This window comes from Oncorhynchus keta, chromosome 20 (genome assembly GCF_023373465.1).
Source record: "Oncorhynchus keta strain PuntledgeMale-10-30-2019 chromosome 20, Oket_V2, whole genome shotgun sequence".
Taxonomy (NCBI): domain Eukaryota; kingdom Metazoa; phylum Chordata; class Actinopteri; order Salmoniformes; family Salmonidae; genus Oncorhynchus; species Oncorhynchus keta.
Window position 1 is genome coordinate 11,473,923 of NC_068440.1, and position 71,853 is coordinate 11,545,775.

Below are 71,853 nucleotides of genomic sequence, written 5' to 3' on the forward strand. Positions count from 1 at the left end.
ACTCTCTTTACCGCCTCCACATAGGAAGATCCGCTGCACAGCCTCTGATCCTTGACCCCTCGACCTCCTTCACCCTAACAGGCCCCTCAAGGAAGTCCGGAGTATGATCCCACCACAGTTGCAACATTTTTTGATTTTTCAATAATATACTTCTCTCGTCTGCAAGCATTTGACATGTGATCATATCCTTTACAATTCCCATATTCAGGTCAAGTCTCCTCAAACAACAATAATATCGATAGGCTTTTCTCTTCCCTTCCATTTACCATACGGGTCAGGTGATGTACACTGACCCCTCCTGGGATTTTCTGACTACGGTACTCGTCATCTATACTGCTGAGGAGTATTTTTGTCCGTAATAATGCCCTTTTGTGGGGGGAAATTCATTATGATTTGGCTGGGCCTGGCTCCCCAATGCCCTCCCAGGCCCACCCATGGCTGCACCCCTGCCCAGTCCTGTGCAATCCATAGATTAGGGCCTAATTTTTTTTATTTCAATTGACTGATTTCCTTCTATGAACTGTAACTCAGTAGAATCTTTGCATTTTATATTTTTGTTCATTACATGTACCACGAAAACAGCTATGGCTCCTTTGGCATGCGCCCTGCTCGGAAGATCAATAAATGTTACTTCTGACATGGACAATTTTGGCAGATCGAGTGCACACTTTGTCTGTTCTTCATCGACACAATTAACCATAACAAGGCCGCTTCTAGTCACCTTGATTGAATCCCCCTTTCCCACCGCTTCTTCACAGTCCTCGATACAAATAAAAATATACAAATGGATTTCCCAAATGAATTTCCTTGTCCACAAAACACAGGCCAGTAAGAAATTCATAATTGAACAGGTCTTCTACGATAACTTTGGCTCGTTTTGTTCCATTCTTTGATTTCTCTAATTGTCCACTCGTTGTCACACACTTCACTTGCCGCACTTTCAGATTCAAGGACAGTCGCCATTTTCTCCCCAGTTACCAATACTCAACCCGCCATGATATAAGAGAACAGATTTGAGCGTTCCTCAGGTGCAGGGTTTTCAGAAAGTATTCATACCCCTTGACTTTTTCCACATCTTGTTGTGTTACAGCCTGCATCTCAAATACTTTGAGATGTTGTGTCACTGATCTACACACAATACCCCATAATGTCAAAGTGGAATTATGTTTTTAGCAGTAAGTGTTGTAGTACTCGAGTCCTCTCTCTCTCGACCACATATTGAGTTTCTCGTTCTTGTCTTGGTGTCGGATACATTTTTAATTGGTCTCGGGACAGTGAGGACTCGTCATTTCTTCCCGAGACCAGCCAAAACCATCAGAGTAAAAAAAAACTCATTATCAGCTTTCATTCAGTCAAATATAAGGCCAAATATATACACTCCTTTCTTGAAATCTTAATATCTTATCGTCTATTGAAACCTTTTCTTTCTACTTTACTCATAACATTACTGTCCTTTACTTTCATTGGAAAATATCCTCGAACTTTGTTGAAATTTCCTTGACTCTCTGGTAGGGAAGATTGGGGGAAATTGTTGGAGTTGTGCGCTTACTATTAGTAAAGGGGAGACCTGTTGGCATTACAAGTCAATGTGATTGCTTATTTTCCACCATAATTAGCAAATAAATTCATTAAAAATCCTACAATGTGATTTTCTGGATTTTTTTTCTCATTTTGTCTGTCATAGTTAAAGTGTGCCTATGATGAAAATTACAGGCCTCTCTCATCTTTTTAAGTGGGAGAACTTGCACAATTGGTGGCTGACTAAATACTTTTTTGCCCCACTGTATATTAGTGTTTCATTTTTCATATATATATATATATATATATATATATATTACAAATGTTAGTATTGTTCTTACACTTCTAGTATTTTGTGTAGATCATTGACAAAAAAAGACAATTAAATACAATTTAATCCCACTTTTTTTTGTAACACAAAAGAATGTGGAGTAAATCAAAGGGTGTGAATACTTTCTGACAGCACTGTAGCATCAGCAATCCAGGGTATACATCATTAGTGGGAATCAAACCCACGCTGACACAATAGGTCTATATGGGCACGCTGAAGGATGCGGCCATAACTGCTAGACCACCCTACGATTGAATTCAATTTTGACAGTTCATTCAAAACCTTCGGACACTCCGTGCTTGTATGTCGTAGCCTAGTAGAGTACAATATCTATCTTGTGTTATTTAAGCAATAAGGCCCAAGGGGGTGTGGTATATTGGGATAATCTATTGCAAACCCCAGAGGTGCCTTATTGCTATTATAAACTGTTTACCAACATAATTAGAGCAGTAAAAAGATGTGTTTTGTCATACCCGTGGTATACGGTCTGATATACCACAGCTGTCAGCCAATCAACATTCAGGGCTCAAACCACCCAGTTTATAATTAGCTATGTAAAATGATGGTTGTTGACGTGTATAGCTACATGGCAGATCCATTTTTGTACATTTGAATGTTGCAGTAATAGGATCTAGGCCTAATGTTTGAAAGAGCGAGAGAGAATATTATTTTGATAGCAGACCTGATCCCAATGACTCTACTGCCCCAGCCTGGAGAGAACGACAACTGCGTTTGAATTTCCTGATGCAAAAACAGACAAAAGAGTGATCAAGTTCAGATCTGACATCTGTAGGGGTTAAAAATAAGAGTACATCAACATCCATATATTTTTTTCAAGTTGGTTGCTATACTGTGAAAAACAGTTGTACTTAACTAGTGCAACAAAAAAAAGATGATCGTCTTCTGGGTCCATCCCTAGCCCTATCATTGTGGCCAATTCCACTGCTTTGTTCTCATTCGCCAATTCTTGGTAGCGTCTTGGCAGTTCTTGGCAGTGAAGGGCGATATGATTGGATGAGAAGGTTTGGAGGGGCTGGACCTCTGACCTTCTCATCCAATGTGTTTTGAGAAAGAGGTGAGAAAAGGGGACGCGAGGAATCAAGTGAATCAATTGAGATTCTCCCCTAGACTCCCCGTTATCAGGGGGGGGGGACCAACTCTGGTTGTAGTAGTCGCGCTCAGCAGCCGCACCCGAGCTCGAAACTGGAGTGGAAGAAGCAAGCGCAAATGCCATCCCGAGCGCATCATTGAGAAGCGACAGGATCAAAACAATAATTTCGGACTGAGAAAAATACCACGGTCAAACATCGTCTCTGACCTTAAGAAAAAGCGTAGGGACAAGAACATTCATGGAAATAAAATAGAAACCTGCGAGTTTTAATTGTTTTCTTTTAATATTTGTTTTCTTCTGACAACAACACAGCCATTTCAACCCCAAAATGACAGAGATAACCAATTTAAGACCAGCATATGGTAAGACATATTTTTCCTCATAATAATTAACGGAAAACAGCTGTATGTAGGCTACTTATTGGATGCCAGCCAACTGTTTTAGGCTAGCCGAAGAAAAATGAGTGTTTCTCAGGTCCTCCTCAGATTCTAAATGGTGTCATGTTGGCCAAGAAAGGCTGAAAGACGCCAGGTGCTAAATGTGTTGTTTATTCTCTACACATTTACTTTAATTATCTCCAGCAAAGCCTCGTTTTTTTTGTATATTGTAAATTGTATATTTGTAAATTAAATGGCACACGTCTATTTAATATTTCATAAAACACGGGTTATCTCCTAGAATGGATGTTATTCTGATGATTAGAAAGCTTTGAGCCAACAACTGGAATACATTTAATATATATACATAGAAAGTTGTTGAGAACACAGGCCAGTGAAGGCCTTGACTCTGCGTCAACAAATTCTAATAATTTTAAAACGGAGAATGGGCCTAATGTTTAATTTGTTTAATTTGTTGGGATTAGAAATAGGCATGTATATGAAAATGTGTGGTCATGCGTGCATTAGTTCCCGGCAGTCACCAATACTGCTTCGTCAGATTTTGGCTTGAAGGGGGAATATTGGCAGGGAAATGGACTGAATAAAAATGTGCCTTTTGACATTATGTAAAAACAAATAAAGTTGATTTCGAGTACATATTTATTGTGCGGTACGTATTTATTGTTATGGGTGAGACCTGTTTGGCCTGCTCCTACTGCGCTCATGCTTTCTCCAGCATTCTCTAATGGCGTTGACTGCGCATGTGGGTTAGAGAGGATGATGACGTTATGTCTATTCTTGAGGCTTGGCATCAACCATACCCGACTGCTCGCTCTTCTATTGTTTCAATGAACATCTACCCGAATTCCTGAACTGGACCCGTTGTCCATAGCCTAACAGAACATTTGGGCGGGGTGGGTGGTCTCACATCTCCCCAAAAACCTCACTCGCTGGGCAATCAATTCGAGTGCTCATTGTAATCTAGTTATGTAACCGTGGGACTGTCGGAAGCATTGATGGATGTTTTGCCAATAGTGCATCACTGTCAGAGTTAAAACACCGGCTATGGGGCTTAACCTTGTGCAGAATATGTTGTTATTTAGAGAATGACTGGAGAATGAGTGGACAAAAATGGAAAAAACACTGGCTACACCCAGTCACACACATATATTTAGCCTACTGAATAAATATATGGTTTACACCTACAATTACTCAGCAATCAATTACGCAATATACAGCAACCAGTGTAGACAACTAATGGGACATATCACATTGACAAAAGCAGTAAGAAACAGTCTAATTCTCCTCTCCTCTGACCTGCACAAAGTACCCGAAAAATAAATTAGCTCCTGAGAAGATTATTATGTTCTTTGTCTGCAGTGGATGGGTGAGGCCCTAATGTGTGTTTGTTTGTGTCAGGAGTGTTAGAGCAGCTCCTCGGTGAGAGGGCGTGGGGAGTCTAATTACACCAACAAAAGCACTCTATGTTCTATCATCTCTTCATTACCAATTTATATGCATTGTTAAATTCATATTACCATAATTCCTCTCCTTAAACAGATAGCTATCGCCCAGAGCAACGTGCATGGTTTTGCTTTGATTCAGGATTTTCCTTCAGAGTTGAGGCCAGTGCCAAAGCTGGAGGGAACAGCTGCAGTTTACCCCACCTGAGGGCTCACACTGCTGAGCTGAGCCGAGCCGAAACAAGCTGTACTGAGCTGGCCTGGTTGTTGCTGTAACTGTTCTGGAAAGGACAATGTGAAAATGAAATACAATGTGAATGTGATGACCCCTTCTGCTTTACTTCCGTATCCAGTCCCATACTGTTTTGAATGGGCTTCAAGATCATATCATCAAATTCATGAAAACATGGCCATATATATTATATATAACATACAAAAGTTGAAAAACAATGCTGTGGGGGTGTTCACTTTCATCAGCGTATACCCGAGCGAGCACAGTATGGTTTGGTTCGCCGTGATATAGTTTGAAAACGATATTGGAGTGTGAAACTGTGTTCCATTGGACCCCGCTCTATTCTTAAGCATCACTACACACCATCACTTATTATCCAAGGCATGCATGTGGACAGAGGGGATAGTTGGGATGACGGTGGGTGTGTGGGTTGGCAGTCTTTGATGCAAAAGAGGGCAGATATTTTAAGATCCCCAGCCTGCAATGCCATCTTGGATCCAAAACCATGGCGTAGGAGTTACCTGAAGGACTGGCAGGGAGAAAGACTTATTGAGTCAGGGAGTAGCCGAATATGAGCTATTTGAGGGATAGTCTGCACCTACGACAGAGAGCTATGGTGAGAAATAAGTTAGAAATGATTGAATAACATGTATGTGTAAATTGATTTTGCAATGCTCACACGCGCAGTGTGTCCGGTGTGGTTTGCGTGTAAGAGTTGTATTTGATGAGAACAGCATAGGTGCTAGCACAGAACCTTGTGGAACACCATACTTAATATTGGAATAATCAAAGTGAGTGTCCTTTTAGGATTTAAACCAGACGAGATTGTCTACGACTGACCAACTCGGTTTCTTAGTGTATTTAGTCTCTTCACAGTTCCTAGTGTCCGTTTTTGTAGTTTGAATCTTCTGTACATATTCTTCTTAGCCGATCAATTGACCTTTGACCTTTGTTGCTTTTAGCCTATCGATATTGACCTTTGTTGCTTATAGACACTTCTGGATGTTGTTCCGGATTTCTTTGAGAACAAGTTCTAATTTACAACTGCGACCTGGCCAAGATAAAGCAAAGCAGTTCGACACATACAACAACACAGAGTTACACATGGAATAAACAAACATACAGTCAATAATACAGTAGAAAAAAGTCTATATACAGTGTGTGCAAATGAGGTAAGATAAGGGAGGTAAAAGCAATAAATAGGCCATGGTGGCGAAGTAATTACAATATACAAATTAAACACTGGAGTGACAGATGTGCAGATGATGAATGTGCAAGTAGAGATACTGGGGTGCAAAGGAGCAAGATAAATAAATAAATAACAGTATGGGGATGAGGTGTGCAAAGCTGTCATCAAGGCAAAGGGTGGCTATTTGAAGAATCTCAAATATAAAATATATTTTGATTTGTTTAACATTTTTTGGTTACTACATGATTCCATATGTGTTATTTCATAGTTTTGATGTCTTCACTATTATTCTACAATGTAGAAAATAGTATAAAATAAAGAAAAACCCTTGAATGAGTAGGTGTTCTAAAACTTTTGACCCGTAGTGTATGTACTTGATGAGGACATTACACAGTCATAACATAAGCAATGTAAAACACCTTTTATATGTCTTATGAAGATGGTATAAGTCACTTAAAAGGTTTTCCTTGTTTAGTACCCTTATGTTATTGACTTTATCTCTTCAGGGCTACATCTCTTACTGAGGCAGTCTAGCCTGGATGAAGGGGTGAGCCGACACACAGTCCTACCTCTCCCCTCCCTCCAGCTCTCTCCATTCCTTCTCTCTGCAGTGTGTCCGGCATAGCCGCAGTGGCAGTGCCGAACAGAGCTTGTGATTTAATGCCATAGTGACTGGTGTGAGAGTGACAAGCCTCTTTCTGTCCCAGTGTTGAAATACAGCACACTCCACCTCGGGACAAGGTGTCTGTCTGTGTCACTCATATTCACAGAGATTTCAGGATGAAGAAACACACACAGAGAAAGCTAACATTGTGTGAAAGGGGGTTTAGCTAGTCTATTAGCTCAGTCCTGTGAGAAGCTGAGCAGCAGTGGTTTACCCCAGCGTGTTGATGGCGGTAGGGGAGATGGACATTTACAGAAGTGTTTTGTCTGTGTGCCATCTGTTGTACACGTAAGAGGGAAACGGGTGTGTTTACGAGAACATTTCTATGAGTTTTGGGGTTATTTGAAGAATACTTAAGACACACAACTCTTTGGAGTGGAGTTACTTAGGAAGGTATTATTTCCTCGTACCTTGACATCACCTTCCTGAAGTTAGGGGTCAATCCTGGTTGGTTTGGCACCGAAAGGGTAGGAAGCATGAGTTTTTACTCACCAATGTAACAGCACAGTGTGGTCAAAGACTTAGTAACTTAGTTGCAGTCATGATCTGGTTACCTATAAGTTCAAACATAGTTATGTTTTGGGGTTATTACATATTTATTATTTCCAGATAACTTCTGGAATTATCCACAATGCACTATTTCTCGCAATGCACTATTTCTCATATGGAGGATCTACTCTGCAACTGAGTTTGTATGCTAGCTCTGTAGGTAGCTCGAGCTGGCAAACGTCGACCACACATCATGCTTCTCACAGACTTTGTGGCTGTGTTATCTAGTGAGAACCTGTTAGCACGGAAGGCTCTAGTGCTTGCCATGGGCTTAAAATGAAAGAATATCATACCTACTTGCTTTAATTGTGTAGTACCCCATCTGTTCTCCTTTTTGTTTTGTCAACTTTTGCCATGTTCTCTATGAAATAGGCTACATGAGTTTTGTAACTTTTTCCACCTTGGCTTAATGCTAGCACGCTAGTTGACAGACATCTAGAATCTATCTATTTTGGATTTCTGCCCGGTGAAGCACTTGCCTCCCCCTCGCTTTGGTAGCTAACTCAGCCTGCACTCTTTTTTAAACGTTTTACCATCGGATGGGCCCCAACCTTCAATCTGTAAGTCTCTGCTCTCTCTTTTCTTTTAATCTGCAGTTATTTTTTAGTTGTGTTGTATTCATTTTTTCCCCTAGCTGGTCTCCAGAAGTTGGATTCTAGCTTACTGACTATAACTGTGGTGGTTGGCTAGGCTGGCTAAGCTAATAGCTAGTTGTCTAAATAGCTAACGCTGGCTGGCTAGCTTGCTGGCTAAAATAACTGCATATACAGTAGCTAATATTATGGCGTTATGTATTTCCTAAACGTTGGTTTACTTTAATGTAGCTGTAAGATAGCTGTTGATAGCAACTGGCTGACTCATTCAGTGCTAACGTAAACAGGGTAGTATGGCTAACGTGAGCAGACTAGTTGGCTAGCAATTTTGCAAGTTGGCTGAAAATGTTGTTGAAACCAGTAGTCATGGCAATTTTGATTAATTTGAAGTTATAGATTTGACGTTATTTCTGTTGGAGTTTACATTATAGGGATCAGGATGGCTTACCTGTTCCTCTATATTACATCACACCATGGAAAACCTTTTCCCGGCAGGACTTCGCCATACTTCGGAATTCTAATCGGTTTTATGTAATAACGCCAACAATAGAAAAGGGAGGTCACTTTGCATTGGGACTTTTGATGCATATACTAATGCAAAATCCCAATGTTACATGTGGTTACGTTGTTGCTACCTGCCCATTCATTTAGTGGTTAGAATGAGTGAATTCAGAGTATGGAGTGCTGGTTATATTTACTACTCTTCTGGTAGTCTAAGCCCAGACGTCACACTTTATCCTTAATAACACACTCCTCATTTCCTCCTTTCCTCCTCTCTTCGGTAACTTTACAACGCTCCTCTCTCCATCATAACCTCGTCCTCCTCTTCCTGCCCTACCGTCACACTCCTCTGTGTTCCTGTATTCCTCCACGGTCCCACACTTCCCCATTCTCCTCTTCGTGTATGAATCAGACAATTAGAATCATTGCTCGTGATTAACAATTTACTGCAGTCTATTAATCATGGATGCCCCCTGCTTGTGCACAGACACGTGTGCATAGACACGAGCACACACACATTCTCTCTCTCTCTCTCACACACACACACACACACACACACACACACACACACACACACACACACACACACACACACACACACACACACACACACACACACACACACACTCACACACTTGTTCTTTCAAGCATTCTGCTCCTTTTGATACTGTTGGTTTTATTAGTAAGTCCTGGATTTCGACCTTTTCTTCAGTATTGCGATTGAGGTTTGAATGGTTTATTTCATTCAGACCTTGACCTTATGGGTAATGTCAGTCTCTCGCTGGGGAAACGCCTCTAGGCAACAAGAGCTGCTCAGCTGGGCTTTAAAGACCCTCCAAAAAAGTGACATCATCTGATTCTCAAGCCCCACTGAGGTCGCAATGATCAATGGAGTAGAGGGGGTCGAGTCTTTGTCTAGAGGGGGATAATGGGTGTGGGTAGCTAGACACTATGGAGATACAGTGAGTGGATGAGAGAGGAAGAGAGAGATGACAAAATAGAGTCAGAAAAGGGAGAACATTTCCTTGGTGGATCAGGAGAAAGTGAAGGGAAAGCAGAATTGGATGCCAGTAACTGTTTTGAATGCCAATACAAAAAATATTCTAAATGGTTTAGCCGCCTGCTGTTCTGAATTCCCATGGCCCGCAGGGAAGACACTCTTCAGAAATGTCCCAACCAGTCTGTTTGTCTGGCACGCTTGCTCTCGACTTCTCAGTCTGGGACCTAGCTATGCATCCTTTGTCTCACTGTTTGTCTCTCTGTTAGCAGCTAATGTCACCACTCATTCGTGCCCCATTTCCTCACTCTCTCTCTTCCTTTCACCATTTCCTCTCCTCTTTCTCTCCTGACGATCCAGCTCTCTCTCGTCTTCCTGCTACCTTTTGATTTATTTTCTCTTTGACCTCTTTTTTTCTCCTCCCCAATATCGTGGTATCCGGTTGGTAGTTACAGTCTTGTCTCATCGCTGCAACTCCCGTACCGACTCAGGAGAGGCGAAGGTCAAGAGTCGTGCGTCCTCCGAAACACAACCCAACCAAGGGTTGCTTCTTGACACAATGCCCACTTAAGCCGGAAGCCAGCCGCACCAATGTGTCGGAGGAAACAGCTGCGACAGAGTCTGGACTCGAACCCAGGATCTCTAGTGGCACAACTAGCACTGTGATGCAGTGTCTTAGACCACTGCACCACTCGGGAGGCCCCTACCTTTGATTTCTAACACACTTTCTGTCCTCAAGTAACCATGTTTGCAACTATCCTTTTCTGGCCATTTTGGTTTTTCCAAAAGCTCTTTAAAAGCCTCCTGTCTGTCACAAAACTGGACAAGTGCCTGCTGACCCAATTTTGGCCTCCTGCACTGTTGCTAAGCCCCTCCAACCGACTTCACTGCTGGATATGAATATTGACTGCTAACACACAGCTAAATCCCTGCACATGCAGCTTACTGGTGGCCCAGGGTGTGGCTGGCTGCAGGCTCAAGCATCTGGAGTCATCCAGTCAAGAACTAGCCTGGTCAAACCAGGCTTAATGTTGCACTCACTATTGCTTCCAATCGTGAAGGCTGTGTTCAGTCTGGTTTTACCAGGCTACTAGTTCCCGCCAAGGTGCATGAAGGTTAATGAAGGCAGCTATTGCCGAAACCTGCTTTTTTTATATAGAAAGCAAGAGGACTTATAATTGTACTTCCATTTTACTCCAAAAGAAAATCTGGTGCAGATTTGTTGTAGTCGATAGCTGGGGCCTCTGTCATCTTTGTTTTATAACAGAGGTAGGTAACCTTAAGCAAATGTGACTATGCATAGTTATCCCTGACCACTGAGGTTGGTTTGGGCTTCAGTCACAGATTTTAACTGGAGAAGGTGGCTTATCAGAATGCAGATGTGAATCTGATTATGTTTAAGTCAAATATTATATCTGTTTGGGCTTCTTGTGGTCAATTTGCAGTCTACAAGTTATTTGTAATTATGTTCCGGCCCCCCGAACATCCACTCCAGAAATAAAATCGGCCAACGGCTGAATCTAGTTCATGATCCCTGGTTTACACTAAAAACGACAAGTAACTTCCATGAAATTTCCCATGACAACGGCATGCATAATTCAGGGTATTTATTTATTTAGTTTTTTTTTATGCATCTGCATCAGTGGCTTTTTGTGAATGCTGTCTGTGGGTGTGTTTTTAGGAATGTTTGTAAATGCATGAACACTCAGTATGCTAAGTGTTTATAGTGTAGTTCCTATACTTATTATCCATGATGCTGTGGAGTTTTACATAGAACTCACAGGAGACAAGGAGAAACTCTCCAAAGCTCTTGAGGCCTCATTATAGCTGTGATCAGTGCAGCTGTACAGCAGTGTCTGTCAACCACACACATGCACGCACGCACACGCACAGACACAGATACGCATACACCCACTTCTGCCGCCATGTCTGCCAAAAACATCTCTCAGCCTCTCTCTTTACACAGAAACTTTCTCAGAATAGGCACCCCCCCCCCTCTGGTGGTTGCTGGCGTCTGGTTAAGGGCTGCTTGTGTGGAGATGGTGGAACACACATCCTGTTCTCATCCGCTCTGGGGTTCCTGGGCAAACTCTGAATTCCAATCAGCTCCATCTGACCAGCTCGATGTGAGAGGGGCCCCGCGGTTGCCAAGGCGACCCATGACACGGGCCACCTAGAGAGAGAGAGAGAGAGAGAGAGAGAGAGAGAGAGAGAGAGAGAGAGAGAGAGAGAGAGAGAGAGAGAGAGAGAGAGAGAGAGAGAGAGAGAGAGAGAGAGAGAGAGAGAGAGAGAGAGAGAGAGAGAGAGAGAGAGAGAGAGAGAGAGAGAGAGAGAGAGAGAGAGAGAGAGAGAGAGAGAGAGAACAAGATATGGATAGAAGTGAGGGAAATGGAGATTAGTGTTATGCAAGAGAGAGACGAGAGTGGAGCAAATACTAAATAAAAACCAAGTTTCCATGGTAGTACATATACAACACAAAAGTAACAATACAGACATACAGTGGCAAGAAAAAGTATGTGAACCCTTTGGAATTACCTGGATTTCTGCATAAATTTGACAACAATAGACAAACTCAGTGTGCTTAAACTAATAGCACTCAAATTATTGTATTTCTCTTGTCTATATTGAGTACACCATTTAAACATTCACAGTGTAGGTTGGGGAAAGTATATGAACTCCTACTGTAGGCTAATGACTTCTGCAAAAGCTAATTGGAGTCAGGAGTCAACTAACCTGGAGTCCAATCAATGAGACGAGATTGGAGATTTTGGTTAGAGCTGCCCTGCCCCATATAAAACACTCACAAAATGTGAGTTTGCTATTCACAAGAAGCATTGCCTGATGTGAACCATGCCTTGAACATCAGAAGACCTAAGATGAAGAATTGTTGCCTTGCATAAAGCTGGAAAGGGTTACAAAAGTATCTCTAAAAGTCAGTCCAGTAAGACAAATTGTCTATAAATTGAGACATTTCAGCACTTTTGCTACGGGGTTGTTAACCTACTGTCCATAGGCCGTAATTGTAAATAAGAATTTGTTCTTAAAACGGACTTGCCTAGTTAAATAAACGTAAAATAAATTAAACTCTCCCTAAGAGTGGCTTTCCTGCAAAGATGACTGCAAGAGCACAGCGCAGAATGCTCAATGAGGTTAAGAAGAATCCTACTGTCGGCTAAAGACATACAGAAATCTCTGGAACATGCCAACATCTCTGTTGACGAGTCTACGATACATAACTCTAAACAAGAATGGTGTTCATGGGAGGACACCACGGAAGAAGCCACTGCTGTCCAAAAAAAAAACATTGCTGCACGTCTAAAGTTTGAAAAAGTACACCTGGATGTTCCACAGCGCTACTGGCAAAATATTCTGTGGACAGATGAAACTGAAGTTTGGTTGTTTGGATGGAACACACAATACTTTATGTGGAGAAAAAAAGGCACAGCACACCAACATCTCATCCCAACTGTAAACTATGGTGGAGGAAGCATCATGGTTTGGGGCTGCTTTGCTGCCTCAGGGCCTGGACAGCTTGCTTTCATCAACGGAAAAATGAATTCCCAAGTTTATCAAGACATTTTCCAGGAGAATGTAAGGCTATCTGTCCACCAATTGAAGCTCAACAGAAGTTAGGTGATGCAACAGGATAACAACCTAAAAGATAGAACAACAGAATTGCTTGAACAGAAGAAAATGGAGTGGCCCAGTCAGTCCTGACCTCAACCCGATTGAGATGCTGTGGCATCCCAAGAATATTGTGGAACTGAAACAGTTTTGTAAAGAGGAGTAGTCCAAAATTCCTCCTGACCGTTGGGCAGGTCTGATCCACAACTACAGAAAACATTTGGTTGACATTATTGCTGCCAAAAGAGGGTCAACCTGTTATTAAATCCAAGGGTTCACATCAGTTGAAGTCGGAAGTTTACATACACCTTAGCCAAATACATTTAAACTCTGTTTTTCACAAATCCTGACATTTAATCCGAGTAACAATTTCATGTCTTAGGTCAGTTTATCAACAATTTATTTTAAGAATGTGAAATGTCAGAATAATGGTGGAGAGTGATTTATTTCAGCTTTTATTTCTTTCTTCACATTCCCAGTGGGTCAGAAGTTTACATACACTCAATTAGTATTTGGTAGCATTGCCTTTAAATTGTAGCCTTCCACAAGCTTCCCACAATAAGTTGGGTGAATTTTGGCCCATTCCCCCTGATAGAGCTGGTGTAACTGAGTCAGGTTTGTAGGACTCCTTGCTCGCACACGCTTTTTCAGTTCTGGCCACAATTTTTTTTGTAGGATTGCGGTCAGGACTTTGATGGCCACTCCAATACCTTGACTTTGTTGTCCTTAAGCCGTTTTGCCACAACTTTGGAATTATGCTTGGAGTCATTGTCCATTTGGATGAGCCATTTGCAACCAAGCTTTAACTTCTTGACTGGTGTCTTGAGATGTTGCTTCAATATATCCACATAATTTTCCTCCCTCATGACGCCATCTATTTTGTGAAGTGCACCAGTCCCTCCTGCAGCAAAGCACCCCCACCACAGGATGCTGCCACCCCTGTGCTTCACGGTTGGGATTGTGTTCTTTGGCTTGCAAGCCTCCCCATTTTTCCTCCGAACATAACGATGGTCATTATGGCCAAACAGTTCTATTTTTGTTTCATCAGACCAGAGGACATTACTCCAAAAAGTACGATCTTTGTCCCCATGTGCAGTTGCAAACCGTAGTCTGGCTTTTTTTTATGGCGGTTTTGGAGCAGTGGCGTCTTCCTTGCTGAGCGGCCTTTCAGGTTATGTCGATATAGGACTTGTTTTACTGTGGATATAGGTACTTTTGTACCTGTTTCCTCCAGCATCTTCACAAGGTCCTTTGCTGTTTTTCTGGGATTGATTTGCACTTTTCGCACCAAAGTACGTTCATCTCGAGGAGACAGAAGGTGTCTCCTTCCTGAGTGGTATGACAGCTGCGTGCTCCCATGGTGTTTAATACTTGCATATTATTGTTTGTACAGATGAACGTGGCCCCTTCAGGCGTTTGGAAATTGCTCCCAAGGATGAACCAGACTTGTGGAGGTCGACAATTTTTCTGAGGTCTTGGCTGATTTTTTTTCTTTCTTTTACCATGATGTCAAGCAAATAGGCACTGAGTTTGAAGGTAGGCCTTCAAATACAGCCACAGGTACACCTCCAATTAACTCAAATTATGTCAATTAGCCTATCAGAAGCTTCTAAAGCCATGACATCATTTCCTGGACCTTTCCAAGCTGTTTAAAGGCACAGTCAACTTAGTGTATGTAAACTTTTGACACACTGGAATTGTGATACAGTGAATTATAAGTGAAATAATCTGTCTGTTAACAATTGTTGGAAAAATTACTTGTGTCATGCACACAGATGTCCTAACCGCCAAAACTATAGTTTGTTAACAAGAAATTTGTGGAGTGGTTGAAAAACGAGTTTTAATGACTCCAACCTAAGTGTATGTGAACTTCCGACTTCAACTGTACTTTTTTCACCTTGCACTGTGAATGTTTACACCGTGTGTTCAATAAAGACATGAAAAATTCTAATTGTTTGTGTGTTATTAGTTTAAGCAGACTGTATTTGTCTATTGTTGTGACTTAGATGAAGATCAGATCAAATGTTATGACCAATTTATGCAGAAATCCAGGTAATTCTAAAGGCTTCACATACTTAAAAAAAAATTCCCACTGTAGTGTAAACATCGGCAACAAGACAGAAAACCCACTACTTACTCAAAGATAGGCAATGTGCCTCTGTCAATCGGCCCCTTAGAAAATGTGACCATGAAACTGTTACAGTAGCGAGTGCAAACGTTTTCAGACTTTTTTTGTTTTTGTTTTGTACTGGTGCCCCATGGGAATCGTTCCCACAACCTTGGCATTGCAAGCACTATGCTCTACCAACTGAACCACACGGGACCAATAAGGTATTGCTCTCACTCAGGTTAGTCTTTGGACTCCTTACAACACTGACTACAGTGTGTGTGCATGTTTGTGACTACAGGGTTGGTGAAGAGGCGGTCTCTCTCAGGTTACTCAGAGATTGAGTCAGTACTGAAGAGATTGTAAGTAAGAACGTAAGCAAGACTTGCCTGAGCCAGAACGACACTAATTATTGCCCCATTCTAATAGATGACTTACAAAGAGGTTTTGAAAGAAATGCCGCCATAGATGTTGTGACCAATACAGTCGTGTTTTGGAACGTCAAAATGGCTGTCAAAACAACAGGGTTCAGAGGGTCTTGAGTTGATGAAGTACCTACAGTACATTCGGGAAAATTTTGACATTTGATCCTTGACTTTTTCCACATTTTGTTACGTTACTGCCTTATTCTTAAATGGATTCAATAAAAACATTGGTGAGAAAATCTACACACAATAGTCCATAATGAAAAAGAGAAAACAGGTTTTTAGATTATTTTTAAAAGTTCAAAACAGTAATATCTTATTTACATATGTATTCAGACCCTTTGCTATGAGACTCTGAATTTAGCTCAGATGCATCCTGTTTCCATTGATCATCCTTGAAATATTTCTACAACCTGATTGGAGTCCACCTGTGGTAAATTCAATTGATTGGACATGATTTGGAAAGGCACACACCTGTCTATATAAGGTCCCACAGTTAACAGTGCATATCAGAACAAAATCCAAGCCATGAGGTCGAAGGAATTGTCTGTAGAGCTCCGAGACAGGATTGTGTCGAGGCACAGATCTGGGGAAGGGTGCCAAACAACTTTCTGCGGCATTGAAGGTTCCCAAGAACACAGTGGCCTCCTTAAATGGAAGAAGTTTGGAACCACCAAGACTCTCCCTAGAGCTGGCTGCCCGACCAAACTGAACAATCAGGGGGGAGAAGGGCCTTGGTCAAGGAGGTCCCTCTAATAGAGCTCCAGAGTTCCTCTGTGGAGATGGGAGAACCTTCCAGAAGGACAACAATCTCTGCAGCACTCTGCTAGTCAGGCCTTTATGGTAGAGTGGCAAGATGGAAGCCACTCCTCTGTAAAAGTAGCATGGCAGCCTGCTTGGAGTTTGCCAAAAGGCACCGAAAGAACACTCGAACCACGAGAAACAAGATTCTCTGGTCTGATGAAATGAAGACTGAACTCTTTGGCCTGAATGCCAAGCATCACATCTGGAGGAAACCTGGCACCATCCCTACGGTGAAGCATGGTGGCAGCATCATGCTGTGGGGATGTTTTTCATTGGCATGGACTGGGAGACTAGTCTGGATCAAGGGAAAGATGAACTAGGCAAAGTACAGAGAGATCTTTGATGAAAACCTGCTCCAGAGTGCTCAGGACCTCAGAATGGGGTGATGGTTCCCCTTCCAACAGGACAACAACCCTAAGCACACAGCCAAGATAACGCAGGAGTGGCTTCGGTACAAATCTCTGAATGTCCTTGAGTGGCCCAGCCAGAGCCCGGACTTGAACCTCTTGAGAGACCTGAAAACAGCTGTCCAGCAATGCTCTCCATCCAACATGACAGAGCTTGAGAGGATCTACAGAGAAGAACGGGAGAAACTCCCCAAGTAAATCTAATTTTATTTGTCACATACACATGGTTAGCAGATGTTAATGCGAGTGTAGCGAAGTGCTTGTGCTTCTAGTTCCGACAGTGCAGTAATATCTAACAAGTAATCTAAAAATCCCCAACAACTACCTAATACACACATCTAAAGGGGTGAATGAGAATATGTACATGTAAGTACATGGATGAGCGATGGCCGAGCGGCATAGGCAAGGTACAATAGATACATAAAATACAGTGTCCTTTGACAGCTTTTTGGTCTTGGCTATAGTGGAGTTTGGAGTGTGACTGTTTGAGGTTGTGGACAGGTGTCTTTTTTACTGATAAGTTCAAACAGGTGCCATTAATACAGGTAACGAGTGGAGGGCAGAGGAGCCTCTTAAAGAACAAGTTACAGGTCTGTGAGAGCCAGAAATCTTGCTTGTTTGTAGGTGACCAAATACTTATTTTCCACCATAATTTGCAAAAAAAATCATTAAAATTCCTACAATGTGATTTTCTGGATTTTTTTTTCTCATTTTGTCTGTCATAGTTGAAGTGTACCTATGATGAAAATTACAGGCCTCTGTCATCTTTTTAAGTGGGAGAACTTGCACAATTGGTGGCTGACTAAATACTTTTTTGACCCACTGTACATGTGATATGAGTAATGTAAGATATGTAAACATTAATAAAGTGGCATTATTTAGTGCCGTTGTATAAAGTGACTAGTGACCCATTTAGGGGCCAGTTATTGGGTCTCAATGTAGGCAGCAGCCTCTCTAAGTTAGTGATGGCTGTTTATCAGTCTGATGGTCTTGAGATAGATGTTTTTCAGTCACCTCGTTCCCAGGCGTTGATGCACCTGTACCTGTAAATACCTGTCTGCCAAACTTGTAGCGTCACAGCTAATCGCTGCCAAAGGTGCTTCAACAAAGTACTGAGTAAAGGGTCTGAATGCTTATGTAAATGTCACATTTCAGTTTTTTTATTTTTATAAATTAGCAAAAAATTCTAAAAACCTGTTTGTGCTTTGTCATTATGGGGTATTGTGTGTCGATTGATGAGGGGAAACAATGATTTAATCCATTTTCGTATCAGGCTGTAACGTAACAAAATGTTGAAAAGGTGAAGAGGTCTGAACACTTTTCGAATGCGCTGTACTTCTACGACAATGAGTGTTTTCAAGTTTGTCACCTAGTCTACAAACACCAATATTGAACAGTAAAGAGTGCTCTGTACTGTACATCCTAGAGATCAGCATACTACTTTTCTCTCCATGCAATGATTTTATTTTTATTAGGCTACACAAACAAGCGAAACAGCTGATATAATTTTATACAACAATGTCATTTTCCCAACAGAGGCAATGTAAAATGACTGGTAGCAGCAAGCCAAGTGCAGAATTACTTTTTTTATATCAAATTATACTGAACATGGCCACAGTAATGGAAGACTTTATTCAGATTTGTTCCTATTATAATACCTTGTAGTGCTTAATAGTTGACACAGTGAAGCGTTCCCTGACTGCTTTCAGTGTCTATATCAACATCAATCCAACTATATTTCTGTTACACATTTCTAGTGACTCACAATACACAATGCTATGCACTGTTCATTTAATAATTTGACCCTTTAAATTCACTGATTGTGTTGATAACTAGCAAAACATAATGCACCGCTTATGTTACTCTACTACGGTTAACATAGAAATGCCATAGAATAGTTTTCCTTTATTCAGAATACCAAATATTCCATCACACGTGTTTGTTGATATTATTTATCCATCTCTTAAAAATGATATTTTCAGAAAAAGTCTCCCTCTCCCTGTGTCCTTAGCCTCACCTTTCTCCTCACATCCATAGCCACACCTCAGAACTAGGCAGCACTTTATTTCGCACCACTATTTAAGGTATGGCAACTGCTCGGCCTCTGACCTCAAGGCGCTACAGAGGGTAATGCGTTACGGCCCAGTACATCACTGGGACCAAGCTTCCTACCATCCAGAACCTCTACACCAGGCGGTGTCAGAGGAAGGTCCTAAAACTGGCCAAAGACTCCAGCCACCCTAGTCATTGACTGTTCTCTCTGCTACAGCACGGCAAGTGGTACGGAGCTCCAAGTCTAGGTCCAAAAGGCTTCTTGCTAAGAATAACAGCTTCTACCCCCAAGCCATAAGACTTCTGGACAGATAATCAAATGGCTACCCAGACTATTTGCATAGTCACTACCTCTACCTACATTTTATTTATTTATTTATTTTTATTTTACCTTTATTTTACTAGTCCAACGCTCTAACCACTAGGCTACCCTTCCGCCCCGTACATATTACGTCAATTACCTTGACTAACCAGTACCCCCACACATTCACTTGGTACCGGTACCCCCTGTATATAGCCTCGTTATTGTTATTTTATTGTTGCTCTTTTATTTGTTTATTTGTTTTATTTAGTAAATATTTTCTTAAGTCTTATTTTTCTTAAAATTGCATTGTTGGTTAAGGGCTTGTAGGTAAGCATTACTGTTGTATTCAGCGCATGTGCAAAATAAAATTTGATTTGATTTTGAATACCAGTTAAACGTGTACTGTCAAATAAGGTGCCAGCCGAAGCTTGGATCCAGGCTGGTGCCACAGCTGTCAGTCACTTTTTAAACCGGGTCACATGCTTAGTCCAAATGTAGGTCAGTGGTGTTGTGTGTTTTCCTAAACGCTCCGGGTAGGACATGGTGTAGAACATACTGTAATCCTTCTGCAACGGCTTATAATACCTTCAACTTCCTCGTCTGACTGACTGTATGGGGCAAGGCCCCACGAAACGTGAACAGGGGGGAAAAAATTGAAATACTCTGATCAAGTCCATCCATTTTACAAGGTTTAACCAGTTTTCCTGCTTTTCGGGACACATATTTTTGACAGCCTTTCATCATCTCACTTTAGGCAGGGAATTATGCTCTTTGATGGAATACAACCTTCTGTTTCATTATGTGTTTTCATACCGCACGTGTTCTTCCTTTGTTTGTTGTTGTTTTTTAGAAGGCCTAATCTACCTGTTTAGTAAGGCTTTCAACCCATCAGTATTGAAGGAATGAAGTGAATAACGGTGGAAAGGAAATCATAAAATGAATAAGATTTCCCTGCTCTCTCCCTGTCCCTCATTCCCCTCCTCGCCCCTCTCAGAGGTGTCCCCGGTGCTGGCGGGCTTCCTGGGCGCCGGGGTCCTGGTGGTCTCAGTCACGGTGGCCGTCTTCCTCTGGACCTGCTGCCAGCGTCGCTACCGCCAGATGACGGGCAGCTACAAGCTCCAATCGGGGCCCTGCGACCCGGCCGTGGACCCGCCCTACAAGTTCATCCACATGCTCAAGGGAATCAGCATCTACCCGGAGACACTCAGTAACAAGAAGATCGTCCGCGTGGGTCGACGCCCTGGCTCCTCGCGAAATGGCGGTGGATCCGGCGTCGAGTGGGGTCGTAATGGCGAGCGAGGAAGAGGTGGAGGCGGAGGAGGGGGAGGAAGGGTGATGCTGGTGGACGCTGACCCAGAAATGGGCCTGCTCAATGGCTCCACCCACCTGCAGATGAGCCACCTGCTGCCTCCTGCTGGACAGCCCAGGCTAGAGCGGGCGCTGCCCATCCGAGCCGACTACTGCTGCCTGGAGAGCAGCTCCGGAGGTAACAGCAGTAGCAGTAGCTGTGATGCCAGCAAGACAGCCTCGCCCTTTACTCCGTGCCAGGGGGAGGGCACCACCACGCCGCACGCTGCCCTAGGCACCCTCAGCCTGTCCGTGGACTACAACTTCCCCAAGAAGGCGCTGGTGGTGACCATTGTTGGCGCCCAGGGTCTGCCGGCCGTGGACGAGCAGGCGGGTAGCTCGGACCCCTACGTGAAGATGACCATACTGCCAGAAAAGAAGCATCGGGTCAAGGTGAGTCTGGTTCCTCTGGAGGTTTCTTCCTACCTACAGGGTTAATCCTTGATTTGCTTTGTTGTGTTTAGGGTTTAGGTATTTGGGGTTGCGGTCCCAATTAGCTTAATACTTTCATTATTTAATTATTTGAATTTTCATTATTACAGGATTAGATAAAAATAAGAACATAAAAAAAAAAACATTTTTTAGTATGCAAACATGATTGGTGCCCTGGGCAAGAAAAGTTTGAAGACCCCTGCATTATCCCTCTCATTTTGTATTGTAAAAGAGTTGTGTCACTGTAGCTGTTTAACTGTTACTGTAAGTGTAACTGTTTAAGTGTTACTGTAAGTGTAACTGTTTAACTGTTACTGTAAGTGTAACTGTTTAACTGTTACTGTAAGTGTAAATGTTTAACTGTTACTGTAAGTGTAACTGTTTAACTGTTACTGTAAGTGTAACTGTTTAACTGTTACTGTAAGTGTAACTGTTTAACTGTTACTGTAAGTGTAACTGTTTAACTGTTACTGTAAGTGTAACTGTTTAACTGTTACTGTAAGTGTAAATGTTTAACTGTTACTGTAAGTGTAAATGTTTAACTGTTACTGTAAGTGTAACTGTTTAAGGGTTACTGTAAGTGTAACTGTTTCACTGTTACTGTAAGTGTAACTGTTTAACTGTTACTGTAAGTGTAAATGTTTAACTGTTACTGTAAGTGTAACTGTTTAACTGTTACTGTAAGTGTAAATGTTTAACTGTTACTGTAAGTGTAAATGTTTAACTGTTACTGTAAGTGTAACTGTTTAACTGTTACTGTAAGTGTAACTGTTTAACTGTTACTGTAAGTGTAAATGTTTAACTGTTACTGTAAGTGTAACTGTTTAACTGTTACTGTAAGTGTAAATGTTTAACTGTTACTGTAAGTGTAACTGTTTAACTGTTACTGTAAGTGTAACTGTTTAATTGTTACTGTAAGTGTAAGTGTTACTGTAAGTGTAACTGTTTAAGTGTTACTGTAAGTGTAAGTGTTACTGTAAGTGTAACTGTTTAACTGTTACTGTACGTGTAACTGTTTATGTGCTATTGTCACAATAGCAACCAGACTGAAATATGACCAATTGCTCTGCAGACCCGCGTCCTGAGGAAGACCTTGGAGCCAGTGTTTGACGAGACTTTTACGTTCTACGGCGTGGCCTACAGCACACTGCCCGACCTCACACTGCACTTCCTGGTGCTCAGCTTTGACCGCTTCGCCCGTGATGATGTCATCGGGGAGGCGGCAGTGCCTCTGGCCGGGCTGGACCCCAGCACAGGACGAGTTCACATCACCCAACAGATCAGCAAGAGACACATCCAGGTGAGGAAAGGGAAAGGGAAGGATGGAGGGAGGAGACAAGGAATTACTTGTATTTATTACCTTTTTATTTAAACATGTTATTAAGAACATTCTCTTCTACAATAATGACAAAAGACACGTCCTGGTTAGAGAAAGGGAATTAGGAATGGAGAGAAGGAGGAGGAGGGAGAGAGAGGAGAAACCGGATGAAAGTGAGAAAGGCATTTTCTTTTATTGAGAGGAATACAGGTGAGGAATCGAGGGATGGAGGATAGATAATAAAAAAGACTCTAGAATGAGGGCCGGGATGAAAAGAAGGGAGACGAAAAGGGGAAAGAGGATGAAAGGGAGGGAGGGAATGGGGTGTGGTAAAAGAGGGCAATTCATAGAGAGATGAGTAGACAGAATTTGAGGATAGAGGGAGGAGTTGGAGTGTTAAGGAGGGAGCGAAGGATAGAGAGAGAGGATGGAGAAGTGGAACAGTTGATGGGCTTTTATGGCCAGCAACACTAGAGATGAAGAGGGGGAGGGATAATGAGAGAGAGGGGGAAGAAAGAGAGAAAGGTTGGCAAAAAGGCGATACATTTGCAAAATAAGGGAGGGAGAGAGAGAGGGGTGAGAGTGGAGGGAGAGAGAATAGGGAGAGAGAATAGGGAGAGAGAGGAGGGAGAGAGAAAGGGTAGGAGAGAGAGAGAGGGTAGGGAGAGAGAGAGAGAGAGAGAGAGAGAGAGAGAGAGAGAGAGAGAGAGAGAGAGAGAGAGAGAGAGAGAGAGAATAGGGAGAGAGAAAGGGTAGGGAGAGAGAGAGAGAGAGAGAGGTGAGGGAGGGAGAGAGAGAGGGGATGGGGAGAGAGAGGGGATGGGGAGAAAGAGGGGATGGAGAGAGAGGGGTGGTATAGACAGAGCAGAAAGATGGAGACGAGAGGGAGGGCAATGGAGAGAAGAGAGGGTAATGGAGAGAGAAAGAGAAATTGAGGGGTTAGGCTACTACCATCGACAAGAAAGAGCCCCACACATAGCACAGAGAGGGAGAGACCAAGAGAGAGAGACCTCCACACAGCACAATCTGCACTGAGAAAAAGATTACAGAGAAACCTAAATGCATACCACACACACACACACACACATACACACACACACAGAGAGAGAGAGGCTCATTCAGCACACACAACCTGTTTCTTTTCCACTCTTCGAAGACAGCAGCAGACACACACACACACATGCACAGTCATGCCCACACGACACATGTGTAAACACATTACATGCATAAGTATCATTCCCAGTGCCAATGTAAGCCTGTCAAGCGAGGCAGTACAGATATGTATACACACATGCATAATATATTCCTCCATATACACATACACCCACGCCAACATTCTCAATTCTCTCTTTCCCTTTCTCTCCCTGTCTCTCATCTTCCTCTCTGTTATCTGTCTCTTTCTACCCCCTCTCTCCCTTTCTTCCTCTCCTTCCATCTCTCTCTCTCTCCTCATCTCTTTACTCCTTCGTTCAGAAGAGGGCCTTAAATTGAATTCCCTCCCATGTCACTGCAGCCTGAAGCGGTTTAGAGACGGGAGGGAATCGATCTTCCAGTGGGGAGAGAGAAGGAACAAGACATAAATAGAGGGAGAGAAAGATTAGTTTGAGTAAATGAAAAAGAGAGACTTGGGTATCTGCTGATGAAGAGGGGAAGGAGTGCGATGCCACTGAACAAATGAAGAGGGGAAAAAAAGACAAGAGTACATGAGAAAGAGAGAGATGGATGATACAGTAGTAGGGGACGAATTAGAGAGAGAAGGGCATCTTTGGACGGAGAGAAAGCGAGATGGCGCTGCGATAAAAAGGAGTGTGGCTGGACCATAAGTCCAGAGGAGACGTCCATGAAACTTTTATTATTGAAGTGGGGAGCAGTAAAGACGTCACACTCATTACGACAGCGGTAGCTCACACACTTAGCAGTTAAAAAAAAAAAGCCATTATCCGTTTAGAACATAAAAAGGTATATTTTGAGTATTGTGATTCTCCACCATTCTACAGGAGCACTAAAACGCATCAAAACTCCCGTTCAGCCCAAGGCGTCCAAAATGCCACATTGGTTTATATGGCAGCACTAGCTCCCGGCGCTGTTAAGACTTCTCTCTCAGCCCGTCTTGACTAATGAGGCCATAGGAGACTTAAAGAAATAAACCAAGCGCAAACTGAGTTTATGGTATGTCCATTCATATAATAAAAAGAAATGCTTGAAAGTATGACAAATGTACCATTTGCGTTGTACTTTAGAGAAATATTTTTTGAAAGATTAAATTGTCAGGGAACTCAGCAACACTAATAATGGTGGGTCATTTTCTGCATTTCACTCTGCAGTGAGTCTATGGCATGTTCGTTTATATACTCAAAAGGTGCTTTTAAGTGTGAAATGTACCATTTACTACATGAGTACTTCAGGTTATAGTCAAAAGGAGTACAGTGTTAGAGAAGTGTAGAGTATTGTTGTGTACCGACTGCAGTGGTTTCAGACTATTTTTATAGACTAGTCTTTCTCAGAGCAGAGTTCCCCTAGTGGGGATTCTAAATGAGATGTGGCGTTAAGTCCTGCTCGTTAATGAAAAAGCTACAGATGCACTGGACTAGAGAAAATTAGGAGGCTATCTATTTACGTCATACTTTGCATGCAGATCCCAGTGCAGATGGTAGCGGATTTGCACACGCACGCATGGCAAGACACACACGCGCATACGTCCCGGCCCGGGTAATTCTCCAGTTCTCCTTTTTTAAGTTCAAGCTCAGCCTTGGGCCGCCTCCCACAGTGCGTTGCCAGAGTGACACCTAGGTGTAGTATACGAATTCACGAGAAAGAGAGTGAGGCCAAGAGTAAAACGGAGAGCGGGATGAACAGAAAGACAGGGGAAGCCGCAGGTCTACATACTGTATATTACTTTTACGGAAATTATCTATGGTGTATAAATTGTGTGGAAGTGGGTAGTGGGTTATGGACGTATAATGTCTGCCCTATTTGTGTGCAAGGCAGGTTTTGTGTGTATGAGTGTACTGTATGCGTACTTTGTGTGTGCATGTGTGTGTTCTAACTACGCGTTCCCTCTGCAGTGTGTGTGTATCTACATTCTAACCCTGCGTTCTCCCTGCAGTGTGTGTGTATCTACATTCTAACCCTGCGTTCTCTCTGCAGTGTGTGTGTATCTACATTCTAACCCTGCGTTCTCTCTGCAGTGTGTGTGTGTCTACATTCTAACCCTGCGTTCTCTCTGCAGTGTGTGTGTATCTACATTCTAACCCTGCATTCTCTCTGCAGTGTGTGTGTATCTACATTCTAACCCTGCGTTCTCTCTGCAGTGTGTGTGTATCTACATTCTAACCCTGCATTCTCTCTGCAGTGTGTGTGTATCTACATTCTAACCCTGCGTTCTCCCTGCAGTGTGTGTGTATCTACATTCTAACCCTGCGTTCTCTCTGCAGTGTGTGTGTATCTACATTCTAACCCTGCGTTCTCTCTGCAGTGTGTGTGTATCTACATTCTAACCCTGCGTTCTCCCTGCAGTGTGTGTGTATCTACATTCTAACCCTGCGTTCTCCCTGCAGTGTGTGTGTATCTACATTCTAACCCTGCGTTCCCTCGACACTGTGTGCGTATCTACATTCTAACCCTGCGTTCTCTCTGCAGTGTGTGTGTATCTGCGTTCTCTCTACAGTGTGTGTGTATCTACATTCTAACCCTGCGTTCTCTGCAGTGTGTGTGTATCTGCGTTCTCTCTGCAGTGTGTGTGTATCTACATTCTAACCCTGCGTTCTCTCTGCAGTGTGTGAGCCGTGGGGAGCTGCTGGTGTCTTTGTCCTACCAGCCTGTCACTCACAGGCTCAATGTGGTGGTGCTGAAGGCCAAACACCTGCCCAGGATGGACATCACTGGCCTGTCAGGCAGTAAGTACTACACACACACACACACACACACACACACACACACACACACACACACACACACACACACACACACACACACACACACACACACACACACACACACACACACACACCTCACCCCCTTTCCCCTCTATCCATCCCTCACAGACCCCTATGTGAAGGTGAACGTGTTCTACAGCCACAAGCGCATCGCCAAGAAGAAGACACACGTGAAGAAGTGCACACTCAACCCCGTTTTCAACGAGTCATTCATCTACGACGTGCCCGCCGAGCTGCTGGCCGACGTCTCCGTGGAGTTCCTGGTGGTCGACTTCGACCGTACCACCAAGAACGAGGTGGTGGGCCGCCTGGTGCTGGGTGGCCAGAGCCTCATGCCCACTGGGGTCACCCACTGGAGAGAGGTCTGCGACAACCCCCGCCGGCAGATTGCCAAGTGGCACACCCTGGGCGAGTATTAGGACAGCTCAGAAAAATCTCCCCAAAATTTTGAAAATCGTGCAATTTCTCGGAGTGGGTATTCTGTCGAAAAACCACCACTACCACTACTATTTCAATCCTATTCTCTTAGAAAAATAAATAAAAGAATGAAATAGAACCCTTCCTGTCTGAAATAAAGAGACCCAACCAGACCACCATAACCCCACCCAGCATGGACTTGTAAGGTAGGACCACTCTCTTCTATGAAAAATTACCACAACCATTGAGGCGACCACTGTGGCTGAAAAAAAATCTGACCAGACTTTTAGGAATCACTGACGACAAAAGACTTGATTGAGTATTTCAAAATCTAGATCTGAATATAGGAAGACATATTCAAATGTATACACAAATATATAGCCTACACATTCGAGACTGTCAGCGATATCCATGTGGTCCTACCGGTTGGGTGGGGGTGTAAAGGGGATGTGGTTAATCCAATCAGAGTTCACATCAGAGAGCATCACAACCTCCCACCCCTGTCACCCATATGTATAAACATTCAATTACTTGTTAAATATAATTACAAGTTAAATATAAAACACACCTGGGAAGGAATGTGGCCACAGAATACAGTATGCAAGACTTTCTCTTAACCTAGTGTACCACTTCCTCTTTAAACCAGGAAGTATCTCATGGTACTGCACAAAACTGGGAGGGTTTATGTTAATTAGAGGGCGTGGTTAATTTATATTGAGAAGGGGCTGTTTTTCTAAAGTAGGGGCGTTTTTTTATTTTCAAACAGCAGTGGTAATATTAGACGTGTGGTCAATTTATGGGGCAGGATAGAGTACTATATTACAATGTTCACGGGATAATACTGATATCGCTAAGTGTTTTAAGTTATGGGCAGGGAAGGCTAGAGGGATGTATTGATCTTATCTACCACCACGTTTATGTTTCTTCATTTCAATGTGGACCATATATGTTTCATCAGTAAGCTCACATGTAGCAACAATACCCATGAAATTCAATAGTCAAACTGCATGAGTCAGAGCTTTTTCATGCACAGTGTAAAATGAGTTCAAATGAATTCAAGCCACCTTTCCTATCCTATATTAGCGAGGCAGAGACAAAATGGGGAATGTCATTTTGTGGGGCAGATTCATACCAACGCTGGCATAACAATCGGACATTATTCACCTGCCGTTCATGTACATGTTGGAAAACCTGCGTTCAGTATATAACAATGTGTCTATGATAAGTCAATCAATCAATCTAATGTATTTATAAGGCCCTTCTTACATCCGCTGATGTCACAAAGTGCTGTACAGAAACCCAGCCTAAAACCCCAAACAGCAAGCAATGCAGGTGTAGAAGCACGATAAGTGCATTGTGGATGGAAAATCACTCTGCTACACTGAACCCTCCCTCAGTAGCACACAACCTCAGTGGATTGGGTCTACCCCGTTAGAGTAAATTGATGATTTCTGGTTTTACATTGTGACTCCTGTTGCTCTCCCTATCATTTCATTGGTGCATTTATTTTTTTAGACCTGACGTGATTGGTCGAGGCGAGGCTGTAGCCATGTGGCGCGGGAAGCTATAATTGGACGGATCTCAATGTACCCGAAAGCCCGTTACAGTACACCCGTTGTCATGGCGACCACCGAAGGCCATTAAATGATCTGTAACTTTATGTCTGTTTATGTCAATTTTACCAGAGAGAGCTTTGTCGTTCATATGCTGTTCCACAGGGGCCATTTGGCCCTGTATACACATGCATGTCAGTGCTTTACTCCTGTCAATTTATTAGAATACACCATTTAGTAGAATTTATAGTCACGTCATTGGTAACGGCTCAGTCGATCCTTGTTTGAGCTCACCGTCTTTTTGAAATACATTTTGTGTGGGGTGAGTTCGTGTAAGAATGCAAATGTTCATCTCCTGCAATGTCTCATCCACTGAATTCAACAAAGGCTTCAAAGTGTCAGCTCGGGTTCTGGTGCCCTCCCTTCTCCCCGAGCTCTTGCTCTCTGTTTATCACCGCTGTTGCTCCACAGCACGGTCCCCATTGTGTCAGAGGTTTTTTTTGGAACTATGATAGTCAATAGCGATCAAGCTGTCACTCACTGCACACTGTCTCTTTGCTGTGTCTATACACTGCATCTCACTGTAGGTGTACACTGCTAACCACTTAGCTTGAATGTTGCATATTCCTACCCTCACACACAGGTAAACATTGTACACATTCAGCTTCACCGGCCTCTGAGGTGCTCAAACTGAGTCCTTGTAAACTAGCTGCAATGCTAGCTTGGGTTTGAGCTAACTTGAGCTAGCAAATAAATGACCATAAATGTCTGTTATTACATGTTATTTGCGTGGTGTTGTCACTCAACAAGCTTCTTTGGTTAATGCTTGGCATATCACAGTTTTATGTAGATACCATTGATAGCGGTTTTGGCACTCGTAAGTGTTGTGTCCTTTCCTATGAAAGTCATCACATTCCACATGGAATTGAGAGTAGGCAGTAAGCACATCTGGGCTGCGCACTGAACATTTTGTATATCTGATTGCACTTTGAAAAGCCCAAAGCAACCTTTTTTGTTTTTATCACTGGTTGATTTGATCAAACTTTTTTTTTTTTTGCTCTCTTTTGATACTTTTGAAAACAAATATCTATTTGTAGTTATTGTAATATAAGAGGCTAATATCCTGGGCAGTTCAAGTCCTTTGTCCTATAGTTTTCCCTCACAGCCATGAGATATTGGAAATTTGTTCAATTACATTATCACAGTATCTTCAGTTTCCATCGAAACTATACATCAAGGCAACTTGTTGAAACAAAATGTAATTGTCATTAATTAAGAAGCACTGTCTCGGTAACCCATTTCAGACTTTTGGTTTCATAATGTTTGAATGATTAGCACAGCACTTAAAAAAAAAAAAATCACAACAGCCGCACAGGTTTCGATAACCTAGAGACATTTTTCAAACTGTAGTCTTTCCAATTCAGAGAAAGGTCCTCTGACTATCCTTTTGTCTTTGTCTCTGTAGGAGGCTTCCAGTCTGGGGCATGATTTAATTATATGGATATAAGTGCACTTTGGAGTGAGGTAAAATTGCATTAGCCCTAACACCATGACCCCACCGAGGCTTGTCTTGGGGAAAGATGTGCTGGGCAGTAGACTGGAAATGTGTTGTTGTATTTACCATATGGGGCCCTGAAGGTAGGCTACAAATGCCCAAGTTTGTAGTGTGAGCACAGGCTCAAAGCATCTCTGTCAGAGTCTCACCACGGAAAGGCCAATGGGTTGTAGTCCACCGTTTGGCCAACTTTTTCCAGGAGATTCTAACATGGTGGCTGAGGAATAGTGTGACGTCATCTTTATTCATTGCTCTGTCCTCGCTGGAGAGTTAGACGGTACATCTAGAAAGGAGTGGTGTTCAGGCTCCTAACTGTAGCTGCGCTAATAAGGGTTGCGTTCAATATTTTAAAAAGTGTTAAAGTGGAACATTTTTGGAGGGTGAAAGGAGAATGATGACAGCATCTTAGCATTGTTCTGTGGGAAAAGGATGGCTGTCAATGTGTCTGTTGATAAGGACACAAGTGTTTCGTTTTTTTTGTCTCACGTGTCTGTGCATGACAGATAATTACTGCGAGAGGCGAGATGTCTTTGGCTAGCAACATTATGAGTTCTCTTCATGACAGGAAGGTTTAGTGGAGATCAAATCAAGGTGTATCATAATTGCTAGCTAACATATTTTAGAAAACAAACCGTGTACATTCTCCCGTTTCTGTATCTTTGACAGATTTTCTAGTTTCCTATTTCTATGTTCTCACTGTTTCTTTCTGACTTTACTTTGAGATTCTGGGGTTGTGTATGTTACAGGTGCCTGTGATCGATATTCAACAGTTTCTTCTTCCTATGAGCATTTCCTTTTGTAAATAGCACAGAAAGCACTCTGCAAAGATCAGCAACGATGTCCCATATCACGGAATAATCCAAACCAAAATTAGATGCTCTGGCTTTGTAACCCTCTGTTTTGCTGTCCTCCCCTAAACCCATAGCTTAATCAAAGCATTTTTTTTGTAGATATCAAAATGTAAATACAGTATAACCTTGTGTAAATGACAGTTTGTTCCCAGACACTATCAGGCAGATGCACTGCCGCCTGTCGTTAGCGTATGTGATTGTTCCCCCAGGAATGGCAAAGGGCTCTCCCCTCGCTGTGAATGTGTTCAATTGTTGGGGTGCCCTCCCTTTTCCTATCCCTTGGCCCTGACTGAATCCCTCTCTCTAGTCCACTCTCCTTTTCCTTCCATGACAACCCATCCCACTATTTTGCTGTTGTGTGTTGTACAGACAAATCTGAGGTGTGAATAAAAAGAGACAAAGAAATCAATGGGTTGTGAGTATCCCATTGGCTGTCTTTGATTCACCGCCTCAGTCATAATTGAAGGTCAGAGTTGTATGTTGTGTGTGTGTGGGGGAAATGCAAAACAAGACCAGTACTCTGAAATGTGTTTAAACTGCATAATGCTATGTAGTCTATGCTAAATATATTACACTAATGCTGACTTGTTGAATTTGTTAACACAATGAACGTGCAAATAAATAAACTGATACACTATTTGAGTCTTTTTTTGCTTGTCCTTTTTGCTAAGTCACACTTGGGCAGACACACGACTAGCTCACTGATTTCTCTCTGGAGCCAGAACTGCTTCAATGCAACTTGACATAGACTCTGAAACTCTATTAACTCCGGAAACACCTGTGTGGAATCACCTGGTTTCAATATACTTTGTACCCCTCATTTACTCAAGTGTTTCCATTATTTTGGCAGTTACCTGTACGTGTCTCGTATACATCACCACCTATGCATGGCAGGTAGCCTAGATGTTAGAGGGAAAGTTGTTGGCACAAGACCCAGGCCGGAACATTACAAACATAGGAACTGAACTGGCACCTGAAGGGCTGCTGGTGTACCCAAGAGCAAGACAGTTAACTCCAAATTGTCCCCATCCAGGGATTCTGCACCGTGACTGACAATGTGCCTCTTAACAACAATTTTTATTCTATTATAATAAACTTAAAATTTGTGTCTTAGTAGGCCTATTATTTGGTTATATAAGTGAGGACTTGGTGGACTGGATATTCTTTAGGTTAGGTTTTACTTGTTCCAGTGTGCTGGTAAGGGCAAAGATGACAGACAGGTAGGATTCCAGTTAAGGTGATTTAATAACGCTGAAGACGCACAGGCATGGAACAGCACCGTACAGTGCATTCAGGATGTATTCAAACTCCTTGACTTTTCACACATTTGGTTACGTTACAGCCTTATTCTAAAATGGATTCAAGCGTTTCCCTCAATCTAAACACTATATCCCATAATGACAAAGCAAAAACAGTTTTCTACATTTTTGCAAATGCATTAAAAAAACAAAAACATCACATTTACGTAAGTATTCATACCCTTTACTCAGTACTTTGTTGAAGCACCTTTGGCAGCAATTACAGCCTTGAGCCTCTTTGGGTATGATACTACAAGCTTGGCAGACCTGTATTTGGGGAGTTTCTCCCATTCTTCTCTGCAGATCCTCTCAAGCGCTGTCAGGTTAGATGGGGAGCATCGCTGCACAGCTATTTTCAGGTCTGTCCAGAGATGTTCGATCTGGTTTAAATTTGGGCTCTGGCTGGGCCATTCAAGGACATTCAGAGACTTGTCATGAAGCCACTCCTGCATTGTCTTGGCTGTGTGCTTAGGGTTGTTGTCCTGTTGGAATGTGAACCCAGTCTGAGGTCCTGAGTGCTCTGGAACAAGTTCTCTGTACTTTGCTACATTTTTCTTTCCCTCGATCCTGACTAGTCTCCCAATCCCCGCCGCTGAAAAACATCCCCACAGCATGATGCTACCTACCACCACGATGTTTCACCCTTGGGGATGGTGCCAGGTTTCCTCCAGACGTGACGCTTGGCATTCAGGCCAAAAGGCCAAAGAGTTCAGTCTAGGTTTCATCAGACCAGAGAATCTTGTTTCTCATGGTCTGAGAGTCCTTTCGGTGCCTTTTGGCAAACTCCAAGCAAGCTATCATGTGCCTTTTACTGAGGAGTGGCTTCCGTCTGGCCACTCTACCATAAAGGCCTGATTGGTGGAGTGCTGCAGAGATGGTTGTCCTTCTGGAAGGTTCTCCCATCTCCACAGAGGAACTCTGGAGCTCTGTCAGAGTGACCATCGGGTTCTTGGTTACCTCCCTGTCCAAGGCTCTTCTTTTGCTCAGTTTGGCTGGACGGCCTGCTCTAGGAAGAGTGTTGGTGGTTCCAAACTTCTTCCATTTACGAATGATGGAGGCCACTGTGTTCTTGGGGACCTTCAATGTTGCAGAAATGTTTTGGTACCTTTCCCTAGATCTGTGCCTCTACATAATCCTGTCTTGGAGCTCTACGGACAATTCTTTCAGCCTCATGGCTTGGTTTTTGCCCTGACATGCAATGTCAACTGTGGGACCTTATATAGACAGGTGTGTACCTTTCCAAATCAATTTACCACAGGTTGACTCCAATCAAATTGTAGAAACATCTCAAGGATGATCAATGGAAACAGGGGACGTACCTGAGCTCAATTTCGTCGAGTCTCATAGCAAAGGGTATGGATACTTATGTAAATAAGGTATTTCTGGGTTTTTTTCAGTTTTTTTTCTCTAAAAACCTCATTACGTCATTACGTAAAACACACAATAACGTTACTCAAATTGACTGGCCAGGTACAGACTCCCACTTTTTTCTGTACATTTTTGATTGAGGCATGTTGATTGATGTTGTAAGTTCTGTTCAAGATCAACCATTCGTGACCAACTATATTCATTGCGTTTGGCTCGTCGAACCCGTACTACTGCTGCTGCTGCAGTCAGCCAACAATGATTTGCTGGCCTGCTGCTGACGTCACTCACAATGCACTTTTGCAGCCAGGCTCGTGTGTTGTGACAGTGTGACAGGGAAAATCATTTTTGTGTAATTTAGAGGGAAAATGTGTGCATTTTAGCGTTTGAGTCACGTTTTAAAAGTTGCTAAAATTTCCAAATATATTTTTTAAAGTAGCTAAATTTGTTGCTAGGTGCTGTTTGAAAAATAAGTTACCAGGGTAGTCTGAAAAGTTGCTAAATCTAGCAACAAAATTGATTTGTTGTCATCATTGCTCGATATCACCCAGCATGCTCTGCTCAACTTCCAAGGTGGGCGGAGCTACAGCTAACGTTACTGATATGATTAACTACAAATATTTCACAGCCTATTTGACTTTTCAAGGTCACTTCCAACTCTACTGAAAAGTCACAGCCACTGACCCGACGGGAGGTGGGATCCTGTGACGTAGTTTTCAGATTGCTGGCGTTGTTTACAGTTAGTGAGGATTTTGTAGCATGACTTATCAAACGTCAAGCACTAAATGGCCATAAAAGTCATTTCGGAAATTATGAAGAAAGAAGCTCTGTGACACAGGTGAGTCGCTCATTTCTATTCCTGTATGCATGAAGTCAGTTGGCTCTTTTATGTTTGCAAATGTTCAATAATTTGCTTTCGTCGTAGTCGGCAATATACATATTTCTCACTGAACTCGTTCCTTTTAATTACATGAAACAATGTGTGCAATGTCCGATTGAACACTGATCTACAAAAAGGCTAACAAGTTCATCAATGATCGACTCGTAGCCTACACTTTGTTCTTCAAATAATCTTACATTTTAAGTTTTTAGAAAAAGGTAGTCATTTGTTTTTCCTAATCCTATGACACCTAACGTTACAGCCACACAATTCATTCTGCTACTTTACCAGTCTTTTGAAGGTTCGCTATTGCCCTTTTAAAAATATTTTTGTTGTTGTTTATCCTGTTTCAAAGTAGCCAATAAATGATATTAAATAGTAGTTGTATTTTAGTGAATGTTTGCAACGGATGCAGTTTTCACTGCGACTTCGTCAGATTCAATGATTTTAGATTTAAAATGTTTTATATTTTCGTCCGCTGAAACGTAGCCGACTCACTGTTTGTAACATTAGGCTATAACAACGTGACAGTAGTGCAATACACGTTTACTTTTGTTGCGCTTAGTTTAGGTAGCCTCTACAAATAATAATGACACCCCCTAACTGTGGACGTTGAATAAGGCTACCACAGAGTCGATATGTTTAATCGGCATTTCAATAAAACTTCCGAGGCCTGAACTATCTGAAGCCTGGAGACTCTCTTGAATCATAGAGCCTGTGTCGGCTCGGCAATATGCTACAATACCATCCACTCCTTTGTGTTTTTGGATCTACCAAAGATATGTTTTGATGCAATTTTGGGGACATGGGGGTCAGTCATGCGTTATTGAAGTTCAGACCTCCTATTTTACATAAAACCAGGCAAAAAAAAAAACGTAGCTACACTCAAGCGGATATGAACATCTATTTTTAACCACCAAAGTTATGTCTGTTCTATCTGCCTCTGTCCTGACAACAATGAACCGGCTTTGTCAAACATCGTGTCTCTGCATGCCATCATTGAGAGAATGTGATCACTTCATAATGACTACCATTAGTAGCCTAGGCCCTAATGATAAGTAACTGTCTGCTTATGTAGGTAGGCCTCTTTGTCAAGGATAAATATATAATTAATTATCATTTATTCTGACAATTAAATAAAAGTTTTTAATATAGTCTGGTGTTGTAAAAAATGTTATTTAAATCATGCTATTTTGGGTTAGAGAACGGGAAGGCTAGGTGATAACAATAATAGTTGTGATGACATTGCCTGGGTTTGTGGTGGTCAATGTCACACATTCGCCTTGCACTTAGAAATCACATGATTGCTGTCAAGTCGATAGTTGGTTCCTCTTTCCGCATGAGTTATACTAGCTGCTGCATACACCAATCTAATAAACTGGAGAGCCATCTGACTCTTTTATAAGTCAATCTACACACACCAAATGGGTCCGAGGCGATGACAATAGTGGCCTATTCATGAGTTGAATAGTTTTTTTGTTTGTTTTTCAAGGGTGGCAAAGTAGACTAGAATGTTGGCTGTATAGCTCTACTTCTGTCCCTGAAACCACTCTCTATTTCACCTCTGTCTCCTAGCTATTCTTTAGATCTACTGTGTGGTTGACTGACCTGACTTTTGACAGTGAATGGATAATGATGTTGAAGTTTGCCTGTGTGGTGTATCTCGTTCTCTCTTTCTAATCTCTTGTCATTAGCTTTAGCGCTTGACACATGACAGCAAGATTGCACATTAGCATGTGTGGTATCATGTTTGTGTGTTAGTCACTTTCAACTCTGTACACTCTCTTTCATAGTTCTATTCGTTAGTCCTGGGCTTAATAAACTGGGACCAAAAATTATTATGTGTGTGTGTGTCTGTTTTAAAGGCTATATGTGTTTTACTCACAGCCTGTTATCTCTCTGTTCATAGTGTAAATGGAGTCATTGCGAGGCTCCGGGGGCCTCTCCCGCGAGTACAAACTGGTGATGTTGGGAGAGGGGGGAGTGGGAAAGAGCGGTGAGTACACACACACTCATAATCCACTCATAATTACACTTAACTGCACTCCACCTCACTCTTACTTAGTGCATGTCTTTTCTTCTGTCTTGCGGTCTGTTTGTTTGTACATATTATGTCTGACTGGCTATTCTTCTCCACCTCATTACTTCTCCTAATGTCGTAATGCTGCCTTGTCTTTTCTGTGTTTCTCTGACACACCCTCCAAGTGCAGTCAGATAGTCAGGGTTCTCTTCTCGTAAGCATGGGCGTTGGCCGCCTTCTACGGCAGTCTGGGGTGTCGTTTGGGTGCCTGTCGTCAGGGAGACGCGTCAGTGCCTAACAACCCCCCGCCCCCCCTTCTTGGCTACTGTTGCCATGGAGACTGGCAGAGTTCACCTGGTATAGGTACACAGAAAAGTAGTAAAAACATCGGCGAGAGGGAGGATTTGGAGGGATAGCGGGAGAGATGGGTCGTTAAAAACAACATCTGTGCCTGCTTTCGCCGTGGAAACTAGAGTGGGCGTACACTGATGCTGCAGAGACGGAGATACTGTGTGTTTCTGTGTAAGCTGCAGGGTGTGTTTATCTATGCGTGTGAACCACTACCCGCCTGGAGGGAGAAAAATGAGACAAAGGAGAGGTGGAGAAGTGTGTGATACAACCTGCGTTATGTAATAAATTCTCCCGCATTGACTTCGTAATCCTTTTCTCTCCATCTCTCTTCCGCTCTGTCTTCTGATCTGCTGTAGTTTGTTTCTGATTTCTCCTCTGTGGTTTATTGATGCAGTGCTTTGTGACAACGTAATTGCCCCCCCCCCCCAAATAGCTTGTGAAAACTTAAAACTCTCTCTTTCTCCTCAGCTATTATAATGCAGTTTATCAGCCACAGGTTCCCTGAAGACCATGACCCCACCATAGGTGAGAGAGTGCTTGGTATCTTATCAAACTAACGCCACTCATATTTGGCCTGCTTTAACAGCACCAAAAATGGCTACAACAAATCAGTGATCATGTTGTGTTTTGAATCAATCATTCATTTTATATATATATATATAACAGGTTAATGGGTACACCTCCCCATTCATGAAAATGGATTGCTCCTACGGAGAGTGAGTCACCTGGCAGTGGCTTGCTATATTAAGCAGGGATCGAGGCTGTTCTATTGAACATTAGAATGGGCAAAACGAGTGACCTAAGACACTTTAAGAGGTATGTTCATCACGGGCAGGCACTCCGGATCCAGTGTCTCAGAAACGGCCACCCTCCTGGGCTTTTCACACGCGACTGTGTCTAGTGTTTCCCCAGAATGGTGAGACAAACAAACAAACCTCCAGTCAGCGGCAGTTCCTGTGGGCGAAAACAGCTCGTTCATGAGAGGTCGAAGAAGAATGGCAAGAATCGTGCAAGCTAACAGGCGGGCCACAAACGGACAAATAACGGCAGAGTACAACGGTTGTGTGCAGAACGGCATCTTGGAGTGCACACCTCGTTGATCCTTATCACATGTGGGCTGGGCTGTTGTAGCAGACGAGCACACAGAGTTCCACTCATATTTTGGGGCGGCAGCGTAGCCTAGTGGTTAGAGCGTTGGACTAGTAACCGGAAGGTTGCGAGTTCAAACCCCCGAGCTGACAAGGTACAAATCGTCGTTCTGCCCCTGAACAGGCAGTTAACCCACTGTTCCCAGGCCGTCATTGAAAATAAGAATGTGTTCTTAACCGACTTGCCTGGTAAAGGTAAAATTAAATTAAATATCAGCTAAAAATAAGAAGTGGTCACACGATCGCCAACACTGGACAATTGAGGAGTGGAAAAACATCACCCGGTCCGACAAATCCCAGTTCCTGTTGCGTCCCAGTTCCTGATGGCATAGTCAGGATTTGGCATAAGCAGCACAAGTCCATGGACCCATTCTGCCTGGTGTCAACGGTACAGGCTGGTGGCGGTGCTGTACTGCCGTCCAATCTGCAGTAACTGCATGATGCCATCGCGTCAGCATAGACCAACATCCCTGTGGAATTTATCTGACTTGTAAAATCCATGCCCTGAAGAATTCAGAAGAATTCAGGCTGTTCCGGGGGCAAAGGGGGATCCGACCTGGTACTAGACGGGTGTACCTACAGTTATATTCATAACTGTACTTTACCTTTGTCGGTCACTCTGCATAACATACTATGGGTACAATCACACCCCAACCCGGGTCAGAGGGTACCAAATGGCAGCCAAAGCACACACCGGTTCCACAGTCTTCAAAATGGGCTTACAGAAGCCACCTTTTTCACTAAAACTTACCTGAGATGCCTGAACTGTCAGTGCCCCATATAGGGAAACAGAACTTACTGCAACTTGGCCTACGAGTCCATAGACCCCCACAGTTCCAAGAACAATACTTGCCTCGCTAGCCTGAAATGTCAGAACTCGTACAAGGAACCACAAGTTCCAAACAACAGAACACCTGTCGTAACTTGGTAAAGTGCATCCACTCGCTGCATAGTATCGGCCAGATTCGATGAACCACAGCTTATGACATGTAACTACACAATCATCCTGTATAGCCATTAAAATACCACTCAATGTCTCTCCCAGAGGATGCATACAAGACACAGATCCGCATCGACGATGAACCTGCCAACCTGGACATACTGGACACAGCAGGACAGGTACACTTCCTCACAAAGGCCTTCCGTATAAATATCACGTCTCCACCTCTTTTGGCTGTGTCTCATTCTCAATAGTCTAATATGGCTTCCTCCTCTCCTTCAACTGATCTGTAAACATAGGATAGGTGAAAGCAATATTTTAAAAAACACCTGGGAAGGACTGGGAATTTGCTTTCATCGGTCTAGTTATTTTGCATCAGTTCAAATAGAGAGGAAAGCCTCTCCCTCTATCCCAATGCTCACTTTCCTTTAAATCAACCCTTTCCGACGGTCTCTCCCTGTCTCTCAATTCCATTCAATCAGTCTTATTAGGATGATAATTTATCATTGATAAGTAATTCTTACATTGCCAAAGCAAACCCAGCGGAACAAATTTCACTCTGTCGCATCTCCCCTTCACCGTCATAACATCTGCATCCTTATTCTTCTCAACTTTCTTTTAAGCGTCGCTCACTCTCATCTACTCCCTTTCTTTTCCCAAAACGTACATTTCTGTCTCTCACCCGCTCCGCACAAAGGCCTCTCTCACTGTCTCTCGGACTCATCCATAGACACGTATGGTTCACTTATTATATTAGTCATTTCCATATATGGTCATGTACATGTTCTTTAATATATGCCTGTGACTGGGTTTGTTTGTACCATACCAAAGTCAGGGAAGTGTCCACACAGAGAATTGCAGTCCACTGTCCACACAGTCCACTGTCTCAAGTGACCCTTAAATTCTGAGTCATCCAAATTCTAATCTTATTTTTTTCTGTGGGTCTCCATGTTGATCCTCCAGTAGCTTGTAGGAAAGACAGACCAATGGTGATTGATTTTCTTGATGCTCTCAGGCATACACACACATACCAGTATGTGGGGGGTGTGTCTTCTATCCTTGTGGGGACCTAAAATACCCCAACAACAAAATTCTCCCTCGTAAGGATATTTCCCACATCCCCATGAGGGTAAAGGCTATTTTAAGCTTAGGGGTTAGGTTTAGGGTTACAATTAGGGTTAGGAGTTAGGTTTAGGTTAGGGTTAGGGAAAATAGGATTTTGAATAGAAATACATTTTAGGTCCCCGTGAGGATAGAATAACAAAGTGTGTGTGTGGCACCGGGATATATAATGTTATCTAAGTATTTTGCTGTGATGCTTTCTGTATCAGTCCTTAACCACTCTCTCTACCCCCTCCTCCTCCCTCCCTCATGCCCCTTTCCAGGCAGAGTTCACAGCCATGCGGGACCAGTACATGCGGGCGGGCGAGGGCTTCATCATCTCCTACTCCATCACAGATAGGCGGAGCTTACAGGAGGCGCGCCAGTTCAAGCAGCTCATTGACCGTGTGCGCCGCACCGCCAACACCCCCGTGGTACTGGTGGGCAACAAGTCTGACCTGACTCATCTACGACAGGTGAGAATTCAGGGGAAGGAAGGAGGGAGGCGGGGAAAGGGACACTCATTGGTAGTCTTGGAACTACAGTATGTTTTGCCCGCTATCTGGCTGCATTAAATTCCTACCATTGTTCAAAATGCCTGTCTTTATATATTTACTGGAAGATCTACAGATTGCCTGTCTGACTGGTGTAGTAGATTTACCAAGGAGACGGGGGATCTGTAGATTTACCAAGGAGACGGGGGATCTGTAGATTTACCAAGGAGACGGGGGATCTGTAGATTTACCAAGGAGACGGGGGATCTGTAGATTTACCAAGGAGACGGGGGGGATCTGTAGATTTACCAAGGAGACGGGGGATCTGTAGATTCAAACATTTACTGTAACGTATACAGTGCCTTCAGAAAGTATTTCTACTCCTTGCTTTATTCCACATTTTTGTTACAGCCTGAATATTTAATCCCCTTGTATATCTTTTTTTTCTCTCACTCGTCTACACATAATACCGCATAATGACAAAGTGAAAATGTTTTTAGAAATACAGTATCTAATTTACATAAGTAGTCACACTCCTGAGTCAATACCTTGTAGAAGCACCTTTGGTAACAATTACATCTGAGTCTTTCTGGGTAAGTTTCCAAGAGTTTTCCACACCTGGATTGTATAGCATTTGCCCATTATTCTTTTAAAAGGGGAATTCATCTTACAGTACCTGGTGGAAAGCAGGCTGAACCAGGTTTTACTCCAGGCATACCCATAACATGATGCAGCCACCACTATGCTTGAAAATATGGAGAGTGGTACTCTGTAATGTATTGGATTGGATTTGCCGGAAACATAACAATTTGTATTCGGGACAAAGTGAATTGCTTTGCCACATTTTTTGCAGTATTACTTTAGTGCCTTGTTGCATTTTAAAAAAACATTTTGTATTCTGTACAGGTTTCCTTCTTTTCACTCTGTCAATTAGGTTAGTATTGTGGAGTAACTACAATGTTGTTGATCCATCCTCAGTTTTCTCCTATCACAGCCTTTCAATTCTGTAACTGTTTTAAAGTCACCATTGGCCTCATGGTGAAATCCCAGAGGTTTCCTTCCTCGCCGGCAACTGAGTTAGAAAGGACGCCTGTCTTTGTAGTGACTGGGTGTAAAAAATGACAGGCCTCATCTTTTAAGTGGGAGAACTTGCACAATTGGTGGCTGACGAAATACTTTTTTGCCCCACTGTAGTTGTGTGGGATACAGAGATGAGGTAGTTATTCAAAATTCACATTAAATACTATTATTGCACACATGAAACTTATGTGACTTGTTATTAGAATTTGTACTCCTGAACTTATTTAGGCTTGCTATTTTATTTTTATTTGATTTATTTAACTAGGCAAGTCAGTTAAGAACAAACTCTTATTTACAATGATGGCCTACCAAAAGTTTAAAGACCTCCTGTGGGGGCTGGGGATTCATTTATTTTTAAATAACACATAAATATAGGACAAAACACACATCACGACAACAGTACATAGAGAGAGACCTAAGACAACAACATAGCAACACATGACAACACAGCATGGTAGCAACATGACAACAACATGGTAGCAGCACAAAACATGGTACAAACATTATTGGCCACAGACAACAGCACAAAGGGCAAGAAGGTAGAAGATGACAATACATCACGCAAAGCAGCAATAACAAATGGGTTGTCATTTTTTATTAATTTGTAAACATTTTGAAAAACAATTCCACTTTGACATTATGGTGTATTGTGTGTAGGCCAGTGGGGGAAAAAACATCTCAATTTCATCCATTTTAAATTCAGGCTGTAACAAAATGTGGAAATTCTACAGGTCTGAATACTTTCTGAAGGGACTGTATATCATGACTCTATTTGGTACCATATACTGTATATACCAGAGGAGGCTGGTGGGAGGAGCTAAAGGAGGATGGGCTCATTGCAATGGCTGGAATGGATAGGTGGAACGAAGTCGACCATGTGGTTCACATATGTTTGATACGTTCCATTTATTCCATTCCAGCCATTACAATGAGCCCATCCTCCTATAGCTCCTCCCACCAGCCGCCACTGGTATATACCAATTATCGTCTGTCTGTTGGTTTTTATCTCTATATTGGCTTTGAACATGCTGCTTCCCTCCGCTGCAATAGGTGTCAGTAGAGGAGGGGAAAGAACTGGCCCGGGAGTTCCAGTGCCCCTTCTTCGAGACCTCAGCGGCATTTCGCTACTACATCGACGAGGTATTTGCCGCCCTGGTCCGCCAGATCCGCCAGCGCGAGGCAGAATCGGTCCGCGGCAGCGAGAGGAAAACCAGGAGGAGCCAGTCGTTCTGGAGCCGCATGCGCTCCACCTTCCACAAGAAACAGCACTCTGAGCACTGAGAGAGAGACGCTGTGAGATATGTTACCCTTACAGCCCCAATTCCTAGTTCCAACTCCCACGAGGAGACCAATGACTCTTATCTGAGTTAGATTGAGTGTTTGCAATGGGCAATTAAACTAACAATCATTACTGAAGATATGAGATGAGTCTTGTGTGCGCTTCAGAGAAGGCAGGAACTGTGCTGATGTACCGTATACTCATTGTGCTGAAAATTGGGTCTGGTTTTTAACTACAGCCGACGTTAGCATTTTAGTATCCAATGAAACCAATTGACTGTAGTGTTGTATATTGTAAATGCTGAGACACTGTGGAGTTGGCCTGAAGTTACGACATTTCTTTGATGGAGAGCCAGTGAGGAGACGTTTAGGTGAAACTGTATTGGGGGGGGGTAGAGATTATGGTGAGTGGAAGGGAGCAAAGACTAGGCAATGCAGAATATTCAGACGGTCACACAGTAGGTAAAGTGGCATAGGTGCTGAGGAGTGAACTCCAAAGTTTGATTTTAAAGGTGGTTGGTTGGGAAATACAAAGGGGTATGAGCCGTTAGTTTGAAGATTAAAGGGAGGGTCCCAATGGATGTGGTTTATCTTGCCAGCCAATGAAAGAGAAGGATGAAAATAATTTAAAGATTGTAATATAGAAGATGATTAAAACAAAGACATTCTGATAGCATTCACTGTGCATTTAGGTTCCTCCTTTTCAATTGAAAAGCCATCAATCGATTTTTGCTTAGTTTGTAAGCTGACTGGCCTGTACACACGGTTGGTGCCATGTTCCAGTAGGAGTGGGTGTATTTTGAGAGTGTGAACTGAGTTGCAGGGGATACTTAATACACAGGTGATGTTGACACGGCATTACTATGCAGCATTGCCTAATATGGTCCACTGATCTATACTTGACCCGAATGGGCTGATAGTTGGCTTGGGCAATATGACGATCACATCCAAATGACATAAATCACTGGATTTAAAAACATTTTTAGAATGGAATTTGATGGGCGTAGCTGGCATTTTGATTTTGCTCTGCCTACAACAGGGTTTGATTGTCTTCATATAGTGTTTCAGCGACTAGAGACGATGCCAAGTACAATACCTCTCTAGAGTGATACACACTCACTCCTTTATTACTTACTCCCTGACCTGTAGTGCACCGGTTGTGCTCTTATTTCAGCCCTGTGTGGATCTGGTAGTGCCACATATGGGATAATATGTTTTGTTTGTTTTATTTCTCTTGATCATGATTGTTTCCTTTAATTTATTTTCTATTAACACGCTATAATAAAATGGCCTGCCATTTTTTTCCATTTACTGGTTTGTTGTCTGGCCTCTTATTGTGTGTGTGTGTCGCCCCCGTGTGGCAGTATACGGTTTCGCAGTAAATATAATCCACAGCAATGAGTTGCCTTGACTATTGTTTTTGAATAACTACAAGTGTTAATTTTCATGTCTGTTATCACATATTATTCAATAGCGTGCTCCACTGAAACGACTAATGCCATGTACAATACAAGCCATGTATTGTGGACGAACCTCCTACAAGTAACGTAGCGAATGCTTACTGTGCAATAGGACTTTCGCTTTGTTGTCCCTCCACAGATTCCGTCCACGGGTAAAGGAGATGTGAAGTTCGTGTTGTGAAGCTAACTCTAGCGAAAATAAACACATTCTGTTGGCGGACGTTTGGGGCACATGGTGACATACTGAACTGTGCAGATAGCATTGGGCAGCTCTTGCCAGAAGACTGTATATAAGGTTGTAGATAGATTGCTAGCAGACAACGGATACAGGCCTAATCAATCCACAGTTGCAAAGGAAAGCAAGTGTTGCCTGTCGCCAACATGGACTCTTGGATTCGATTTAGTGCGCAGAGCCAAGCCAAGGAACGAGTTTTCAGGTGGAGTGGCTAAAATGTATTGCAGTTGAGATTTCTCAAGACAGCAAAGTTAATAAATGTATTTTTTAATCACTAGCATTCAATACAAACTGAAATCCATGAGTATACAAAAATGTGTAGATATAAGAGGACGAAAAAGTACAAATAACTTAATAAAATGTCCAGCGATGACTTTTTGTAGGTTTTTTTTGTCTGGTTGCTCCTGCCGGACACTGCCTCCCTCCCGGTGTCATTGGGTTTTGCGGGGCAGCTGATTTTGGGTTTGAATTGAAGGGGTTCATGCAGTGTTTTGTCTCGGGCTCTCGCAAACCTGGATAAATTAAATGGCAATCGCTATTTTCAGCCTTTCCCTATCAAGTGGCCATTGTCCCAACTGCATTTGGTATTATACTGATAGTTACTGTAGCTACATGAAAGTAATTACCAATTGCCCTTGACATGAAAACTGGGGAAGTAGACGAAGTTGTGCCCAAGTTATTAATCGCAAGATGCAAAAAATGTACTGTACTAAAGTAACAGCTATAATCAGATTTTGACACATTTGATTCCTTTTCTGTGTTCACACAGGGCTGCACAGTACACCTGTACGTTGCTAGGTTACACTCTCCAGAAGGGTGGGGCAGGTGTTGAGCTCCTGAAGACAGTGAAACAACTGGAAGCTCATGTGAGCCTAACAAGGAAGTGTAAGTCACTGTCTGCAAGTCAATGCTACACCTCTGTGCCTCAAGTTTACTCTCTGTACATCAACTCTGGGTTTCACGTCACTCTCTCTCTCCCTCTCCAGTGATGCGTCTCGGGAACTCGGCAGAGGCTGTGGAGGCAGCGAAACGTGCTGTCCACCTCTCGGACAGCGTGTTGCGTCTCTGTCTGACCGTGGCCCACCTCAACAAGGCCATGTACTTCGCCTGTGACAACGTGCTTTGGGCCGGCAAGGCTGGTCTCCTGCCCCAACTGGACCAGGTCAAGTGGAGCCAGAGATCCTTCAGGTGACTGAAGGATTATGAAATTTAAGCCTTAAATTTCACCACATTAGGAATCAGTATATTTGAAGTGGCCAAGGTCATCAGAAGTCCTGTAATTAACTTTACTACTATTGGCAGTTGTTAACTACATTCTCTCTCCCTAGAGCTATTTTCTATCGCTTTCGTTATCTAATTCTACCTCTTAACTCCCCCTCTTTGCTACTTTTTCTTTCGTTCAATGTCTCCTACATCCTCTCTTTTCTGGTCTCACTATCTTTACTTTCTCTCAGATTTGACATGAATCTCTCTCTGCCTCATGCTTAATCTCTCACATCTTTCTATCTCGCTCTCTACAGGTACTACCTCTTTGCCCTCATCCTCAACCTAACCCGGGACGCCTACGAGATCCGCCTGCTTATGGAGCGTGAGGCCCGCTCCTCCCATGTGGGGTCAAAGGCTACCTGGGCCTCTTCTCCTCCCTCTCCACACCCCTCTTCGCTCACCCCGGAGAACGTTGACCTCTCCGACCCCTCTTCCCTTCCCGGAGCCATATTACCTGTACGCCTCCGCAGACAGTGCCACCTGCTGGTGACAGTGCTGCGCAGCAACCCACCGCTGCTGCTGGACCTGCTGAAGAACGCGTGCGACGTGTTCATCCCCCTAGACCGGCTGGGCATCTACCCCACCGGCCAGGGCTTCGTGGGGGCCTGTGGCCTGGCCTCTTCGGTCCTCTCCATCCTCACCATCGTCCACCCCTGGCTCAAGCTCAAACCGTGAAGAAGCCAGAATATTTGGTTGAACGCTCGAGTCGAACATTCTTCAAGCCTTGAAGGAGACATTTTGGCCAAACTTTTTAGGTCCCCTCGAAGTGAAGAAGTGCTGTTGTGTCGAGGAATGCAGCATGACACAAGAGCAGGGGTCCTGTACACTGCTTGCTTGGAAAGTTTTGCGTTTTTTTATTTGGAATGCCAGCTTTTTGGGCAGATCACGCTCGGACGAAGGTTGGTGGACTGAAACAGTGGCATTTCGAATCAAAGAGAGAGAATTTGCAAATGAGCGCTGTATTTAAAATCTGTCTTATGTATTTCAGCTCGTGCTCAGACATGTTCAAACACAAAGTTCCCCAAATGCCATTTGGTTGAGTTGTTGAAAGGACCTTCCCCATGCGAGTGTATAGAACCGGCTCATGGAAAATTTTTGCGTCAGACCGGTAGACGTTTAAACACCTTAAAGCACCGTACATCACAACTGATGGGCTTTGTGAAGTGATACCTAGCACAAAGAATACCAGATCGTCATTCAATTGTGTGTGTCTGAACACAAGCTGCGGGGAGCACATTTTTATCACCTTAAATCAGCGTTTTAAATGGATCCTGATCACTAGTTAGGAGACAATTCCATGTCCATATAGTGTTTCTGTCCTGTTAGCGTTAAATTATGTAATTGGAAAAGATTATCTGTACAGTATTGCGCCAATGTCATCCCCGTGGAACGCTGTACAGCTAGATAAGTGGAAACGTTTACCTAGTGAAAACCATCACACATTAAAGCCTTGTCAAGGAAAAGGTGCAGTGAAATATTTGCTCATACTGTGTGTGAATGTGTCATAATGACTTTTGAAGTGAAGGATCCTTTTTGTAAACGGTAAAAGGGGACATTTATGGGCTGCCAGTCAGCTGTATTTTTGTGCTGATAGTGGTAATACTGTATGTCCACGTACATTACCAACATTTATACATGCGTGACGTGAATTAGTACGTTTACAGAGCCAGAAAAATGAAAGCAATTGATTCCGTCCGTTTAACTCGTTGAATTCACCCGACAGCTAATTATTTAGTCTACTTGGAAGTAAATTTGTTTGTCTTCTTAAAAATCCATTTGTTTAACTCAATTACATCAATAGTATATATTAAGGCCAAGCCATTTGAAGCTATTCAACCAGATGCGAATGGAACTATAATAGATATGTAAGTGTACTCAGCTGTTGACACAGCAGTGGCATAAAGCCAGTCTAACTTTCAAACAGCTCTTTATTTATTTTTTTAAACCTTTGACTTTCTCCTTAAAGTATTCATACCCCGTGTCTCACCCATCTACACGCAATACGCAATACCCCATAATGACAAAGTGAAAACATGTTTTTCCATTTTTTTTTGCTAAATTATTGAAATATCTCATTTACATAGGTATTCACACCCCTTAGTCAATACTTTGTAGAAGCACCTTTGGCAGTGATTACAGCTGTGAGTCTTTCTGGGTAAGTCTCTAAGAGCTTTGCACACCTGGATTATGCAACATTTGTTCATTGTTTGTTTTTTTACTTCAAGCGCTGTCGAATTGGTTTTCATTTCTAGACAAACATTTTCAGGTCTTGCCATAGATTTTCAAGTAGATTTAAGTCAAAACTGTAACTCGGTCACTCAGGAACATTCACTGTCTTCTTGGTAAAGCAACTCCAGTGTAGAATTGTCTTGTGTTTTAGGTTACTGTTGTGCTGGTGGAAGGCAGACTGAACCAGGTTTCCTTCCTCTCCGGCAACTGCGCTAGGAAGTACGACTGTATCTTTGTAGTGACTGGTTGTGTTGATATACCATCTAAAGGGTAATTAATAACTTCACCATTCTTAAAGGGATATTCAATGTCAGCTTTTCTTTTTTTTTTACACCCATCAACCAAAGGTGTCCTTCTTTGCAAGGCATTGAAAAACTTCCCGGGTCTTTGTGTTTGAATCTGTGTTTGTAAATCATTGCTCGACTGAGGGACCTTACAGATAATTGTATGTGTGGGGTACAGAGATATAGTCATTCAAAATTCATGTTAAACACTAATATTCCACACAAAGTGAGTCCGTGCAACTTATGTGCACATTTTTACTCCTGAACTTTAGGCTTGCCCTAAAAAAGGGGTTGAATACTTATTGACTCAAGACATTTCAGCTTTTTCTTTTTTATGAATTTGTAGTGACAGAAAAAAATCTCAATTTGATCAAAGGCTGCAACACAACAAAATGTGGAAAAATGTCCAGGGGTGTGTGTGAACTTTCTGTTACAGGGCTACCAGAGAATTGTGCACTTAGTCAGTGTGCCGTTTGGTCTCGTCGTACTCATTCTCCTTGACACACTAATTGTGGACATGATTTCTGGTTTAATCTCATTTTACACTACTTTGAGAGCCCTGAATCACACTGTAGAGGTGTGACTGTCAATGATTCATGCTCAAATGGCAGACTGTATAATGATGTATGGTCTTGTAAATAACATTTGAACAGTTTTGATGAGAATTGGAGCGGGTTGTTACAACTATTTTCCTCAGAGTGAGGATGTTTGAAATCTTGTCTTTATATTAATGTACCACAAGTGCTGAGGCTTAGCCGCTGTGTGGACAAAATGTTTTCCCAAAATAAATGCCTTTTAATTTAAACTCTGTCGGCTCTATTGTGTAAGTGTTGAGGGTTATTCTAATGCCGTTGACTGCTGTGACTCAAGCATTTTTACATTTCAGGCTTTAGAAATTGAACAGACGCTATTATCCAGAGTCATTTATAATCAGTGAGGACTTTACTGTGCCCTGAGGGACACCAGTAGTGAGACCATCCTTCATTTGACTGATCTTTGATTAGAAAATGAAACAAGTGCAACATCGTGGATGTTAACCAAGGATTCACAGATCACCTGTCCAGATCATTTCAAATCAGTGCAATCTGCAGAATAAGAAAAAGAGATGATGAAAGCACAGCATTTTAATATTAACCTGACCCCGATGGTGGAGGTGTGTGGGAAGGCCATTATTTGTGTGGAAATGAGAGGCCCTGATCTAATACAGTACTGAACATTTAATCCTTGTAGCCTTGAACAGAACATGTTGTGACTGGTCCCTCAGCACCGCAGTGATATACAGTGCTTTCAGAAAGTAGTCACACTCCTTGACTTTATCCACATTTTGCTGTGTTCCAGCCTGAATTTGAAATCTATTAAATTGAGATTTTGTGTCACTGGCCTACACACAATACCTCAATGTCAAAGTGGAATTGTTTTTAGGAATTTTTACAATAATATAAAAAGTCTATGTTTTCAAACCCTTTTCTATGGCAAGCCTAAATACATTCGGGAGTAAACATGTGCTTAACAAGTCGCATAAGTTGCATGGACTGCAAATAACAGTGTTTAACATGATTTTGTCATGACTACCTCATCTCTGTACCCCAGACGTGCAATTATTGTGGTCCTTCTGTAGCTCAGTTGGTAGAGCATGGCGCTTGTAACGCCAGGGTAGTGGGTTCGATTCCCGGGACCACCCATACGTAGAATGTATGCACACATGACTGTAAGTCGCTTTGGATAAAAGCGTCCACTAAATGGCATATATTATATTATTATTATTATCTGTAAAGTCCCCAAGTCGAGCAGGGAATTTTAAACACAGATTCAACCACAAAGACCAGGGAGGTTTTCCAATGCCTCACAAAGAAGGGCACCTATTGGTAGATGAGTAAAAAAAAACAACAGACATTGAATAGCCCTTTGAGCATTATTTATTAATTAGTTATTAAATACACTTTGGGTGGTGTAGCAATAAACCCAGTTATTACAAAAGTGAAGGCGTAACTCAGTTGCTGGAGAGGAAGGAAACCGTTCAGGGATTTAAGCATGAGGCCAATGGTGACTTTAAAACAGTTACAGAGCTTAATGGCTGTGATAGGAGAAAACTGAGGATGGATCAACAACATTGTAGTTACTCCACAATACAGGACTAACCTACATGACAGAGTGACAGAAGCCTGTACAGAATAAAAATATTCCAAAACATGCATCCTATTTTCAATTAAAAATCATTATTTATAACCTTGTTATATATTACCTATTCATTTTGTAACTCATTTCATGTATGTTTTCATGGAAAATCAGGACATTTCTAAGTGACCCCAAACTTTTAAACGGTAGTGTAACATGTATATTCAGCATCAGTTGAGTGTAAAAAAAATAATTCTCTGCTCTTTATCACACTATTTCCCTGGTTAGTTTGGGCAAATAGCAGAAGCTCGAAGCATCTTAGCAGAGTTGTGGGTCTATTAAAAATCTCACTTGTCAACAAAAGACTGGAGCACAGGCTATATTTATTGTAGCATGTTCTGCCACCAACACATGAATCTCAACTATACAGTGCTGCAGGCCTATTTTTTTTTAAACTCCCTAGTCCTTGCCGATGATAAGCATACCCATAACATGGTGCAGCCACCACCAAGCTTGAAAATATGAAGAGTGGTATTCAGTGATGTATTGTGTTTGCCCCGAACATAACACTTTTTTTATTCAGGACATAAAGTTAATTTTTGAGCCACATTTGCTGCAGTTTTACTTTAGTGCCTTATTGAAATAATTGTGTCCTTCAAACTTAGCTTTTGTCAAAGAATCCTCCATTTGCAGAAATTACAGCCTTGCAGACCTTTGGCATTCTAGTTGTCAATTTGTTGAGGTAATCTTAAGAGATTTCACCCCATGCTTCCTGAAGCACCTCCCACAAATTGGATTGGCTTCTTATGTACCATATGGTCAAGCTGCTCCCACAACAGCTCAATAGGGTTGAGATCCGGTGACTGTGCTGGCCACTCCATTATAGACAGAATACCAGCAGACTGCTTCTTCCTGAATTAGTTATTGCATATATTGGAGCTGTGTTTTGGGTCATTGTCCTGTTGTAGGAGGAAATTGGCTCCAATTAAGCACCATCCACAGGGTATGGCATGGCGTTGTAAAATGGAGTGATAGCCTTCCTTCTTCAAGATCCCTTTTACCCTGTACAAATCTCCCACTTTATCACCACCAAAGCACCCCCAGATCATCACAATGTATCCACCATGCTTGACAGACGACGTGAAGCACTCCTCCAGCATCTTTTCATTTTTTCTACATCTCACGAATGTTCTTCTTTGTGATCCGAACACCGAAACTTAGATTTGTCTGTCTTTAACACTTTTTTCCAATCTTCTTCTGTCCAGTGTCTGTGTTCTTTTGCCCATCTTAATATTTTATTTTTATTGGCCGGTCTGAGGTTTGTTTCCTTAGCAACTCTGCCTAGAAGCCCAGCATCCTGGAGTCACCTCTTCACTGTTGATGTTGAGACTGGTGTTTTGCGGGTACTATTTAATGAAGATGCCAGTTGAGGATTTGTGAGGTGTCTGTTTCTCAAACTAGACACTAATGTTCTTGTCCTCTTTCTATTCTGGTTAGAGACAGTTTGCGCTGTTCTGTGAAGGGAGTAGTACCCAGTGTTGTACGAGATCTTCAGTTTCTTGGCAATTTCTCGCATGGAATAGCCTTCATTTCTCAGAACAAGAATAGACTGACGAGTTTCAGAAGATAGTTCTGTACTCAAACCCACAAATGCTGATGCTCCAGATACTCAGCTAGTCTAAAGAAGGCCAGTTGTATTGCTTCTTTAATCAGGACAACAGTTTTCAGCTGTGCTAACATAATTGCAAAGGGGTTTTCTAAATATCAATTAGCCTTTTAAAATGATCAACTTGGATTAGCTAACATAACGTGCCATTGGAATACAGGAGTGATGGTTGCTGATAATGGGCCTCTGTACACCTATGTAGATATTCCATTAAAAATCATCTGTTTCCAGCTACAATAGTTATTTACAACATTAACAATGTCTACACTGTATTTCTGATCAATTTGATGTTATTTAATGGACAAAAAAACAAGGGACCCCAAACTTTTGAACTGTAGTGTATACTCTACTGAAAACATTTGTCTACTTCATGCAGTCCCTCTTATCAACACCAGAGGACGCCCCTGTTCAGTTAATGCATGAAGAACAAATTATACAATTGGTTATTGTACCCGGCTGCATATCTACTGTTATTTGACATTTATGAGAATCAGATAAAGAATGTCAAGAATGGCGTGACTTCCAACTCATCAGAATAGTATGCGGTCATAGTCAAATAGTGGTTCGGTCATAGTCCGAGCAATGCTTGACGACGAGAAGTGTCGGATTTAAAGAATAACATATCAAAGCGAGCGTGCACGGCGCGTGTGTGCGTGCATGCATGTGGACGTGTGTGCGTGAGTTCCGCCCAGGAATTCTCAGTCAATAGGTGAAAGGTAGCTGTCAATAGACGGTGATAAGCACTGCATTGAACTGTATTTAACCTCCTAACCCTAACCCGCCCAGCAGTCAGGAAGTCAAGGATGTCTGTAGATAACAGGTTAAAGGTAACAGACAGGAACTTAGCCGTTAGTTATGTAAGTGTATCTGTGTGCCAGAAATAGGGCTGAAGATCTTTTTGTGAAATCACTGTCAGTATACTTTACTGTGTGTGTGTGTGTGTGTGTGTGTATGTGTGTGTGTGTGTGTGTGTGTGTGTGTGTGTATACATTTGTGCGTGTTTTGTCAAGTGTGTACAGTTTGTATGAATTTTTGTGATGCAAGACCTGAATGCCTTGACAACTTGAAGGAACCAAATAGCGGACAATTCTTTATGTCTTTGGTCACATGTTAGCAGAGCATTGATGTACTGTATAAATTCCTGTCAACGTGTTTGGAGGAAGACCCTGGACAACACACTGCAACCATGAGAGTAGTTCATGTTTTTGTATGGGTACAATATGTGATGTCTGGGGGACCTTGAACAACATAAGGACAGTTGATGGCTGGCTACATGGTTTTGTGTTTGCCTTTTTGTGTTTTTGTCCCTATGCATGTGTCTGTGTGTGTGTGTGTGTGGGGGGGTTGCTCATGTCTATGTGTGTATTTGTATGCATGACAAGCATGTTTGTGTAGCTATCAACCAGCATCTGTTGAGTTCTGCATGTGATCATGCATGAGAGTGGGAAATTCTGTGAATTTTAGTATAGCAGAGGTGGTTGGTGGCACCTTAATTGGGAAGGATGGCTCGTAGTAGTGGCTGGAGCGGAATCAGTGGACTGGTATCAAATGGTTTCCATGTGTTTGATGACATTCCATTCACTCTGTTCCAGCCATTAATACGAACCATCCTCCCCTCACCAGCCTCCACTGTAGTATAGGTGATATAGATGGAGATCCTTACTGTTTCTATTAAGTGCCCATTTACTCTCATGGTTGCATACAGTTTGACTGGCTGTATTTGAGTGTTTGCACTTGTATGAATAAGGAGCAGCTGGTGTGTGTGTGTGTGTGTGTGTGTGTGTGTGTGTGTGTGTGTGTGTGTGTGTGTGTGTGTGTGTGTGTGTGTGTGTGTGTGTGTGTCATTCCCCCTTCTGCTCTCTTACTTGTTTATATCAGTCTGAATCAGCAGCTGTTGATTGCTCCTACATATTTTTCATTCATATTTTTCACTCTCTCTCAGGTTCTTCCTCTCGCCCCCTCTCTACTCCTGGTGCGTATGTTACACTCACGTAGAGTGCATGACGACAGAACGGAGGGGGTACTATGCCATTAAGAACAGACTCAACAAGTATGCTGCCGGAAAACATTTTCTTTTGACCTTCTTCCCTCCCACGCTTCTCTCTCTCTCTCTCTCTCTCTCTCTCTTTCTTGCTCTCTCTCTCTGTGTTTATTGTGTGTTTCTCTCTCTCTCTCTCTCTCTCTTTCTCGCTCTCTCTCTCACTGTGTTTATTGTGTGCTTCTCTCTCTCTCTCTCTCTCTCTCTCTCTCTCTCTCTCTCTCTCTCTCTCTCTCTTTCTCGCTCTCTCTCTCTGTGTTTATTGTGTGTTTCTCTCTCTCTCTCTCTCTCTTCTCTCTCTCTCTCTCTCTCTCTCTCTCTCTCTCTCTCGCTCTCTCTTTCTCGCTCTCTCTCTCTCTGTGTTTATTGTGTCCAAACACACATTTCACTTGTATATTGTGTGTGTGTAAATACTGTACCAGTCAAAAGTTTGTTAACACCTACTCATTCAAGGGTTTGTCTTTATTTGTACTATTTTCTACATTGTAGAATAATAGTGAAGACATCAAATCGATGAAATAACATATGGAATCATGTAGTAACCAAAAAAGTGGTAAACAAATCCAAATATATTTTAGATTCTTCATAGTAGCCACCCTTTGCCTTGATGACAGATTTGCACGCTCGTGGCAATCTGTCAACCAGCTTCACCTGGAATACTTTTCCAACAGTCTCGAAGGAGTTCCCACATATGCTGAGCACTTGTTGGCTGCTTTTCCTTTACTCTGCGGTCCAACTCATCCCAAATCATCTCAATTGGTTTGAGGTCGGGTGATTGTGGAGGCCATGTCATCTGATGCAGCACTCCATCACTCTCCTTCTTGGTCAAATAGCCCTTACACAGCCTGGGGGTGTGTTGGGTCATTGTCCTGTTGAAAAACAAATGATAGTCCCACTAAGCGCAAACCAGATGGGATGGGATATCGCTGCAGAATTTTTATTTTTTATTTTTTTATTTCACCTTTATTTAACCAGGTAGGCTAGTTGAGAACAAGTTCTCATTTGCAACTGCGACCTGGCCAAGATAAAGCATAGCAGTGTGAACAGACAACACAGAGTTACACATGGAGTAAACAATTAGCAAGTCAATAACACAGTAGAAAAAAAATGGGCAGTCTATATACAATGTGTGCAAAAGGCATGAGGAGGTAGGCGAATAATACAATTTTGCAGATTAACACTGGAGTGATAAATGATCAGATGGGCATGTACAGGTAGAGATATTGGTGTGCAAAAGAGCAGAAAAGTAAATAAATAAAAACAGTATAAAAACAGTATGGGAATGAGGTAGGTGAAAAAGGGTGAGCTATTTACCAATAGACTATGTGACTACCTGTGGTAGCCCAGCTGGTTAAGTGTGCTTTGAATTCTAAATAAATTACAGACAGTGTCACCAGCAAAGCACCACCACACCATCACTCCTCCTCCTCCATGCTTCATGGTGGGAACCACACATGCAGAGATCATCCGTTCACCTACTCTGCGCCTCACAAAGACACAGCGGTTGGAACCAAAAATCTCAAATTTGTACTCATCAGACCAAAGGACAGATTTCCACCGGTCTAATGTCCATTGCTCGTGTTTCTTGGCCCAAGCAACTCTCTTCTTCTTATTGGTGTCCTTTAGTACTGGTTTCTTTGCAGCAATTTGACCATTAAGGCCTGATTCACGTAGTCTCTGAACAGTTAATGTTGAGATGTCTGTTACTTGAACTCTGTGAAGCATTTATTTGGGCTGCAATTTCTGATGTGCAGTTAACTCTAATGAACGTATCCCTGCAGCAGAGGTAACTCTAGGTCTTGATTTCCTGTGGCGGTCCTCATAAGAGCCAGTTTCATCATAGCGCTTGATGGTTTTTACGACTGCACTTACATTTTCCATATTGACTGACCTTCATGTCTTAAAGTAATGATGGACTGTCATTTCTCCTTGCCTATTTGAGCTGTTCTTGCCATAATAAGGACTTGGTCTTTTACCAAATAGGGCGATCTTCTGTATACCAACCCTACCTTTTCACAACACAACTGTTTGGTTCAAATGCATTAAGAAAGAAAGAAATTCCCCTATTTAACTTTTAACAAGGCACACCTGAAATGCATTCTATGTGACTACCTCATGAAGCTGGTTGAGAGAATGCCAAGAGTGTGCAAAGCTGTCATCAAGGCAAAGGTGGCTACTTTGAAGAATATAAAATATAACATGTATTTTGATTTGTTTAACACTTTTTTGGTTACAACATGATTCCATATGTGTTTCTTCATAGTGTTGATGTCTTCACTAGTATTCTACAATGTAGAAAATTGTACAAATAAAGAAAAACCCTTGAATGAGTAGTTTTGACTGGTACTGTATGTGTAAGCCCATATCCTCATGCCACCTGCCAGTGTCTTTGTTATGGATTTCAATTCAATTCTGTTCATTCAAAATAAGCAGGTTTGTTTTTCCTCTCATTCAAGCAGCATCCCTTCCCTACTGCTGTAAGTGTTTCAGGGCCTAATTGACTTATTTCTCAATGGGACGCTTTTAGCTGAAATGAATTGAATCTCAACGACAATCAGACATGTGGCAAAGAGGACAACGACAGTTCACCAAATAAATGTAAATGGTTTCCATTCCTTCGAAGTGTCCCCAAGTCGAGCTGTGTTTATATTCCACAATAGGTTTCCCATGGATCCAATTAGCACCATGGTAGTCATTTTCCTGTACCATACATAATGCAATGCTATGCAGGGCTTGAACCAGCATCCTTGTAGTTACATCCTGAGCCATAAAGAACCAGATGTCTTAGCAGTGGCTCTAGTACACTTACATAGAGGCTACAAGATCTCACATTTCTGTTCCCTGCAAGGACATAATGGACAATAAAGTATCCTTCTTCTCCTATCTTCAGACTCAAACCTCCCTCGTCACTGTCCCTCTATTTAGCAGTTAGTGTAATTAAGACCTGTTTTATACAACCATGCACTAGCAAAGGACGAATTAGTACAGTGCCTCTTCTGATTGAGGTCAGTACACTGTAGGCCGACGCTCGTTTTCTTCTTACATTAGTACATTATTGTCCAGTTGCTGTGTTTAGATGTGTACGGACAGAGTGAGAATCTTACCTGACCGAGGCGTGAACTCACAACCTTGTGCACCGTAGTCAAGAAGCACTGTCTATACCACTGACCCGGAAAAGTAAAGGCGTTTTTTGGATCGGTGACAGTACTTCCAGGTTTCAGAAAGGAAGTCTTTCTTTCTTCCTATTCAAGGTTAGTGCCTTCCCACAGGGCACACATTGGTTGAATCAACGTTGTTTCTACGTCATCAGCATCTGCAGTGAGCTACACCTTTCTACATGGTGTTGGTCAGACCATGAGACGTCCCGAAAATCGGTCTTCTCACGGAAACGTCTGTACGGTTTGACCAACAAACTATTGCCCCCCTATGGTAAGATGAGACCCTCACGAACACCAGGGTGTTCTCCAATTTGCTCTACGACCCCCAGAAGCATCAAGGGACACGTCTGAAGTCGGTACCACCGATTTGCCAACTTCTGTCTATAGCGTCTTAACAGTTTGGGCTACAAACTAATATGACTCTCACAGCCACGTACATGTAGGACGGCAAAAAGGTATCCCGGTACCAGTTTAAAAAATGTATGCAAATATACAGTATATGGAAGTAGTTTAGTGCCTAACAAAACGGGTTAAATGTGTGTCAAAAAGTATATAAATATTTTTTTTTATAGATTATGACTACCTTGGACAAATGTATTTGATAAATGCAGATCTTCGTTACAGGAGAGGGAAGATCTGTGAGTACAGCAAATACCATTCATCAGGCACTGTTTCAATTTCAACCCTTTCACAGGCAATCTAATCTTCAAAACGTCACCGGGCAGTCCCAGACGTGCGAGATGGTAACATGATGCGTACTGTTGATGCACAACCCTCAGTGCACCATATAAATCACCATCCACGGTCTTGCATGTCTGACTGACGTCTTCCTAGAACTCCCATCTCACTGGGCAGATGTGAGTCACCTGTTCTGCAGGTGGCTGCACACTCAACGCCATTATGTTGTGGTTGGACTTCCTCCCAAGGGGACCCGCTTTCTTATCGCCGATCCTGAATGAAAGTGTTCCAGCGCTGGGATCCTGCTGCTTCTTATCTTCCCAGGCAAACATCGCTATCTAATCGCTGTGGCGACAGAGATCAACAGTGGAAAGAATGGGCTATTTTTGTCCCCGGCGCTCGGGTTTGCGCGAACCATACCCCTACTTGTACCTGGTCGATGTACTTGCTTGGTGGCGGCGCACAAAAAGAAAGGGGTGTGCGTGTATGAATTGTGCATGGGTGTGCGTGTGCGTGTGTGTGTGCATGTGTGTGTGGATTGTGTGTGTCTGTATGTGTGTGTGTGCCATCTTCAAGCAAGGTTTACAAGTATAATGTCACATTATGTGGAGGTAGTTTCATTCCATCAGTTCATCTGCATTTATCATTTCCCTTTCTCTATCGATCTTCCTCAAAGTGTATGCTCACTCTCCCATTGGATTGACAGCCGAAGATGACCTGCGGAGCTGTTAAAGGAAAACTACAGGCCAGGGACAATGTATCCATGGCGACACGTTTTACAACATGCGACTGACTCAACCTGGCCCTGTATGGGAGCCTTCCAGGCAACACATTTTGCGGATTGGCACCTCCTCTTTAAGTGACAGGGAAGATGACTGGCTGAGAAGTGAGAGTAAAATAACGGTTTGTGTAATTGTGCAAATGAGCCATTTGGGTTACATAACACTCAGGACAGGCCAGGTTTGACCTGAAGCTGTCATCAAGCTGTCGCTGAGCCACCATGTCCTCCCATGGGACCATTCGCGTCACCGATAAGCCTGTAACCACAGCGGCCAGATCTCTGGGGACAGGGCTGAGAGTGGAACGCCTTAATAACTACCTCAGTTGTCTCAGCGGCAGTCTTCCAATCGAGCCAAGCTGGCATACATGCACTGCGGGATTCCCCGATGTTTGTGTCCCTTTCTTTTCATTGATACTATCATCCCTTGTTTTCACTGCCATAATTCCCCTCAGAGTAAAATGAGTGTATTGAATGTGAGAAAACAAGCATTGCTGACAATGTGACTGCATGATAGTTGCAAGATCAGGATGGTATGTGCAATTATGGAGAAGTGGAGGGCATTCTGCATCTGAGAGGCCAGACCCGGAGGGGACTCTGAATGCCAGCCAAAACATCCTCTGCCATTTGAGTATTTTCTATTTTCTAAATAAGAGTTCAAAATCAGGCAGCTACATACCCCAGATCAGGCTGTCTCCTCAGAGTGGTGTGGAAATCCTGCCCCAGTTAGGGCTATGTGTGGGGAAGAATTTAGTGATCCCAGGTAGCCAAGGTAGTCATAATGACAGATTAACACTTGAAGTCCAGGGGTTACCTATTGACAAAGTTCAGGCCTACAGTATATGTGGTTTCATGATGATTATATTGACATTTATTTTGGAGAGATCTCTTGCTTGTTATCCAAGCAGCTGAGCTATATTTGTGTGTTACAGAGACAATTACCATGGTACATTTGTATTTTTTAAATTTCTCCTTTATTTAACCAGGTAGGCTAGATGAGAACAAGTTCTCATTTACAACTGCGACCTGGTCAAGATTAAACAAAGCAGTGCGACACAAACAACAACAGAGTTACACATGGAATAAACAAACATACAGTCAATGACACAATCGAAAAAGTCTATGTACAGTGTGTCTAAACGAGGTAAGATAAGGTAGGTAAGGCAATAAATAGGCCATAGTGACAAAATAATTACAATTTAGCAATTAAACACTGGAGTGATAGATGTTCAGAAGAAGAATTTGCAAGTAGAGATACTGGGGTGCAAAGGAGCAAAAATAAATAAATAACAGTATGGGGATGAGGAGTTGGATGGGCTATTTACAGATGGGCTATGTACATGTGCAGTGATCTGTGAGCTGCTCTGACAGCTGGTGCTTAAAGCTAGTGAGGGAGATATGAATCTCCAGCTTCAGTGATTTTTTCAATTCGTTCCAGTCATTGGCAGCAGAGAACTGGAAGGAAAGGTGGCCAAAGGAGGAATTGGCTTTGGGGGTGACCAGTGAAATATACCTGCTGGAGCGCGTGCTACGGGTGGATGCTGCTATGGTGACCAGTGAGCTGAGATAAGGTGGGGCTTTACCTAGCAAAGATTTATAAATGACCTGGAGCCAGTGGTTTGGCGACGAATATGAAGCGAGGGCCAGCCAACGAGAGAATACAGGTCGCAGTAATGGGTAGCACATGGGGCCTTAGTGACAAAATGGATGGCACTGTGATAGACTGCATCCAATTTGCTGAGTAGAGTGTTGGAGGCTATTTTGTAAATTACATCGCCGAAGTCAAGGATCGGCAGGATAGTCAGTTTTACGAGGTGTATGTTTGGCAGCATGAGTGAAGGATGCTGTGTTGCGAAATAAGAAGCATATTCTAGATTTAATTTTGGATTGGAGATGCGTAATGTGAGTCTGAAAGGAGAGTTTACAGTGTAAACCAGACATCTAGGTATTTGTAGTTGTCCACATATTCTAAGTCAGAACCGTCCAGAGTAGTGATGCTGCGATCGGTTGAAGAGCACGCATTTAGTTTTACTTGCGTTTAAGAGCAGTTGGAGGCCACGGAAGGAGAGTTGTAATGGTATTGAAGCTCGTCTGGAGGTTAGTTAACACCGTGTCCAAAGAACAAGCACTCTTGTCCATGGTAATTCAATTAGGGCAGATTCTATTTTGATTACTGTGAAATCAATTGGCCCAGGGATTTTCCCACAGGTATATTATTCAAGACTGTATACTACAAACAGGATTTTTTTCATTCATTAGCAACACACTGTACATAACAACAACACCTGCTGGAGATGAGCATAACAAACCCCCAAAAATGTACAGTCATGACATGAAGTGTCTCTAGTGGGGCCATGATGTCAACCTATACTCTTTCATATTTTACATTGAAATTAAATAGAATAATCCTTGAGTACGTTGTGAGGGTGACCCTCACACCGTACCCAAACCGTCCGTGCGCGTGGGCCTTCGTCTGCCATCGTGCGCAAATTTATTTTGTCCCCCCCCCCACACCAACCGCAATCACGACACACAGGTTGAAATATCAAAACAAACTCTGAACCAATTATATTAATTTGGGGGACAGGTCGAATAGCATTAACCATGTATGGCAATTTAGCTAGTTAGCTTGCTGTTGCTAGCTAATTTGTCCAGGGATATAAACATTGAGTTGTTGTTTTACCTGAAATGCACAAGGTCCTCTACTCCGCCAATTAATCCACACATAAAACGGTCAACTAAATCTTTTCTAGTCATCTCTCCTCCTTCCTGGGGTTCTCTTCTTTGGATGTTATATGGTGATTGGCAACTTTCATAGCTACCACAACGACAGACCCAACTCAGTTTATCTTTCAATCACCCACGTGGGTATCTGCTTCTATAAACCAATGAGGAGATGGGAGAGGCAGGACTTGCACTGCGTTCAGCGCCACAAATAGAACTGACTTCTCTTTTAGAGATTGGCAATGTAGACACTTGTTGGCGCACGCGAGCAGTGTGGGTGCAACAATTGAATAACATGTACGTTTAAATTTATTTTGCAACGCTCGCGCACGCGATGCGAGTGGTGTGGTCAGCACGTTAGTCCCATCATGTAGTAGGCGGTGGGTGATGATGTGTCTTCTCTCAATCACAGGCAGATGGAGGGGGTTAGTGGGCGAGTGATGGTTATGGGTAGATAAGGGTTGCCATGTTGTGCCTACACGAGGCATGGAGCTCCCAGTCAAGACTTGATGACACAAGAACGTTAAACAGCGAGAGAGAGATGAATAGATAGGAAGGGAAGGCGGCGGGCGGCAGGCTCCCCCCCCCCCCCACAAACCAAGCATAAAAGTCAGTGACACAGCATCCTCCCCTTTCCCAAACTGTGGTGGTAAAACACGTCCAACTTGAACTAATATGGATCAAAATATGGTGTAGAGCCATTCTCAGTCACAAATTGGCTGCACTCTCTGTCTTTCGCTTTCTTCATTTGGGATGGTATACCGATTCTGAAACTCTGTCTAGATCTGACTTTCACGCTCTCTTTCATCCTCTGGCCCTCGCTCCCGGACTCTCTGTATATCTCTCTCTCCTTTTCTATCTGTCTGATCTTTCGCCTCTTTGCTTCACATTCACCATATTTGGTTTGTTTATAAATTCTTTGTTGGTCTGTGCAATCTGAGGGAAATATGTGACTCTAATATGGTTATACATTTGGCAGGAGGTTAGGAATTGCAGGTCAGTTTCCACCTCGTTTTGTGGGCAGTGTGCACATAGCCTTTCTTCTCTCGAGAGCCTGTTCTGCCTATTGTGGCCTCTCTCAATAGCAAGAATATGCTCACTGAGTACTGTATGTACATAGTCAAAGCTTTTCTTAATTTTGGGTCAATCACAGTGGTCAGGTATTCTGCCACTTTATATACTTTCTGTTTAGGGCGAGGTTACATTCCAGTTTGCTCTGTTTTCTGGATAATTCTTTCCGATGTCTCAAATAGTTATCTTTTTGTTTTCTCATGATTTGGTGTGTCCAATTGTGTTTCAATCCTGGGGCTCTGTGGAGTTTGTTTGTGTTTGTGAACAGAACGCCAGAACCAGCTGGCTGAGGGGACTCTTCTCTAGGTTCATCTCTCTGTAGGTGAGGGCTTTGTCATGGAAGGTTTGGGCTTCGGATCCTTTTAGGTGGTTGTGGGACTTAACAGCTATTTTCTAGATATTGATAATTAGCAGGTATCGTCCTAATTCTGCTCTGCATGCATTATTTGGGGGGTTATGTTTTACACTGAGAATGTTTTTGCAGAATTCTGCATGCAGAGTCTCAATTTGGTGTTTGTAAAATTTGGTGAATTTTTGGTTGGTGGGCGGACCCCATACCTCAAAACCATAGAGGGCAATGGGTTCTATAACTGATTCAAGTTTTTTTTTGCCAGATCCTAATTGGGATGTTGAATTTTAGGTTCCTTTTGATGGCCCTTCTTGCCTTCTCTCTCATATCGTTGCCAGCTTTGTGGAAATTACTTGTTGGCGCACGCAAGCAGTGTGGGTGCAACAATTGAATAACATGTACGTTTAAATTTATTTTGCAACGCTCGCGCACGCGATGCAAGTGGTGTGGTCAGCACGTTAGTCCCATCATGTAGTAGGCGGTGGGTGATGATGTGTCTTCTCTCAATCCCAGGCAGATGGAGGGGGTTAGTGGGCGAGTGATGGTTATGGGTAGATAAGGGTTGCCATGTTGTGCCTACACGAGGCATGGAGCTCCCTGTCAAGGCTTGATGACAGTTTTACACTATCATGCTGCCGACCGGAACCAAACTGCTTCCTCTGAAGATGATATTATTTTGAATGTTTCTTTTAAGCATGGTTCCAAGCAACTGGTGGATGTGTAGCCAGGTTAGCTCAGTGCAGCTGACTTGGCTCGGCTAAGCTCGGCTCCTGTGTGCCACTTCTGGAACAGAACTCTTTTAAGTAGTTCACCAACCACCCACACTCCTAGACCAGATCCTGAAGGGCACGTACACTGCATTTTGAACCTATTTGATCAAGCGGCATTTCTTGTTCCCAAACGTTGCATGACCCCTCTGTCTCCAAAAAGAGCGACACAAGAGTAACTTGAGGCCTCGCTCTGCCCAAATGAGCTGACATTCCTGGGCTTTCTAATTGTTGTTATTTTGACTCACTGACCTCGATTCTTTTTTTATCTGCTACTGTGCCAAATATCTTGGGTACACCAGCAAAAACACAGCAAAGGCTGGTCACCAGCAAACACACAGCAAAGGCTGGTCACCAGCAAACACACAGCAAAGGCTGGTCACCAGCAAAAACACAGCAAAGGCTGGTCACCAGCAAACACACAGCAAAGGCTGGTCACCAGCAAAAACACAGCAAAGGCTGGTCACCAGCAAACACACAGCGGAGGCTGGTCACCAGTGTTCAAAACACACCGAATGCACCAGCCAAAACACAGCGAGTGCTGGTCAACAGCAAAACCAGAACTCGTCACCAGCATATGCTGGTTTATGCTGTTTCTTTCAGCAGGGTTGCCAGAGTTTTGACAAGAAGACATGACAATGAAATGTGTCCACCCCCAGTCAGAAACATACACTACATGACCAAAAAGGACACCTGCTCGTCGAACATCTAATTCCAAAACCATTCAGCAACAAAAGCATTAGTGAGGTTGGTCACTGATGTTGGGGGTGACTAGACCTGGCTCGCAGTCGGCGTTCCAATACATCCCAAAGGTGTTCTATGGTGTTGAGGTCAGGGCTCTGCGCAGGTCAGTCAAGTTCTTCCACACCAATCTCAACAAACCATTTCTGTATGGACCTCGCTTTGTGCATGGGGGCATTGCCATGCTGAAACAGGAAAAGGCCGTCCCCAAACTGTTTCCACAAAGTTGGAAGCACAGAATCATCTAGAATGTCATTGTATGCTGTAGAATTAAGATTTCCCTTCACTGGACCTAACGGGCATATCTCGAACCAAGAAAAACAGCCATTATTCCTCCTCTACCAAACTTTGCAGTTGGTACTTTGCATTGGGGCAGGTAATGTTCTGACATCTGCCAAATCCAGATTTGTCTGTCTGACTGGCAGATGGTGAGGCGTGATTCACCTCTCCAGCCAATGCTTGGCATTATGCATGGTGATAATGCTTCCAGAGGCAGTTTGGAACTCGGTAGAGAGTGTTGCAACCCGAGGACAGACTATTTTTACGCGTTACGCGTTTCAGCACTTGGTTCTGTTCTGTGATCTAACACTTCGCGGCTGAACCGTTGTTGCTCCTAGACATTTCCACTTCACAATAACAACACTTACAGTTGACCGTGGCAGCTGTAGCAGGGCAGAAATTTGCCGAACTGACTTGTTGGAAAGGTGACATCCTATGACGGTGCCACTCATTACCCCGATCCACCAGCCTTAACATGTTGGCCAGGGTCATAGAGGGGGTTGACATGGTCGTTCACGTGCTACTGTAAAAATAGCCTTGTCCCGAGCTCTTGGCACTGGTAGCCAAAGAAAACTTTACAGAGACAGCCAGATGGGGGAATTCTTTGCCATGTAAAACTCTTTATGAGGTAGGGTGATATGAAGGTGGATATGAAGTGGGATAAGAGGGGTTTCGTTAATCGTCTTATGTGGTTGAGGGGGTGTTTTGGACTTTAGGCAAACCCTAACAGCCTGTTTTCCAAGGAGAGTAACGTGACTCTGATCCAAACATCACGCTTATAGGGCCTTCGCCACCTGAGAGAGTTGGGTACCGTTTTTTTGTTCTCTTCATATCAAAAGGCAGTCACCCAGTTAACTCTACAGAGTATTATATCAAGTTGCTAGCTTCACTGTGTCAATCAATGTCTTGTCAATTCAGAGCACCACTACAGCTTCTTTGGTGTCATCATCATATCTCTCTCAATGCTCAGAAGTTCTAGTCAACTAAAGCTTCAAATGTGGCCTTCATTGACCCAGTAGAAAGCCCAGGATAACTCCCTCTGAATCCCCTGTCTTCTCTACCACTGTTTATGTTCCCCCTGTAGGCACTCATCTGATGCAACACAGAGATTTCCGCTGTTTGTGATGTCCATTCTGTCATTTTCATTGGGTAACCCTACTAAGCCTGAAGAAGAGCTTAAGAGTGTGGAGGCAAGATAAGCCTGTGGGCACAGGTTCTGGTTTAAGCGCGCTACACTGCTTCCTGAGTTGGACTTGACTTGAAAAAATAAAGGACTTGTATGAGTAGATGTATGAAGATACATTTATTAAGAATTATTGTAGATGTCACCTTCCACCTTCCGCCTACTTATAGCAATTGGTAGGGATGGGTAGCCACAGCCAATCGCTTCAGTATTAGGCAACTCGGTTAAGCGTGGGTGAAAAGTAACCACACTGTTTAATTAGACAACTCAATTCGATAAACAACTTTGTTGTTGGAGATCTGCTAGACCAGTGGTTCCCAACTTTTTCCTTCTCCGCGGAAAATTACTACCAGATCACTGTCCAAAGCTCTAGAGAACCACCATTTGTGGAATTGCTGAACTTGATCAGTCAAATGTATCAGTGAATGCTGTACCCAAACTGCTGCTCTAGTGTAACTAGCTGTGCATTTGGGTAGATGGAGTTTCCAGTATTGTTAGGTCGGTGGTGGGGAGATTTCTGGTGGGCACTTTGGGAGAATTAGAACCACCACCAAAAATGAGGCTGCAACCTCAATGTAGAACTATCCACAAAATCCATTTCTTCATGATCAGAAAAGGTTGGCTTCTCACCCTTCTACTCTGCTTCACCACTATCTTTGTTTAAAAAAAAAATGGACAGCCATCCTATTCTTTTTTTGACAGCCATCCTATTCTTTTTTTGACAGCCATCCTATTCTTTTGTTGAATGCCTTCCGGTCTCTGGACTTCCAGTACACTAGCTCTGCACGTCACTGTCTCAAATGTACGACACAGCCGGACAATGACCTCTAGTTTCAGAAGTGCTTCTGACCTCTATCTGGCCGTTGCGCTGTGGTGGAGAACTCTGGGAACATAAAATGCTCTAAGTATGTAGACCTCATCAACTCCAATGATGTCATTATCAGAATGTACAAGGCAGTAACCAAGGGCTATGAGGAGGTTATGGGGAGCAGGACCAGCCATCACGTCATGTACACAAAGAGTGCCAGAGATCTGGGCAACACCACGAGTCTCCCGCTCTTTAATTTCAAGACTATGGATCTCCAGTGGCAACTCGGTGCAGTGACTGATCCCAAACCCAAGATTAAAGATTTGCTATTGGTTCTGAATCTTTTTTTCATGAAATATGTTCATGAAATCTGGCTTGACTATAACATCCACCGGATTCATGGCTTTGATATTTGCTTTAAACGTTTGTGATGAGGTGAATGTGTATGGATTTGGGAGGGACATAAATGGGAACTGGCACCGCTACATTAAACACTAACCAACAAAAGGTTTGATACTGGACAAGAACAGGAAGGGCCGGTTTCCCAGATACAGATGAAGCCTATTCCTGGACTAAAAAGCAAACTCAACGGAGCCTACGGAGCCACGCTGTGAAAAATGATACTGATGGGTGTGGTTTTGAAGACCAACATGGGCCAGCTTGGTCACCAGCATCACCAGCATAACAGCATAAGCTGATCATCAGCATCACCAGCATACTAGCATCACCAGCATTCCAGCAATAGTTGGTCACCAGCATCACCAGCATTCCAGCATTAGTTGGTCACCAGCATTCCAGCATTAGTTGGTCACCAGCATTCCAGCATTAGTTGGTCACCAGCATCACCAGCTTGACCAGCTAGTCAGCCAGCCTAACCAGGTAGACCAGCTTGACCAGCTAGACCGTTCTGGTCAGACCAACTTGACCAGTATCCGACCAGCATGGACCAGAATTTATGCTGGTCTATACTGTTTTTCTTATGAAAAGAAATAAAGACTGGGTGTATTAAATTGGTCAATCTAATGAGAACCAGGTGTTCCAGGTTTCTGCCTCGTACTTTACTTTCTTTGGATAATGTACTTATTTGATGTATTAATGTGTGTGCAAATGTAAATCAACGTGTGTATATCGTGACAGGGGGACTGGTAACTTTCCCCTGTCCAATAACACCCTGTAAGGTGTTCTGCTATTGGCCAGTCACTTTGGGCAAGGTGGTCCTTCCCCATGTGCCAAGTTCATTTACATCCTTTTTGAAGAGCTTGTAAGAGCCCTAAAACTCTGTTTGGTCGCTCCAGCGTTCCATAGTTTCAGCTGAAGAGGGAGTTTAAACAATCATTGCTTTGTCTAAAAGTGTTGGTTTATTCAGCTGAAACTATGGAACGCTGGGGCGACCAAACAGAGTCAAATTTGATTTGAATAGATTCTTAGAGCCGAACCAACCCTGCTCGGAAAGAATCGAAGGAACGAACATTGGCCACCGCTCTGCGAGTGAATGAAATGCTCTGTTAGTTTGCCCCGGTGCTCATACAGTTGGAAGTTTACATACACCTTAGACAAGTACATTTAAACTCAGTTGTTCACAATTCCTGACATTTAATCCTAGTAACAATTCCATGTCTTTGGTCAGTTAGGATCACCACTTTGTTTTAACTTTGTGTTTTAACTTTTTTTTCACTTTGTGAAATGTCATAATAATAATAGAGAGAAGGATTTATTTCAGCTTTTATTTCTTTCATCACATTCCCAATGGGTCAGAAGTTTACATACACTCAATTACTATTTGGTAGCATTGCCTTTAAATTGTTTAACTTGGGTCAAACATTTTGGGTAGCCATCCACAAGCTTCCCACAATAAGTTGGGTGAATTTTGGCCCATTCCTCCTGACAGAGCTGGTGTAACAGAATCAGGTTTGTAGGCCTCCTTGCTCACACATGCTTTTTCAGTTCTGCCCACACATTTTCTATAGGATTGAGGTCAGGGCTTCGTGATGGCAACTCCAATAACTTGACTTTGTTGTCCTTAAGCCTTTTTGCCACAACTTTGGAAGTATGCTTGGGGTCATTGTCCATTTGGAAGAGCCATTTGCGACCAAGCTTTAACTTCCTGACTGATGTCTTGAGATGTTGCTTCAATATATCCACATAATTTTCCTACCTCATGATGGCATCTATTTTGTGAAGTGCACCAGTCCCTCCTGCAGCAAAGCACCCCCACAACACGATGCTGCCACCCCCATGCTTCATGGTTGGGATGGTGTTCTTTGGCTTGCAAGCCCCCCATTTTCCTCCAAACATAATGATGGTCATTATGACCAAACAGTTTTATTTTTCTTTCATCAGACTAGAGGACATTTCTCCAAAAAGTACGATCTTTGTCCCCATGTGCAGTTGCAAACCGTAGTCTGGCTTTTTTATGGCGGTTTTGGATCAGTGGCTTCTTCATTGCTGAGTGGCCTTTCAGGTTATGTTGACATTGGACTCATTTTACTGTGGATATAGATACTTTTGTACCTGTTTTGACTGATTTCTTTTGATTTTACCATGATGTCAAGCAAAGAGGCACTAAGTTTGAAGGTAGGCCTTGCAATACATAGATACACCTCCAATTGACTCAAATTATGTCAATTAGCCTATCAGAAGCTTCTAAAGCCATGACATAATTTTCAGGAATTCTCCAAGCTGTTTAAAGAAAAACTTGTTTTAAAGACTCCAACCTAAGTGTATGTAAACTTCCGACTTCAACTGTAGTTAGCCTTTTTATACATTTCTAATAGTGATACTCTGTAATGTCATCGTTGTAAAAGATTAATTTATAATAAAGAACCTTTTGATTGTATTTTGGCCTGCCTATGTGGTTGTGTTTGGCCGTGGTATTTTAGAACTTTTTATACAGGGCGGCAGGGTAGCCTAGTGGTTAGAGTGTTGGGCTAGTAACCTGAATGAAGGCTGCAAGTTCAAATCCCCGAGCTGACAAGGTACAAATCTGGCGTTCTGCCCCTGAACAGGCAGTTAACCCACTGTTCCTAGGCCGTTATTGAAAATAAGAATTTGTTCTTAACTGACTTGCCTAGTTAAATAAAGGTAAATTAAATACGTATGTTTGTTCACAGTGTGTCTTGAGTACATACTGTGTGGATGCGCTGTGTGTGGTATTGCCGTCTCCTCCAGCATATGTCCTGTTGTCTCGCTCCAGCTAACGGCCAGGAGGGCTGTGCCTCTACGTCTCCCTGCATGTGCCTCGGAGTCCCACTGTAGTGTTGATGTGGGTGATGGCCCTCACCTGTGGAAACATATTCTGGCCGCAGAAGATAAACCTCGGTCAAGGTCAAAAGGTCAGATGCCCCTCTTATTAGAAATGGCAGAGGGTCGGTCATCTCGGCACGTGATTTTAATTTAGCTGCCAGCGTAACGATCAGCTGATCTGAGGCACAGGTGCGTGAAGCGACGCTAGCGATCCGCGTGGATTGAGCCGCTCACCCTTTGGCAGCCCAGGTGCGCCAGGAGTGAGAGGTCTCTGTGTTCCCCTCCTGAGCCCTGTGTGGCATGAGAAACCTGCTATGTGTGGAATGCAGGACCGGAGGGGCCGATGTGCCCCCTGGAATGCCAGGAATAGGGGACAGTCAGAGGAGCAAGCTGACCTAAGGGCTGTTTATTTGCAAACGGCGTGGCGTGGTTTCGACCAAATTGTTTTTCTACGATTCCTTCTCTCACTTAGAGAGTCGCTGCCAAGAGGTCACTCTGGTTAATCATTAGCCAATCAGCTCATTGTTTGTCCCCTGCTGCTGTCCAGGGGGGTGATTTGGTGCAAGGTTCAAGTTGATTGTGAAGTTGGTCTACTTATGAGGATAGATTCTTTTCACCGCTGGCTTTCTGTGGCCTGGAACCAATATGCAGTGACTTCAGAGTTCAACCAGGACAGATGCAGGCTGGAGTTTGTCATTAATTGTCAGGTCAAAACAATGGATGTTTTTAGCTCATACTAGCCAAGCCAGGGGAGAAAAGTTTTAACTGAACAGAACCGCTGAAGCACGTAGTCTGCTATACCTGCTTTATAAGGAAAAGGAGTGATGAGAATTGTGTCACTCAGTATTGCACAACAAGAAGTGGAGTGGATGGAATGCGCATGACTAAATGTTTTATTTTATCCCTTGTGTAATATAGGTTATCCCTCGTTTAACTGGACCTCAATATTAATAAAACGTAACAATAAATCGTATGCACTTAAATAATGTAAACAACTGGTGGAATTGGTGTTGACCTTTGAGCCAAAAACATACTGTAGTACATTTTTGGAACCCTATGGTTGCATCACCTTCCATATTACAAGGCAGTTCATGTAGAACCTTTCACAACACGCAAGCTCCCAGGTGTTCCTCTCATATCCAAAAGGGTTGTTTTAAAACGGGGAGATGTATTAAGATAATGTAGTGTGTGACAGACTTAAGTTTCTCCATAACACATAACAGTAATCTCTCCTCCCAGCGTGATGATTTGTTTTGGACCACTAAAGAGAGAGTCGTGCATTTTTAGTGACTACAAAGAGTCCGGACACCCGCTAAACATCCCATCCGAAAGATGGCACCCTACCCAATCACTGCCCTGGAGCATTGGGATATTCTTTTTTTTTTTTTTTTTTAGAACAGAGGAAACAGTGCCGACAACTGGCCCTCCAACACCACTTCCTGGTTAGCTTCAGAGGCAAGTCAGCAGTGGGATGTTCATCCTGGTAGATAGATGACTTGGACCAATCTCTATAAATGCTCTCAACCAAATTTACTCTGTCCTGTGTGTGTGTTAAGGTTCAAAGTGTCAATGTGACATTTCAGTATGGGAAATGTCTCTATGGTGGGTGTAGCTATGTTATGCTGTGAATGGTTTAAATGTAGAGGGATCAAAGGATTTTCTGTTCTCCCCTCCTACATATAAACACCATCATTAACGTTTGCTGACGACACGACGGTGGTAGGCCTGGTCACCAACGACCATGACACAGCCTATAGGGAGATCAGTGACCTGGCTGTGTGGTGCCAGGACAATGACCTCTCCCTCAGCATCAGCAAGGCAAGGGAGCTGATGGTGGAGGACAGAAAACGGCCGAGCACGCCCTCATGTACAAAAGGACATTTTGACAGTCGTTATCTTGACATGATGGATGCCAAGATGCAGTCTGGGGGTTGGGTTAAGAGTGCCCTCCTTCAACAAAGAAAGTGAGATCAGCAAACTTGAAGGCCAATCCTACCAGATGACTCAGATGACTTGTTACCTGAAACCACTTACTTACGATTATGGGTTTTACACATTCAGCTATGCTTAACAAAAAATGACTCACGCACATGTCTATTTGTCTCAAAGAAAGTGAGCTTGACAGAAAGGCTGAGGTTACGTATAGAGAGGTAAACTACACGCTGATGGC

The 71,853-nt window shown here is 42.9% G+C and overlaps 3 protein-coding genes across 4 annotated transcripts; all 3 read left to right on the top strand.

Annotated features, from left to right (window-relative positions):
• Positions 1-2,958: 2,958 nt before the first annotated feature.
• Positions 2,959-31,298, top strand: syt11a (synaptotagmin XIa). Its single transcript, XM_052472074.1, has 5 exons — positions 2,959-3,322; positions 20,243-20,988; positions 22,100-22,327; positions 26,121-26,241; positions 26,389-31,298. Exons 1-5 carry the CDS (start codon positions 3,289-3,291, stop codon positions 26,697-26,699), a joined length of 1,440 nt encoding a protein of 479 aa, XP_052328034.1. The 5' UTR covers positions 2,959-3,288; the 3' UTR covers positions 26,700-31,298.
• Positions 31,299-33,906: 2,608 nt separating this feature from the next.
• On the top strand, positions 33,907-43,922 carry rit1 (Ras-like without CAAX 1). Of its 2 annotated transcripts, XM_035795449.1 has the most exons (6): positions 33,907-34,157; positions 36,109-36,195; positions 37,039-37,095; positions 38,764-38,837; positions 40,044-40,235; positions 42,384-43,922. In XM_035795449.1, the coding sequence occupies exons 2-6, from the start codon at positions 36,114-36,116 to the stop codon at positions 42,612-42,614; spliced, it is 636 nt and encodes a 211-aa protein (XP_035651342.1). In that variant the 5' UTR covers positions 33,907-34,157; positions 36,109-36,113; the 3' UTR covers positions 42,615-43,922. The 2 variants fall into 2 exon arrangements, with proteins under 2 accessions (XP_035651342.1, XP_035651343.1); XM_035795450.2 differs by lacking the exons at positions 33,907-34,157; positions 36,109-36,195 and adding an exon at positions 36,604-36,731.
• A 113-nt stretch (positions 43,923-44,035) lies between these two features.
• LOC118399394 (peroxisomal membrane protein 11B-like) lies at positions 44,036-48,890 on the top strand. The gene is made up of 4 exons (XM_035795448.2): positions 44,036-44,508; positions 45,076-45,191; positions 45,293-45,494; positions 45,827-48,890. Exons 1-4 carry the CDS (start codon positions 44,453-44,455, stop codon positions 46,245-46,247), a joined length of 795 nt encoding a protein of 264 aa, XP_035651341.1. The 5' UTR covers positions 44,036-44,452; the 3' UTR covers positions 46,248-48,890.
• Positions 48,891-71,853: the final 22,963 nt, after the last annotated feature.

What these genes read in the sequence shown, in the direction of transcription:
- syt11a (XM_052472074.1), top strand. Translation starts at nt 3,289, where the DNA reads ATGACAGAGATAACCAATTTAAGACCAGCATATG. An exon ending in TCAGCAAGAGACACATCCAG is followed by an intron (nt 22,328 to 26,120) that starts GTGAGGAAAGGG and finishes TTCTCTCTGCAG; the next exon opens with TGTGTGAGCCGTGGGGAGCT. An exon ending in CATCACTGGCCTGTCAGGCA is followed by an intron (nt 26,242 to 26,388) that starts GTAAGTACTACA and finishes CATCCCTCACAG; the next exon opens with ACCCCTATGTGAAGGTGAAC.
- LOC118399394 (XM_035795448.2), top strand. Translation starts at nt 44,453, where the DNA reads ATGGACTCTTGGATTCGATTTAGTGCGCAGAGCCAAGCCAAGGAACGA. An exon ending in GCCAAGGAACGAGTTTTCAG is followed by an intron (nt 44,509 to 45,075) that starts GTGGAGTGGCTA and finishes GTGTTCACACAG; the next exon opens with GGCTGCACAGTACACCTGTA. An exon ending in TGTGAGCCTAACAAGGAAGT is followed by an intron (nt 45,192 to 45,292) that starts GTAAGTCACTGT and finishes CTCCCTCTCCAG; the next exon opens with TGATGCGTCTCGGGAACTCG.
- rit1 (XM_035795449.1), top strand. Translation starts at nt 36,114, where the DNA reads ATGGAGTCATTGCGAGGCTCCGGGGGCCTCTCCCGCGAGTACAAACTG. An exon ending in GGGGGGAGTGGGAAAGAGCG is followed by an intron (nt 36,196 to 37,038) that starts GTGAGTACACAC and finishes CTTTCTCCTCAG; the next exon opens with CTATTATAATGCAGTTTATC. An exon ending in TACTGGACACAGCAGGACAG is followed by an intron (nt 38,838 to 40,043) that starts GTACACTTCCTC and finishes GCCCCTTTCCAG; the next exon opens with GCAGAGTTCACAGCCATGCG.